At 37.4% G+C, this 60,948-nt stretch overlaps 3 protein-coding genes and 2 non-coding genes across 5 annotated transcripts; 4 read left to right on the top strand and 1 right to left on the bottom strand.

Moving 5' to 3' along the window:
• The first annotated feature begins 10,388 nt into the window (after nucleotides 1-10,388).
• LOC110927994 (NEP1-interacting protein-like 1) lies at nucleotides 10,389-14,379 on the top strand. The gene is made up of 3 exons (XM_035988484.1): nucleotides 10,389-10,504; nucleotides 11,457-11,692; nucleotides 14,011-14,379. Exons 1-3 carry the CDS (start codon nucleotides 10,420-10,422, stop codon nucleotides 14,278-14,280), a joined length of 591 nt encoding a protein of 196 aa, XP_035844377.1. The 5' UTR covers nucleotides 10,389-10,419; the 3' UTR covers nucleotides 14,281-14,379.
• A 1,330-nt stretch (nucleotides 14,380-15,709) lies between these two features.
• On the top strand, nucleotides 15,710-18,750 carry LOC118490508 (pollen-specific leucine-rich repeat extensin-like protein 3). The gene is made up of 2 exons (XM_035988180.1): nucleotides 15,710-15,746; nucleotides 18,260-18,750. The coding sequence occupies exons 1-2, from the start codon at nucleotides 15,710-15,712 to the stop codon at nucleotides 18,748-18,750; spliced, it is 528 nt and encodes a 175-aa protein (XP_035844073.1).
• Nucleotides 18,751-20,810: 2,060 nt separating this feature from the next.
• On the top strand, nucleotides 20,811-23,282 carry LOC110929689 (reactive Intermediate Deaminase A, chloroplastic). Its single transcript, XM_022172869.2, has 6 exons — nucleotides 20,811-21,063; nucleotides 22,318-22,433; nucleotides 22,517-22,561; nucleotides 22,660-22,733; nucleotides 22,828-22,877; nucleotides 23,000-23,282. Exons 1-6 carry the CDS (start codon nucleotides 20,877-20,879, stop codon nucleotides 23,092-23,094), a joined length of 567 nt encoding a protein of 188 aa, XP_022028561.1. The 5' UTR covers nucleotides 20,811-20,876; the 3' UTR covers nucleotides 23,095-23,282.
• A 240-nt stretch (nucleotides 23,283-23,522) lies between these two features.
• Nucleotides 23,523-23,594, top strand: TRNAP-UGG. Its single transcript has one exon. It is a non-coding gene; the product is annotated as a tRNA-Pro (tRNA).
• A 29,661-nt stretch (nucleotides 23,595-53,255) lies between these two features.
• Nucleotides 53,256-53,382, bottom strand: LOC118491042. Its single transcript, XR_004890267.1, has one exon. It is a non-coding gene; the product is annotated as a U6atac minor spliceosomal RNA (small nuclear RNA).
• Between the last annotated feature and the right edge of the window lie 7,566 nt (nucleotides 53,383-60,948).

The following is a 60,948-nucleotide window of genomic DNA, read 5'->3' as shown; positions in this document are numbered from 1 at the left end:
GAGCAATTCAGATTATCACGATACTTGTACTGATATTTATTTATTGTTGTAGACAGAGTTGTATAAAAAAATTTATTTTTGAAATTCGAAAACCATAAATGAATACAAGTATTGATATGCGTACGTGTTGTTCAGTACGGTAGCAGTACGGTGTCATATTATCGAAATAGTAACACTAAAAAATATTAGAGTTACCCAAACCAATGTTGTTTATTTAGTTCACTACGGTAGTAGCATGATATCCGTTATTAAACAAAAAGTCGTTGAAATGAGTACATACAAGTACTGATATTGTTCGGTTTGGTCTGGTATAATATGATAGCGATAGAGCGTCAGTTTATCGAAAGCAAAAAAATAAAAATAAATACAATTACCGACATATATGTTCTTCAGCTGGTTTCACTTTTCAGTACGGTTTGATATGATAGTAGCACCCGCCGCAAAACGCGGGATAATCACTAGTTTATAATGAAATCTAAAGTGTTCAAGCTCAAAAAGATGCTCATGTAAAAGGATAACATCTTTAAAGACGAAGAGCACTTGAAGTAAATGATGCTATGAAGATCGAGTTTCATTTCACTTCAAAGGAATAGCATGTACCATGTATCATTTTACCTTAAAAGAAAAAAAGTTTCATTTCCACCATTTTTACCATATAATTACACTAAAATAACTATATTTTTTCTCTCATTTCAATTAAATAATACTTTTTATATCTTTATCATTAGTTTTTCTCTCTTATCCACTCACAACCAATTTCAAAATATATTAAAAAATTATAGATGGTGGTGAACAGTGTCTCCTTAAATATACAGATGCAGTAACATTTTCTCTGTTCTCCACTTACAACATAATTTGATGGAAAGATGGCATATGCTCTTAGAATCCAAGTTTGTAATTAGAGTTAATTACGTTATTCGTCCCTGTGGTTTGTTAAAAATAATAATTCAGTCCATTAGTTTAAAAATTGCTAAAACAATCCCTGTGCTTTCACTTTTGTAACAACTACAGTCCACCTCCGTTAACCCCGACCATTTATTCTGTTAGTTCATGGGATTGGGTGGGTATACATTCAGAGAAGAAGAAGAAAGGATTTGGTTGGCAGTAGGTGAGTCTTGTTTATTTTTTTTAATTGTAAATGGGCAATTTGATCATTTCACATGAACTAACAAAATAAATAGATATGGTTAACGGAGGTGGACTGTAATTGTTACAAAAGTGAAAGCATAAATACTGTTTTGGCAATTTTTAAACTAATAGACTGTAATGTGGTTATTTTCAACAAACCACAAGGACGAAAACATAATTAACTCTTGTAATTAATAAGTTCTAATTATGTCACTATCTATACTAAAAAAATATAATTACACCAATCATAACCAAACGAAAAAACCCACAACTAATATTATTATTCAAACAAGTTTAACTGTTTTAAGACACAAATAATAGTACGTGGAATCGGGGATTATTGGGTTATAACCTAATGTAGAATTAAAAGCATTAATGATAAGACTATAGGAGGCCCATGACAAGCCCATAGAATTTTTTATCATTTGGACCCTACCTTGGTACCTTCTTCTCCAAATCAGCAATTCCACATTTTCACTAGCCCCTGGTTTGCACATTGTTTCTATAATTTATTGATACATCAATTATGTTCTTTAATATGGCATTAAATGTGAGTGTGCTATTATTCATGTGTGGTTGATCTTTTATTATAGAATTTATATGGGTGATCGGGATTTTGTTTGTCGTTGAAAATACTTTTCTTAACTAAAATTATTTTTGTATATAATCTTAATTAATATTATCATTGATAAGTTTAACATAAAAAACCTTAAAAATTTACCAGTGTGATTCTTTGTATAATTATAGTATATGGTATAAGAGGTTATTAATATAGAACCAACATATCATACAGATTCTTTTTAGTGTAACGTGTAAGATGATTTGTTATTCATTTTTCTTTCCCTATTACTACATTACCACTACGTGAAAAATGGCCTATGGCCACACTTTTTCCAAAACCGACCTGCCACACATTTGAAAAGACGTGTGGCTAAAAGTCATTAATCATATTGTAAAACACCTTTAGCCACACATTTTTATATTAATGTGACTATTGTATAACAGTTCAAAACCTTTAGCCACACTTTTTGAAAAAAATGTGACATTTATTATGCAGCATAGCCACAGCTCAAAAAAATGTGGCCAAATGTGACATACTGCCACAGTATTTATGTAATTTTTTAATTCATGTAACGGAAACTTATCTTTTCAAAACCTTTAGTCACATTTTCAATAAAAACGTGACAATCACTAGTCACAATAAAAAAGTGTGACCAAATATTACTAACAGTGATAGTAAGTTTTTATTAACGTGTCTAAAATACAATAGATATATAGTCACTTACGAATTTATGTGACCAAATAATAGTTTTTGTTAGCCACTTATAAAATTTTATACGTGGCTAAAAGTTACAAATGGTTTGCACCACTAATTTTGGCTTTTTCCCTCCTAATATGAAATTACTTCAAATTATTTTAGTTTTTCCCCACCCAGTTTTCCCTCTTCCTAGAAATCCAAATTTCCCCTTATTCTCAAAACCTAATTTGAAGATCCCACTCCAAGTCAACCAACATCAAGAATAGAAAATTCGGAGCCATAGCTCTCATTCTTCACTCCCTCTGCACTAGTTCACACCAAATCGGAACCCTAGCTCTCCTTCATCACTACCAGACTATTCGGACCAATCATTTCACACTACCAACATCGTTCGTTTTTCCAACGACGGAGGCGGTTACATACGGTGGCCCCCGCAGTATATGTATGGTTGTAAAATAAGGTCTCATGGCCGAATACTCCCTGAGTAGTTGTTACAAGGTAGGTTGCCGAGATGTCTTTCTTCAACTCCGCCTAATTACTCGGAATCGATCAAACGCGGTCAACCTCAACCAAAATCGGACCTAATAGGTCAATTTGAGCCGAGTTTGACTTAAAAAAAATATAACATAATTTCTACGCCTATCGAATATAATTTTCACATATTTTGTTATAAATATTAGTAAATTTATGTTATTTGACATATATTTAATTTCTGAAAACTAATTTCTTTATAATTTAACATGTCTGAGTACTCTCTAGGTACGCTCCGCCTAGACCGAGTACTCTCAACTCGCTAGTCGACCGATTAGGGAGCGTCTAGCGACTTTTGCAATTATGCATATAGGTGATGTGTCATTCTTGAAGGTATTTAGTTCAAATTGGTTATGATTCTATTAGAATAAAACAAAACTAATTGTATGCTTTTGCTATTTAGTTCAAATTGGTTATGATTCTATTAGAATAAAACAAAACTAATTGTATGCTTTTGCAACTTAATTTGTAACATACATTATATGTAGATTAGAAGGTAAAACTAATACATAACACGTGACTGCGTAACTACCAAATAATTTCAGTTAGCATGTGGCTTTTGATTCAGTTTACCATTATGACTTTGATTGTTAACATCAACCATCAAACATTCGTAATTATTAATTTAAAGTTTAATTATATCGGTGACTATATAGATTTTATTATATATATATATATATATCAAATATATACATACCACACCTGTTAAAAAGTCAATTGACTAGCTTTGTTTTATAAGTAAATAGAGTTATGCGCCGCTCGCGTTGCGGGGCGCTAAACCAAATATTTCATAGTTTAATAATATGTACGCCTTTATGTCGGTTAGATATACATGCTACTTATATCACGATATAAAAAAAGATACATCAAGTTAACCAATTAAAGAAAAACAGTATCATAGTTATGATAAAAAAAAAATAACTAAAACGATGGCAAACGTGTAATTTAGAGTTGTGGGCAAAAGAATAATTTGTCAGGATCAATTAGCGAGAGTGCTAGGCAGCTGTTTCGCACGAATAAAAACAAAATTGACTCAACCAAGTAAAATAAGACACTACCATGGTTTTGTCCAAAAAAAACGATGGCAAGATTGCAATTTTTAGCTGAGGCCAAATCATAATTTTATAATGGAGGTAAAATATTATTTTTAACTCAGGGCAAAACTAATTTTTTTATTTTGAATTGGGGGCAAAATCGTAATTTTTTAACTGCAGGCGAAATCATATATTTTAGCTTGGAGCAAAACCAAAGTTTTATTTTGAACTTGGGGCCAAATCGTAATTTTAAACCGGTAACCAAATCGTAATTTGGCAGGACTCTAGCTGGGGGCAAAACCATAATTTTATTTGAATTTGGGGCAAAAGCGTATTTTTTAACTGAGGACAAAAGCGAAAATTTAAGCAGGGGGTAAAACGAAAATTTTAATTTGAACCGGAGACAAAATCATAATTGTAAACTTAAGATAAAATTGTAATTTAGCAGGACCTATAAATAACTATTATATGAAAAAGAAAACCAAAGTGGCCGACACTTTTGGCCAACTACATAACACAACTATTCCCGCCAACCAAAGTTTTATTTTGAATAGGGGGCGAACTCGTAATTTTAAATTGAGAACCAAATCGTAATTTGGCAGGACTCTAGCTGGGGCAAAAAGCATAATTTTATTTTGAACCGGGACAAAAACGTATTTTTTTTACTGAAGGGAAAAACATAAATTTAGGCAGGGGCAAAAGACAAATTTTATTTTGAGGGGGGGGGGGGCATAATCATAATTTTAAACTTAGGATACAATTATAATTTGACAAAACCTATAAATTACTATCACTATTATATTAAAAAAAAAGGGTGGCCGCCATTTTGGCCAACCACCAAACATCACTATTCTCGGCCATGAAATTTGTATTGTTGTAAATAGGCGTATAATTTACATTACTTCGATAAATAAAGTTTTAATTAAATGTCAATCTTAATGTTTACTAGTTTTTTTATATCGCGCGTTGCGGCGAAACCGAGTAAATGATAATGTAAAACAAACGTGATTTGAAAATAAAGCATGTTGTTTAGAAAGTCAAATCATTAGAACGATTTAGTTTATTATTGTACCGTTTTATGACACAAAGTAAATACTTTATGTTAAGTATAACCTCGTTTTTAACAAAGCTTGTAACGGAATGTCAGGGAAAGAAATCAAGCACAACTACGTACTTAAGTTTTTAGAAAAAGTTATAAACGTAACTTATTAAAAAAGTATCAAATTAATCGATAAATTAATACATATTCAAAACAAGAAAAAAGAAACAATTATTAAAAAAAGGTAAAGGGAATATATGTTTAGAAAAAAGAAAAATATATTATTAAAAGTAAATATAATAATAAACTATTATATTATAATATATTAAATAATAATATAAGAAAATAATAAAAAAACTATATATTATTATAAAAATAAAGTTACTATTCATCATCGTTCAAAATCTATATATATATATATAGTACTAACATAAAGATCAATAAAATTCAATGATTTTATCAGGGGGTATGGTGTGGTCGGCAAAACAAGTTGGTAAAGATGTTTACCGAAGAAGATCATGCAATGCGATGAGGGTATACCGAGGGAGGGAATGGGAGAGAGAAGGGGGTGTGTGGTGGGGTCCATGCCTTCTCAACAAATCATACACTTTTTTTTAAATAGTTTACCTATTCCAAAATGTCTAACCACCGCCAACGTTTTTTAGCAATAGGTAAATAAAATAAGTAAAATGACGTGACACTGGTTGATTGGGTGATTTGAGAGTTTACTTATTGAAAGTGTCTAACCACTCCCTACACCCTAAGTGGTAGCTTTTCCCCGAACAAGACCTCGGGTATGTTTGGCATGGAGCTTTTAGAAGCTTCTAGCTTTAACGTTTTAAGAAAAAGCTTCTACTCAATAAAAAGTCTTGTTTGGTTGAAGGAGCTTTAAGCTTTTAGGTTAGAAGCTTGAAGCTTTTGGTTGAACGCTACCATTAGTAGCGTTTAGAAGGAGCTACAAGCTTTTAGGGAAAATGACTATTTTAACCACTAAAAATAAGGAACTTTTTAATGCACCAACTTTCTAAATTTTTAGTTATGTCCATTTTAGTCATTTTATACATTTTATTAAAAACTCCAGCTACTCTACCAAACACCAAATATATCTAAAAAGCTACAGCTACTAGCTACCAGCTACAGCTACCAGCTTTCAGCCACCAGCTACCAGCTTCCAGCTTACAACTGCCAGCCACCAGCTACATTTACCAAACATACCCCTCCCCTTAGAGGTGTACAAAAAAACTGGTTTTAGAACCGAAACCGGAAAAAAAACCGAAACTGGTTTTTTTAACCGGTTTTTTTATAACCGGTTTTTTTTTACCCGGTTTTTTTTAACCGCCGGTTTTTATGTCGGTCTATTCTTGACTTCAAAAACCGGTTATTAACCGAACCGGTTATTAAAAAACCGGTTAAAACCGGTAAAAAAACCGGTTTTTTGAGAAAAACCGGTTAAAAACCGGTCCCAACCGGTTATACCGGTTATTGTTTTGGACCTCAAAAACCGGTTAGTAATCGGAACCGGTTATAAAAAAAACCGGTTTTTATTTTGGGTGAAAAAACCGGTTTTTTTTTTTAAAACCGGTTTTCTAATAACCGATTACCGATTTGTACACCTCTACCTCCCCTACGTTGGCTATACTACAAAGTATATTTTGTTAATGACACAATACCTTTCTATAGATGCAAATAATAAATGCACGTGATATATTTCTTTGTAAAATATCCACCTCTACCAGGATGGTAATAGTTGGAGACACATCGGTTATCTCAGGTTTACATCTTATTATAATATAATATAATATAATATCTTATTATAAAACTAGGTTAGAACCCCGTGTATTACACGGGTTTAATAAATGTAATTTTATATATTAAATAATAAAAACTTATATCTTTATGAAACTTGTATATTGTACGGGTCAAATAAATGTAATTTTATATATCAAATAATAAAAAAAAAGTTATATCTTTGAAAACCACACATATTAAATAAATGTAATTCTGTATACTAAATACTAAAAATGTCGCATCTTTAAAAAAACTCGTGTATAATCGGGTTAAATAAATCTACCATATAATAAAAAATTACATCCTTAAAAACCCCGTATATTACACGTGTTGAATAGATATAAAAAAAGTTATATCTTTAAAAACCACGTGTATTACACAGATTAAATAAATGTATTTTTGTATATAAATACTATAAACATCGTATCTTTAAAAAACCCGTGTATAGTCGGGTTGAAAAATCTACCAAATAATAAAAAAATTATATCTTAAATAAATGTAATTTTGTATATTAAATACTAAAAACGTCGTATCTTTAAAAAAACCCGTGTATAGTCGGGTTGAAAAATCTACCAAATAATAAAAAAAAATCATATCCTTAAAAACCTCACGTTTTACTCGAGTTGAATAAACATAATTTTGTATACCAAATAATAAAAAAAAGTTATGTTTTTAAATAATTAGGATAACATTTAATATTAATTTATTATTTATATATTTAATATAAGACAAGTAGATAAGAGAGGTATTTGTTTTAAAAATATATTAAATTAACAATTTAGATTTGAGGATAATATTTTATTAAAGTATGATAAGATTTAATATCAATTTATTATTTATTTATTTAGATAAATATAAATTTGAGGATACATTCAATGAATGACACGTGTCCAAAAGTTGGTTTCTTTTATTATAGTAGTTAGATTAGATTATGACTTATAGTCTTTTATCTTAGAGTAAACTGCCATTTTGGTCCCTGTGGTTTGGACACTTTTGCCATTTTAGTCCAAATCTCAAACTTTTTACATCTGGGTCCCTGTGGTTTGCATTTTGTTGTCATTTTAGTCCAAAATCCAAAAAACCCATTTTTTTACTGTTGAAAGCTGCCTATTTTGTCCTGTAGTGCAGGGGCATTTTGGTCATTTTTTAAATTGAAAACTGATTATTTTGTTAGCTCTCTCTCTCTCTCTCTCTCTCTCTTATTAAAACCCAAATTATCAGCTCTCTCTCTCTCTCTTATTAAAACCTAGAGCTCTCTCTCTCTCTCTCTCTCTCTTATTAAAACCTAGAGCTCTCTCTCTCTCTCTCTCTCTCTTCTCTCTCTCTCTATAGCACCACCACCACCGACACCTCCTCCCTCTCTCTCTAGAAAGAAACTCAGCAGCACACTGATTTGGGGAAGGAACTCCGATGACGGATATGAGATTTGGGGAAGAAAGATGTGTTCGGACCTCCACCGTCAAACCCACCGTCACCATCCAAAATCACCTTCACCGTCACCGTCCAAAATCACCTTCACCGTCAAACCCACAGTCGCTGTTGCTGTTCGGACCTCCACCAGAACCATCTTGCACTAAATCAGAGGTGAAAACCACAAAATTCCATCACTAACGCCGCCGTGAGCGGCGGCGCCGTCTCCCGCCGTCACTGTGCACCACCGGCTCCTCTCCGCTTCGAATTCTTTCTCTCTTTGGTCGATCTAAGACACGGGTGGGGGTGTGGGAGGAGTGTTATGGGTTTTATTTGTGTGTATGAAGATGATCTTGTGCTGCAGGTAGAAATCGAGAGAGTGGAGGGTGGATTATGGGGTTAATGTACAGTTGAGTGTGAGATTGGAGTCGGAGATTTTGTATTTTTGTTAGATGATTTGTGTTGCAGACAATTGGGGGGTGTTGCAGACAATTGGTGGTGGTGCTATAGAGAGAGAAGAGAGAGAGAGGGAGGAGGTGGCGGTGGTGGTGCTATAGAGAGAGAGAGAGAAATAGGAGATCTGGGATTAATTTCTCCGTCCAAGATGATGTTTGATCTGGGTTTTATTGCAAAAAAAGATGTTTCTTCTGGGTTTTGATGATGATGATGTTTGATCTAGGTTTTATTGCAAAAAAAATGAAATTTAAAAAATGACCAAAATGCCCCTGCACTAAAGGACAAAATAATCAGTTTTCAATAGTCAAAATAGAGGGTTTTTGGATTTTGGACTAAAATGGCAACAAAATGCAAACCACAGAGATCCAGATGTAAAAAGTTTGAGATTTGGACTAAAATGACAAAAGTACCCAAACCACATGAACCAAAATGACAGTTTACTCTTTATCTTATTATAAAACTATGTCTTATGATCTTCGCATACCTCTTATTCAATACTCATCAGGTTTGTGAGTAGGTGGTCTTTAAAAATGTTAAAAAAAATTGAGCTTTCGGCAAGATTAAAAACCGTGCCCTGCTTGCTAAATTGGTTGGTATATAATACTTAATTTGGATTTGACTGTTTGAAATTTGGATCTTTTAAAATTTTAAAACTGAATGAGTCTTTTTACCATTAGTTATTTAGTTCACATTTAAATTTTGGGCCTTTTAAATTGGTTGTAACTCCAAATATTAAAACAAATTGGTCACTTATAAATATAAATATAGAGGCTTCTCTCTCTCTCTCTATCACTCTCTCTCTCTCTCTCTATATATATATATAAATTTTGTGGGCCATCAAAGATTTTTAGCCTTGGGTCGTCGCACACCCGGCCCATGCTCAGGGCCGGCACTATTTGTGAGCATACCCACAAGTATCAGGTATACCCATTTATGACGTCATATGGTTTAAAATCCACCTTACGATGCATGTTACCTGCATTTCAATCTTAACGTTGTCTAAAAACTGACTTCAAACATCTCTAACCATTTGATCCTAATAAATTTAACTGTAAAACAACTCTAAAATCTTATGTTCATTAAGATTATAGAACATATTAGTATATTAGAGTATGTGTTCGGGAAATCAGGCAGTTATTACTTAGTATTATACATGTCCCAAACTATTAAAATTTCTAAAATGAATCCCATATCTAGATACTCGTCACGAATGTTTCAGGTCTCAGATTCTTTTATCGGGCTCGGTTTTTTATTATCCATGTTCCCTACTTTGATATTTGTGAGGCTCCTCAAAAAGCTCTTGACATGTTTGCAAACTAGCTAAGCTGAGTCCAAGCCAAGGTAAACTCGGCTCTTTAGTGACCATCATCATTGCATCATCAAGTGACATGGTTTACATTCTACAAACCATTTTAATCATAACCTTTGATAACCGAACATTAACAAAACCATAATCGCATGAGTATAAGATGAATAATAGGAATACATTAATATAAAATAGCATGATTTATAATTATAATTAATTAACTTGGTTGGGTATATGGGGTGTATTGTTCTGTAAAGAAAATTCGTTAAATAAAGATAGAATTAAAGTCTGTGGTAATTAAATATATGCATCGTTCGTGCATGTATGGCATGTGGATTGTGGAGACCTACGTAGCTTTCTCACTTGATCATCCATTAATTAATGCACTCTTTTCTATTCTATAAATAATGCCTACATCTGTAGCTCTTCTTCATCCCCAAATCACTCTCTTACACTTCTTTCTACTCAAATGGCTTATGATTCTCAATTTAAATTTTTCTGCAATGCTGTCAAAAAAGTTTTCATGGCTCTTGTCACCTGCACCGTTGCTCTCGGTACACTTCTTCTTCTTGTTTATGTATTCCCTCCCTTTGGATTATTCTTGTTACCGCGTTTGAATCAGTGGTGCACCCAGGAAATATGTTCAAGGGGTGTGATCAGAATTTTGCCCTGTAACATAAACTAATTTTTTTTTCAAGGGGTGCGTCCGCCCACCCAAACTTCTACCTAGGTCCGCCCCTGGTTTGAATTTTGTTATGGTTTTTAAAATTAAGTGGGTACCCGATTCTTACATATTTTTTTTCCATTTGTTGTTCTGTTTTTTAGATTCAAGGTCGGTGCCTGATTTATAAAAAGAAAAGAAAGTTGAAGCAAAAAATATTGCGTTTGAATTTCGTTCGGGTTTGTAAAGTTATGGGTGGATGCTTGATTCTACTTGTATATCATCGTTACATTTGTTGTTCTGGTTTTTAAAATTCAAGGTCGGTGTCTGATTTATAAAAAGAAAATGAATTTGAAAAACAAAAATGAAAGAATTTCTGAATAACAATTGTAACAATTATTAATTAATTTGCAGAATGAGTTGAATATATATATTTTTTTCAACAAGCAAATTTTAATTTATTAAAATACCAAAATAACAAATTACAAACAAATAGCAGGTAACAAATAACAAAGAATTCAAATAGAAAATCGAATTACTCTTCTGACTATATTTGAATTTTATTCCGGCTTTAAAATTAAGGGTGGGTGTCTGATTCTTGTATATAGTTGTTGCAATTGTTGTTTAGGATTTTAAAAGTCAGAAGAGTCAGTGTCTGATTTAAAAAAAAAAAAATCAAACAGAAAAGCAGACTGACTTTGTGCACAAAAACAATAATGCTCTAATACGATATTGGAGAAAAAATATTTTATGCATTCTCTTTATATATTATATATATTCACAAATATATAATTTGTCCGCGTTACGTAATGCTTGTAAATAATTTGTGAAATTCACGAACTCAGGAGGAGCAACTGTGGGAACAATAGCGGGAGCAATCGAAGGACCCACTACAGAAACAGGTCTGGTCCGTGGGTCCGTTGTGGGTGCAGTCACCGGCGCCATAACCGCGTTGCAGCTCATGGATATGATCATTGATGGCGAACCATTCTCCAAAGTCTCATTTCTATCTAGTCTTGTAAACGGACAAGTCTTTGCGGACTGGGTCACTCCCGCTGTCCTCAAAGCCTACCAGTCTCAGGCAAGCATGATTGTTTCCGCTAATCAGAGCTGGCCCAGAGAAGGGTCTGGTGCGGGATCACCAGACCCGCTCTCCACAGGGCCTAAGTTGTTTAAAAAATGTTCTCTCTCTCTATATATGGTAGGGTTCTAGAGTGAACACTAGTGTATTTGTGAAGTGGGTGAATAAATGCTGGTTATTGATTTACATCATCATATCGTAAAGAGTTAATTACTGTTTTCGTCCCTGAGGTTTGTTAAAAATAACGGTTTCAGTCCATTAGTTTAAAAATTGCGATTTCAGTCCATTAGTTTCATTTTAGTAACCATTTCAGTCCACTAACTTAACTCCATCCATTTATTTTGTTAACTTTGAGTTAACTAACTAATTCAGCGACGGTTTGCGTCAGTTTTAGAAACACAGGGACTTAAGTGTAAACTCTAAAACATTAAAACAAAAAAAATAGTAAATTCCAAAAAATCAAAAAAATTCCAAAAAACCAAACAAATTCCAAAAAATTCTAAAAAATAATAAAAATTCTAAAAACTTCTAAAAAATCCAAAAAATCCGTTTCGGCGCGAACTGTTTCGAACCCGAACCGTTTCGAGCTGAACCGTTTCGACGCGAACCGTTTCGACCCGTACCATTTCGACCCGAACCGTTTCGAGCTGAACCGTTTCGACGCGAACCGTTTCGACCCGTACCGTTTCGAGCCGAACCGTTTCGACCCGTACCGTTTCGAAGCCGAACCGTTTCGAGCTGAACCGTTTCGAACCGAACTGTTCGACCCGTACCGTTTCGAAGCCGAACCGTTTCAAGCCGTACCGTTTCGAACCGAACCCTTTCGAGCTGAACCGTTTCAACCCAACCGTGTCGTATCGAACCGAACCGTTTCGAGCTGAACCGTTTCGAACTGAACCGTTTCGAGCTATACCGTTTCGAACCGTACCGTTTCGATGCGAACCGTTTCGAACCGAACCCTTTGGACGCGAACCGTTTCGACGCGAACCATTTCGACGCGAACTGTTTCGAAGCCGAACCGGCACGGTTCGATACGGCACGGTTCGATACGGCACGGTTCGCGTCAAAACGGTACAGCTCGAAACGGTTCGGTTCGAAACGGTTCGGTTCGATACGGCACGGTTCGGTTCGGTTCGAAACAGTTCAGCTCGAAAGGGTTCGGTTCGAAATGGCACGGTTCGGTTCGAAACGGTACGGCTTGAAACGGTACGACTTCGAAACAGTACGGGTCGAAACGGTTCGGTTCGAAACGGTTCAGCTCGAAACAGTTCGGCTTCGAAACGGTACGGGTCGAATCGGTTCGGCTCGAAACGGTACTGGTCGAAACGGTTCGCGTCGAAACGGTTCAGCTCGAAACGGTTCGGGTCGAAACGGTACGGACGGTTCAGCTCGAAACGGTTCGGCTTCGAAACGGTACGGGTCGAAACGGTTCGGCTCGAAACAGTACTGGTCGAAACGGTTCGCGTCGAAACGGTTCAGCTCGAAACGGTTCGGGTCGAAACGGTACGGACGGTTCAGCTCGAAACGGTTCGGGTCGAAACAGTTCGCGCCGAAACGGATTTTTTGGATTTTTTAGAATTTTTATGATTTTTTAGAATTTTTATTATTTTTTAGAATTTTTTGGAATTTGTTTGATTTTTTGGAATTTACTATTTTTTTTGTTTTAATGTTTTAGAGTTTACACTTAAGTCCCTGTGTTTTTAAAACTGACGCAAACCGTCCCTGAATTAGTTAGTTAACTCAAAGTTAACAAAATAAATGGATGGAGTTAAGTTAGTGGACTGAAATGGTTACGAAAATGAAACTAATGGACTGAAATCGCAATTTTTAAACTAATGGACTGAAACCGTTATTTTTGACAAACCTCAGGGACGAAAACAGTAATTAACTCTATCGTAAAATACACTAGTGTATTTTCATCATTAAATCCTGATCAAATTCTGATCATTGATTTACACTTTTGTATTGATAATCAAAGGCTAAGATTAATTCACACAATTCACTATAAGGGGTTGTTCACAAATGAACCTGACCCTATATATATAATGAACAAATTCTGGCCATTGATTTACATCATCAAATCGTAAAATACACTAGAGTATTTTCATCATCAAATCCTAGCCAGAATTTACACTTGTGTATTGATAATCAAGGGCTACGATTAGTTTACATATTTTACTATTATTTAAATATCTTTTAGGGACCCAGTTTTTCCAGAGGCCCCGACCTCTGGATTTTTAGGGATTCTGGAGGACGGCACTGCCGCTAATAAATACAAATTGAAGTTATAAATTTCAATTTCTGATTTTTTTTGGCAGATTAATGGAGTTGAAACTACGTTTGCGGATCTTTTTGACGCGTGTGAGTACAATGGGTCCAAAGGATTGAGTGAAGATTCGATAAACGAGTTACCTAGATTCGTGTTTGAGAGTTGTTGCAAAAGGGTATGTACGATTTGCTTGCAAAACTTCGAGAACAAAGAAGATGGAAGAGAACTAACGAAGTGTAAACATGTGTTTCATTTGACGTGTATAGATGAGTGGCTGATTAGAAATGGTTCTTGCCCTGTTTGTAGAAGAAATGTTTAGGGGTTGGTTTGTTATGTTGTAAAACCCGAAGGGGTTTTTTTGGTCATGGTTGTATAAATGAATTTCTGCCTTTTTTGTTTTAAAGGACAGAAATAAATGAGTATTAACTTATTACAAACAGCTCAATTTAAAGTTAGTTAAATAGGGGAAAGTTCATTTGAGAAGAAAATTTAATTGAGAAGAAAAAGAACAAAGGGTAATTTTGTAAAACATTAAATAGTTTTTCACTTATCTCATTTATTATCATTTTTTACTAATTAATTAGTCATAAAGACTATTATCCTCCACACTAACTTTTTTTTTTTGCCTACACACATCAAAAGTTATCCCACATATTTCGAAATTCATCCTACACGTTGAAATTTATCCTACACAACTCGTAATTTGTCCTACACAACTCGTAATTTATCTTACACTTTAAATTTTTTTTTTTTTTTGAAAACAATATATATTTTGAAGATAAGTTACAAAAAAATTAATGCATTAGCTATTAAAGATGAAGACTATAAATTAATGACCTATGTAGATTTACCAATGTACCCTTTTAGTAACATTAAATACTTATATTAAATGAAGTAAGTAAAGCATTCTTATTGGTTGAAATTTGTTCTTTTTTCTTCTTACAAAAAATTTCTTCTCATTTGAACTCTTCACTAGTTAAATAAACGTACTAAGTAGATCAAATGGTCCAAATAGTTAAAGGTGTATATAAATACTTATTAGTTTATAAATTATTTTAGGGTTATTGGATTTTAATACTTCAAAGTTTTACAAGTTGGCCGATAATAATTCCACCTTCAAAAATTCACTGTAACAATCACAACTTGTAAGATTTTGGCCCCTAATGATCCTTTGCTAACTGGGTTAGTTTTTGATGACGTGGACGCTGATGTGTAAAAAAATAAGCTGGTTCATTATGTGGATGATGATGTGGATATTGATATGAAAAAATATATTTTTTTAATTACATATATACATACACAGACACTCACCATCTTCACCAATCACCACCACCACTCCACTACCTCACTACCACCACAACCACCCAACTCCCACCGCACAACCACCATCTGCAACCCCCTCCGACCACCCAGCTCCCACCGCACAACCACCATCTTCAATCCCCTCCGACCACCACCTACCATCCATTCCCACAATCCTTCAATCTCCAATGAAATCAGAACCTCTGCAACAACAACAGTGGAATTAACCCTATTTCTGCTCCACTACATCGACATCCGCTCCACCATATCGACCTCTGCTCCAACAACAACAATGGAATTAACCCTATTCCCACGGTTCTGGATCCTTCATCGGTGACGGTTAGGTAAAGTTTGAGAAACGCTGATACGGGGGGGGGGGGGGGGTTGTCGGTCAGGTGACGAAGGTGGGGATGAATCTGAGATGGCGATGGTAGGTGGTGGCGGAAATGGCAGTGGTGGTGGGTGGAGATGACGGCGGTGTTGGTTGAGATGGCAATGATGGTGGAGGAGGTGGTGATGGTGGTGGGTGGAGGTGGTCGGAGGTGATGGTGGTGGGTGATGGTGGTAGACGATGGTGGTGGCTGGAGGAGGAGGAAGTAGAGGTGGTGATGATGCCACATAAGCAGCCAAGTCAACAAATAACAAAGTTGTGTCCACGTCATCAGCCACATCAGCAAAAAACTAACTGGGTTATAACCCAGTTAGCAAAGGATCATTGGGGGCCAAAATCTTACGAGTTAGGATTGTTACAGGGAATTTTTGAAGTTGAGATTATTAGTGGCCAACGGGTGAAACTTCAGATTATTAAAATCTAATAACCCATTATTTTATCTAGTAATGCTTTATAATTATATCAATAGTATTTAATTAATTGTCAAATAATTAGATCAAAATCAAAGTTACCAAATATCATATGAACAATTTATAAAATGATTTTCAATGACCGGTTTAAACAATGTTATATTTTACTCCAGATCATGAATAGATCCAAAATTCACCAATTTGGTTATTAGGATGTGAGTTGGCTACAAAATCCATTTTTTCTACAAAGTGTATAAAGTCATAAAACACTATAATGTCAACCATAAAACACACTCAAGATCCACAAATAACATTGTGAAGATTACTAAAACACCATATTTGTGGGTTTTGTGTTGTGTTTTGGATGATAAGATTTTGATTATCGAATGACTAGCATTAGTGTGTTTTACGTTGATTATCATGTTGTGTTTTACATTCATAGTTCTACGATAGTGTGTCTGAAGATTTTAAAGACCGTTAGAGTTTGGATATTGTGTTTTAGTGATCTTCACTATGTTATTTGTGGGTTTGAGTCTGTTTTATGGCTGAAATTGTGATGTTTTATGACTTTGTACACTTTGTAGGAAAAATGGACTTTGTAACTGAACCCCACCCTTGGTTATTATTCTTTTTTTTTGAACGGCAAATTTGGATCACTGACGGACTACTGGAGTATCATCGTGCCACCAGCAGAACCACCCGATCATATCCATCTCCACTAGGCAATAATGCCTATACACTAATTCAGGAGGAAACCCAATAAATCTGGGAAAACCCCCCTTTGTGAGAATCGAACTCATGACCTAATAGTCATAAGCCTTATCCCACCCCCAAGATACCACTAGGCTATAATGCCATGGGTCCTTGGTTATTATTCTGTCGGGGCAATTTAGTTCGGTGGGTTTTTGATAGGATTACGATTCCCAACACAATCCAAAGTTTGTTTTTATTAAATGGATCGTCTTTGAGTTGATATGTTAGACCCTTTTAATTAAATATGTCACCCCAACAACCTATTCAATTAAAATGAACAATTAGCGAACATGTTTATGACCTCTTAACCAATTTTTTACAACCCACCCATTTGACAAATTCAAATAAATTGATTAAACGGGTCATGTTTGGTGTACACAATTTTAAATGTGTGAAGAGTAAAGTTGATGTCTATGATACAAATGCAAATATAGGTCACGTTCAAATTGAATAATTCTATTAAGGAATGATTGCTAATATCCCGCTTCACATTTATATTTTATATTTTGAATCCCAATGTGTTTATTTAGTCAATAATCTTGTTATAGTTTCCATGTAAAGTTGTAATATCTCTTGTTTTCCTCTATATTTTTGTACATGTTTTTTTATTTGAACGATGAATTTCTTTTTGAGTTATCCAATGTCACAACGTTTAAACGGCGGCCTTAGTCAAGATCTGTCCAGACTACGTTGTTTTAACCGGACTTTCTCTGGGTTGGTCAGACTTGGTTACGACGTTCCCCGGGAAACCGTACTGCCTCCACACGAGATGCCTCGCTGAAGTAACAGTCGGATGAAAACCGGGGTGCGGCTCAGAATCGAACCCCCCTCGGTGGGTTTGTCACCATCATTGCCCATTATCCACCCCAATATGACACAAATGTGAATTGAACTTAAGTCTTCATTGGAAAACCCAAATCTCCTACCACTAGGCCATAATCAAGTAATCAAAAAGTCATTGAATTGCAATCATCTTTCTATCTTCATACTTTTATAAATTCAACCTGCCAACATAACTAACACTCCAAGTATTTAGAGTTGTCGTGCGTCAGGAAGGGGAATCTAGCATATGATAAGATTCCATTTGCAATTACAATGAGGTAGCGTTTGGTACGAAGGAATAGAAGGCGGAATGGAATGGATCATTCTATTGGAATGAAAAGAAACATGTTTGGTTGTCAAGTGGTAATAGAATGGAGCATTCCACAAGGAATGTAAACCTTCCAAATATAATAATTTTCATTCCTTGGTAAGGTGGTGTTTTTTTTTCATTCCTTCAAGGAATGGTAAGATATATTATTATTATTATTATTATTATTATTATTATTATTATTATTATTATCAATATTTTTATTATTAATTTTTTACCATTATTATTATTATTATTATTATTCTTATTGGTTTTAATAACTCACTCACGGGCGACACCACAACTGCCATAGCTGCCGCCGTGACTACCGTTGCCGTCGTCACCCACTTCTGCCGCCACCACCACCACCACCACCCACCTCCACCCCAGCTGTCTCCCGCCACCACCCCAGTCGTCACCCACCTCCGCCGCTACCAACCGTCACCCACCATCCACACCTCCGCCCCTGCCGTCACTCGCCACCACCCACTACCCACCACCCCCGACACCACCGCGCCACAGCTGCCACCCACCCCCACCCCCGCCTCCGCCGTCAGCCGCCACCCACCTCCACCACCGACCACCACCGTCGTCGTCACCCACCACCGTCCCCGTCACCCACCACCATTGTCGTCGCCACCACCTACCTCTGCCCCCGCCACCACCCACCGCCGCCACCCACTGCCACCACCACCGACCATCGCTACCATTGCCACCTATCACCACCCACCACCACCGACTACCGTCACTCATCACCGATTTTATTCCTTCGTCTATTCTTTCCTACCAAACAACACAAAGTAATGATTCATTTCATTCTCACATTGTAACCAAACAAGACATGGAATGGTAATGATCCATTCCATTACATCGTCCATTCCATTACCTCGTACATTCCATTCACCCCTCTATTCCATTACGCCATACCAAACAGACTCTGAATTTCATGAAATATTGGAACCAAATACACTTTTAGTTGAATGTGGGGTAGCTCATTTGATAGAGGTAAATGCCTCTTAAAGGAAGGTCTGAGTTTTAAATATGGACTAAGAGAAATAATTAAAGGAGTAACATTTGCTCTTAAAAAAAATAGTTTGGGTGGTTATTTAATGAGAAAAACTTAGAAAAAAAAAGTTAAAATGAAACAACACTTTTAGCTATGTGAATGTGAGAGTAGCTTATTTGACAGATACTTTTGTCTCTTAGTGGAAGGTCTTCGGTTTAATTCCAAATAAGGAGTAAATTAGAATTTATTTGATGTAATTTTGAAGGAGTATGTAAGTGTTGCCATTAAAAATATACGATTTTAGTTGTTAAAAAGGATACCAATGATTTTTTTAAAAGGCCAGCAAAAATTTCCAACACTTGCAAAATATTAGCAGTGGGGAACCAAAGAACTACTTATAGCGGGTGCGAATGAGAAGTTTAACCAAATTTTCAAGGGGTGTAATCAAGATTTTACCCTATAAAATACACTATTTTTTTTTTCCAAATGGTGCGTCCACCTATCAAACCCTCTACCTAGATCCGCCCTGAATATGAATGATATTGATAGATTATTTTAAGTGGTTAATGGCCAGCAGGCACACTACACAAGCACAAGTACAAAACCGTTTGTTTATTTGATAGAGTTAATTACTATTTTCGTCTCCGTGGTTTGTCAAAAATCACTATTTCAGTCCATTAGTTTAAAAATTGCGATTTCAGTCCTTTTGGTTTCACTTTCGTAACCATTTCAGTCCACCTCCGTTAACCCCATCCATTTATTCTGTTAAGTACACGTGAATTAACCATAATGCCCTTATTAATAAAAAAACAAAAAGATATCTAAATGAGTTAATTATTGTTTTCGTCCCTATGGTTTGTCAAAAATCACGATTTCAGTCCCTGTGATTTCACTTTCGTAACCATTCAGTCCAGTCTCCAAACACCGTCTATTTTACCGTTAAGTTTTTAATAAAATACCTAAATTACCCTTGTGTTAATTAAATAAAAAATCATGGAAATTTAAAAGATTGTATTCTAGGACCCACTTGTTAAAACACAACCCCACGCTACCCCACCCCACTTCATCCTTGCTCTCATTTCCGGCAAAAGTTTCCAGTCATCATCTCCGGCATCACAACCCCACCCTCTTATGTCCGGCGACCCGTTACCCCACCCCAGTTAATATCTTCCTAGCAGCGTCAGTTAACATAATAACTTTGAAAAATAATGCTTACCTAGACATTTTCTCATTCTAAAATCCAAAATTAAAATTTTGGAAACATATATGTAAAAATAGCGTCAGACTTCTACTTCTACAGAGGCCATGGTGGGTCGAACCCTACAATCTAATTTAAGTCCATATGTCATACAACAATAAAATCATATAAATCCAATAATAAAATCATATAAGTCCATATTTAATTAACACAAGGGTAATTTAGGTATTTTATTAAAAACTTAATAGTAAAATAGACGGTGTTAGGAGACTGGACTGAAATGGTTACGAAAGTGAAATCACAGGGACTGAAATCGCAAATTTTAAACTAATGGACTGAAATAGTGATTTTTAACAAACCACATGGACGAAAACAGTAATTAACTCATTTAGATATCTTTTTGTTTTTATTAATAAGGGCATTATGGTAAATTCACGTGTACTTAACAGAATAAATGGATGGGGTTAACGAAGGTGGACTGAAATGGTTACGAAAGTGAAACCACAGGGACCGAAATCACAATTTTTAAACTAATGGACTGAAATAGTGATTTTTGACAAACCATAGGGACGAAAATAGTAATTAACTCTATTTGATACTACTACAATTGTGGCAAGGGGCCCAACAAAAGCCCAAAGTAATAAAATGCGTCTGGTTTCCGACTTTGAGTTGAAGAAAAAGCAAGCAAGCGAGTGGTGACAAACAATTAACAAAGAGACAGAAAGAATGGGTTGGACGGCTTCTGGTCTACCATTCCCAAACTCCTTTAAACTGCCGGCCGTTCTCCGCCACCGTGCTCCGATCGCCGCCGGTATCGGCTGCGCCTACGTCGCCGCCTCTACACTCCGGTCTGCACCTTTCTTCTCCAATCGGTCAACTCCCTTCGCTTGCCTCAGCATGTCTACTGATGCCAGTGAGCAATCAATCTCTTATTAATTCTTTACGTAATTTCTTATATTGTTTTAGGATTTCTTTTTTTTTCTTTTTTTTTTTTTTTTTGTGTAGAGTGTATACTGTTATTGATTATTTATTTAATGTTGTATTTATCAATTTGGGATATCAAGAGAAATGATTTCGATTTTGATTTTAGACAGGTGAATTAGTGATATGGAAACTGTTAATGGAATACAGATTGTGATATTATAATTCAAAAGCGTGTGAATTTTGTGGTTGAACTACTTTTGCTTCTTATGCTGTTGCATTATTGTTAGTTGTTTCTCAATCACTTGAATTTGTCATCATATTCCGGTGTGATAATAAGTATCGTGTATTTAGAAAGAGGAATGAATGGTATTTCTGTTCTTTCTTCTTTGTGAGGAGTGGGGTAATTGTAGTAATGTTAATGTAGTGTCTAATCTGTTTGGATTGTTCTATAACAAAACTCCGTTTTGTATCAAATCTACTATAAGATGAATATATTTACGGTTGTCCAAAAAGCTCACGGCTTGGAGCTCGCTCGATATGGCTCGGTTTGGAAATGAGCCGAGCCGGCTCGACTCGGTTAGAAAGTGAGCCTAGCTTGGCCCGTCTCGTAACGAGCCGGATTGGCTCGCTTAGCTTGGATTATTTTACTTATAATATATTTTATTTTTATATATATTAAAAAAGACTGATTATTATTTACATGCATTTAGGTGTGTAATTCGGTATCTATGACATATTTGAAAGTTATTTATCATGCTAATGAACTAATATTGTATTTCGTCGAAATTTAAAACTTATCTTGTGTTGTTGAACTTGGTTTTGACTTGTAATGTATTAGGGTTGAACCTATTTTTTATATGTTCTTTTGAACTATTGCATAATATTTTAGATTACTGACTTTTGAGAGCTATGTATTAATTTTTTCTTTTAAAATTGAGCCAAATCAAGCTGAGCCGAGCCCAAGCTTAGATTTTCAGCTTGGTTTTAAATCCAAGCCAAGCCCGAGCTTAGATTTTTAGCTCGGTTTTAAATCCGAGCCAAGCCCGAGCTTACCTTGGCTCGGCTCGGCTCATGAACAACCGTAAATATATTAATGCAAGTTATATCTTCACCATGATCTATAAGTGATACATTATTTACCTTTGTCAATTTTCTGATTTTCTCTAAGCTGTAAAATTTCACGTTAAGACTTTATTCGCCTAGATATGAATCACATATGTCAAGATATTCATGATGGTTGCAGGTATTAAGGAAGCCGTTATAACAGACAAGGCTCCAGCAGCTCTAGGTCCCTATTCTCAAGCAATTAAGGCCAATAACACTCTGTTTGTGTCTGGCGTTCTCGGTCTTATTCCTGAGGTTTTATGCCAGTCATCTTTTCTTATACTCAATATATATAACTGCAACATTTATGTGTTAGTTATGCTATGATACTTGTGCAGACGGGGAAGTTTGTGTCAGACAACGTAGAAGAACAAACAGAACAGGTATTAAACAAAAAGTGGTCATTAAACCTTAATCTTGAATTTGTCGAATATAATTAATGTTATCTTTCATTTATCTTAATCTTGCTTATATTTGTCAGGTTCTCAAGAATATGGGAGAGATACTGAAAGCTAGTGGAGCTAGCTATTCCTCAGTTGTCAAGACCACAATCATGTAAATCGGCTTTATATCGTAACTATCGTTTGCGTGTATAAGGTTTGCGAGAAGTTAGCATTTAATTGTTTCTACTATGTTTTTCTGGTTTCAGGCTGGCTGATCTAAAAGACTTTAAGAAAGTCAACGAGATCTATGCTAAATGTGAGTACACTGTACTCATCCTGTATTTTTTAATTGCGTCCAAAATGACTGAACTACCCTGAAAGGTTGAAAGCCAAAACAAAAACTATACAATTTTTTAAAAAAAAAACGGTGTTTTGCAGATTTCCCGGCACCAGCTCCTGCACGATCAACGTACCAGGTTGCGGCATTACCGCTTGATGCTAGGATTGAGATTGAATGCATAGCGGCACTCTAGTGTTTCTTTGACTTTTTAGCTTTTCTATTTGAAATGTGACATATAATAAGGTAACCGTGATGTATATCTGATCCTTTTTAACCAAAAAAAAAGGCGTTCGGATACTGTTATATACGGTTGAGTTCCTATGCAATACTGTATCAGCATGTTGTATAGTTATATATCTTATTCACTCTTACTCTGTGGTATTGAGTTCCTAGAAAAATAAATAGATCATATAAACATACATCACCTGTTTTTAATCATTCAAACCGAGCAAGTGACTGGTTCAATAATGAACATAAATAAATTTCACAGTACTGTACCAATGGTTTGTACAAAATTAAATTAAAAATAAAAATTAAAATAGGATGTCTTTAAACTGTTTAAACGACAGCTTTTGTATTTGGTTGAGTTATTTGTAGTTAGTAATAAAACAATTCAACATCGGGCGTTTGGTCTAGTGGTATGATTCTCGCTTTGGGTGCGAGAGGTCCCGAGTTCGATTCTCGGAACGCCCCAATTATATTTTTTTCTTCATTTTGTCTTCTTTACATTCTAGTTAATAAGTTTAATTTAATGGGAGATCTTAATTAAAATGTGGTAAAAATGTTTGTTAATAAGATGATATTAAAGGATACTCTTTTAGAGACAAATTTTCATTTTCTTTATTTTACTATGTCCTGTGTCAATTTTAGTTAAATTTATTATTATTCCCTTATACAATTAGCAACTTGGTTTATGTCTCATTTTTTTAAAAGTTACACTCTTTAGTTCATCTTACTCACACCCTTTCATTTTATATTATTTAATACTACAAAAAGTAACTTAAGACATGATGGTTTGGATAAAAACACAGTGTTTGGATGAAGGGTTTTTAAATACACCACACCCCTTCAAAGAGTCACCATCCTTCAAACTATTTTTTAATATAACCCTTTATAAAAAATCACAACTTTTAAATATGTCACACCCTTTCAAAAAGTTACAACCTTTTAAATCACTTTTAAATATATTACATTCCTAACAAAATGTCACAACTCTTCATATATATACATTCGAAAAAAGTCACAACCCTTTAAACTGCTTTTGTATATACATAATTAGCAACTTATGCACATGATACGTGCACGTTTTATATATATACTAACTTTTAAATATCATAAGACCCGATCTATTGCGTTGTGTTGGGGGTCGCTCCTTTTCAGCAATCGACATGCCAGTTCGATTCCTTTTGATCCCGGATTGGCTGTTTCTTTTTACTTGCCATATGATTTAAATAGCTTCTCCTTATTGTTAATGGTTCCCTTATGAATGATTCACCGTTTCATTATATATGGAATGCATAGCACTGCTTGATTTAAGAAGAATAATTATATATGTGGGTTCTACCGTTTAATTATAGGGTTATTGAATTTTATCGCTCCCAACTATTGGATATTGGTCACTGTCACTCTCAACTATCATTTTGACTTACATCACTTCCAACTTAACACTTTGTGTGTTGTGTCACTCCACAGGTGAACATTTCTTAGTGTTTGACTTCTGTTATTGATGATATTAAGCTAACACTTTATGAATTACTAATTACTGCAGGTAAATCTGCTTCTAAAAGACAAAAGGGGAGCCAAAATCCACTCAACCGGAGTGACACAGCACACAAAGTGTTAAGTTGGGAGTGGTGGGAGTCAAAATAATAGTTGGGAGTGGCAGCGGTCAATACCCAATAGCTAGGAGTGATAAAATCTAATAACCCTTAATTATATATATGGATGGCACAATACTGTTTCATTCTTTTATTAAATTAATCGAACCCAAATTCCTAAAATATTAGAGCATTCTCATCCAAACCATCAAAATATGTGAGGGGTAGTTTTTATATTATAAAGGGTATAAAAAATGGTTGTGAGTGGAGGAGAGAGAAAATGTTACTGTTCATCTGTATATTTGGGGGGACACTGTTCACCAGTATAATTTTTTTAATATATAATATTTGGGGGGACACTGTTCACCAGTATAATTTTTTTAATATATATTGAAAGTGGTTGTGAGTGAAGGAGAGAGAAAAATGTAATGATAATATTATTTAATTGAAAAGGAGAGAGAAAAAGTATTTGTTTTTAGTGAAAATATATTTAGGAGTTGTTTTTTAGTGGAATGTATGTATAATTTGATGGATTGGATGGGAATGCTGTTAGAAACCGCCACCATTCCGACTCCCCAAATCATTTTCTAAGCCCCAATTGCCCTTTCTAATCTCCCGATCATACTTAGTAAATCAAAAAATCCACCAATCACACTTGGTAAATCAAGAACAAGATTTACGCTCTCCTCGGAAAGGTTCGGTTCAGCACCGGCACAAACCGCCTACGTAAACTTTATTTGTTTTTTTTCTTTTCCCAATTTAGTCGGTATTTTGGGTGAATTTTCAAAGGATCAAAATTTACTAAACTATATTAAACTTTGAATATGTGTTGTTTGCAAATTGTTGTTCGACAGAAGTTTTTTGAATTGAAAAGTCAAAACTAAGTTTCTTTGTTGTTTTGAATGTGATAGTCTAGCAAATGTTTTGACGGTCAAAATTGTGTTTCAAAGGAATGTTTTTTAATTCAATTTCCCTTTCTGAATATGCATAGTATCATGTATTATGCAGCCATTATAACTTATAAGTTGTATAGTTCATGTTTATAATCAACTTTTGAATCTTGATATTGGATGGTATGAGAACTAACAAGAGTTTGAATTATACTGGCCACATAGCCCACCTTTTGCAGCCGAATACAACCCACCAAAAAAACCCGAATCTAGAATGGTTTGGTTATTGGGTTATATTTATATCTTTGAAAACCCGAGGAACACTACTTGATAAACCCAATACCCGACAAAACAACCCGAAGAATGTCTCTTATAGTAACAAGTAATACACATTCTATCAATTATTTAACTTGGTACACTATGATGCAACAATTTTATAGATTATGTATGGTTTGGATTAAGATTTATCCAACACATGTTCACATATTGCACATTAGAGCATTAGCCAATCATGTATGCATATCATGAAGTAAACCGAACACATTATCAACATCCCGCTGTAAAGCGAGGGTTGGCGTCAACTCGTTTAATTACATTTACTGGATTAAATTATAAATGTAGCACGTGTGTTATAAACTTACAAATAAATATGTAGTTACGTTCATTGGTATGAAAGATAGCCTAAAATATTGACAAACGCACTTAGTTAAAAATGAAACAATATATAAATATACGAGAATGAAGATGAGAAACAACTCTTTAAAAATAAACATAAATACTAAGTGACAATCGGGCGAGTGCATGTTATCGTTCATTGCTACTTATTAAGCAACTTGGCCGGTTGCGGAGAGTAAAAACATACTTTATAAATGTTGATAAGTTTAAGGGGTTGTTTATTTTGGTTCTTAATGGACTCTTATTGTGGTTCAGACATCTTATTGATTCATCATTTAATTGTTCAGACTGTTTGTTTCGTGAGCAGACATATGTCTGAATGGTTAAGCATTATACTAAATCTAAATGGTTAAGACATGTTATCTGAATTGGTCAGATATTTGCCTTTGAACGGTTAAGCATGATACTGATTGTTTATGGTTCAGAACTCTTACTGGTTCAGACATCTTACTAGTTTAGCACTTACCTATAAGTTGTCAAATATGTTGTAGACTTGTAGGTAAGATTGTTCATTTTTATTGGCTAACCAGTTCATATACGTTGTAGACTTGTAGGTAAGACTGTTCATTTTTATCCAAAACCCGAAACCCGACCTGAATTCAAAGCCATCCGAACCCGAAATAGCGAATATCCGAAAAACCTGAAGCCGAGAAACCCGAACCCGACCAACTCGAACTTTAAATGGTTCGGTTATCGGGTCACTTTTCCCCTACCAAAAACCCGAACAACCCGACCCGAAAAACCCGAAACCCGATAAAATCTGAACATTTATTGTTTTTTTTTTATAGAAGTGTTTCGGTTTGGAGTCTTTAATATATGAAACATTAAGTTTTAGGACTTTTAAATATTATAATACCATATTGTCAAATAATGTTTGAACTTTGATGATATTTTTAAAGTAGCAATATGAATTTTGATGATATCTTGTAAAAAAACATTAATTTTTCATTTTACATCTAAACCCGAAAACCGAACAACCCGACCCGAACTAACCCGAACCTAAATAACCTAAAACCGACTAACCCGAACTTTAAATGGGTCGGTTATCGGGTCAATTTTTCCTAGACAAAAACTCGAACAACCCGACCCGAAAAACCTGAAACCCGAAGAAAAAACCCGATGAACACCCCTACTTGTAGGGATGCTATCACTATGAGGTAGTGTAGGATTAACAAATTAAACACTTAAATGTAACAAACACTTGTATTAAAAAAAAAAGAAAGAGTTAAATGTCATTGTAGTCCTTGTGGTTTGTGTAATTTTATCAGTTTAGTCCAAAGATTTGAAATATTGCCATTTTAGTCCAAATAGTTTCAAACGTTGCCATCTTAGTCCATTCAGTTAACGAGAAGGATAATACGGTCATTTTCTATGGCCGAATTGCCCTTCTAGTTAACAAAATTATATAAAAAATGCCCGAATTGCCCTTCTAGTTAACAGAAAAAATGGATGGAGTTAACCCAGTGGACTAAAATGACAATGTTTGAAACTATTTGGATTAAAACGACAACGTTTCAAACCTTTGAACTAAACTGGCAAAATGACTCAAACCACAAAGACTAAAATTACATTTAACTCAAAAAGAAAAGCTTGTTTTCACATGTGAGTATGTTATTATTCACATATGCAGGGCCGGCTCTTGGGCGGGCCAACCCGTACCGTCGCTCGAGCCCAAATTTTTAAAGGGCCTGAAAGTTTTCTATGAGCTTATATATATATATACACTTAATTATATATTTAATATATGCATCTACTTATTATGCAAAAAAGTGTTCATGATATAGTGGAAAAACCGTCTCAAGATAATGTGAAGGTATCAAGTTCAAGTCATAACTCCACCCTCAAGGGTTTGTTTTTTAATTCATTTCCCCAACCACAATTTTGGGCCTATTTTTTTTTTGTCCGAGGTCTAAATTTTTTTGAGAGTTCTCGATGACGGCTCTGCACATATGACAAGCATTTACATGTGAATGAACTTAAGTTTAACCATAAAAGGGTTTCTTTCGTTTTTTTAATGCTGTATATATTTCAAATAAACACATTCACAAACATATGCAAAGAACACAGCAGACATGCATTGGCCGCGGAACCAATAACTATTTTCATGGGGCTAGTTGTATGCAGTGACGGACCTATGATTTTTTTCTACCGAGGTCCCTTTTTTGGTGTAAGAATTTTTCACAACCAAACGTTAAAATTTTCAGGTCAGTCTTAAAGTCTTAAGTTCGTGAATTGTTTCACAACCAATAATAACTGCAGCCGCAAGACCCTCTAAAGAATCAGAAACCACCACATAATCACACCAGGAGTCAGAAGAATGGCGCATACCTTTCTTCTCTCCCCCAACATTTTTGACCTTGGAGGATTGAGTTTTCTCAGCGTCACTCTTCTTAGGCACAGCAGTAGTGGTTGTCGTGCGCTTCTTCTTCTCAGGACCTATGCCCAAGTTCGACAATTCGCCTACTGACAAAGCGCAGAATACAACTTATTTGAACGCGCAAAAATAGCAAGACAAAAATTAAATAGATAATAGCTTACCAGCACCAGCAGCAGGTTGGAAAGACAGATCCGCGTCTCACGGAAGAAAAAAATTCTTCACAATGCAATGATACCAAAGCTCTTCGTTAGGCTTTTTAGCAATGGTAGCCATCTTTCCGCCTTCTCTCTCAAATGCAACAACATACAATGAAACAACTGCAGGGGAAGAAGAGCAAGTTCAAAAAAAAAAAAAAAACAACAAACAGCAACAAAAGGAAAAAAGGGTAAAAAAAAAAAAAGAAAAGGGGCAAACCCCCAATCTTACCTTTACCATCCTCCGTATACACCGGTTTGTCTTCCCGGTCCATCTTCCAATTCAAACTAATGCTAGCACCAACAAGGGCTTTCTCCGGCAAAGCAATCGACGGAACATCTTTCAGATCTTGGTACCAATTTTCTTCAACAGGGGTTTGAATGGTTTCAGTAGGAACATCCTCTTTTCCTCTAAAAGTCATTCTCATCGGAATAACTCCCACCTTGATAAAGAAGAACTTTTGCTTCCAATCATGAAAAGATTTGGGGGGATTCAGCAAAATCTTCTTTGCCGAGGCTCTTTGCACGAAGGAATAGAATCCTTGAAAACAATGCATTTGGTGGAAAACACGGAATCGGGTAACCGTCGGCTCGATATTCATCGTCCGACAAACAAATTCAAAGTGGCGAACCCTAACCATAGCGATAGGGTGCAACTGAGAGATGTGGATTTTGCAATACTAAAGAAATTCAAGAAAAAATTTCGTCACAGGTAAACGGAAGTTGCCTGCACAGAAGAAATCACAGAATAGGGTCACATACCCAGCCGAAGCATCCGCCGCCGTCTGACCCTCTTCAGGGTAACGGGCACCCTAGCTGTCCGGAAACCTAAAATTCCGAACCAAACCATCAAAAGTCGCCCTAGACCACTTCAATGGTGGAAGTTCAGCAGACATTTCTTCCGTTGAATCTTCGTGATGATCTCCGGTTGACATAGGACGAAAAGATTGCAATTCTTTCTAAAAAGACAGATTAAGAAGACGAAAGGAAAAAAGTTTTTCAACGAAGCAATGATTAACAAGAAAGGGCAATTCAAACAAACTTATATACCCACCGCCATAAATAGCCTAGGTAACTACAACAACACCTTTTTCGGAATAGCACAGTTACCCAAGCGACAAGGCGAGTGGGTAACAACACGGACGCGAGTTTTCTCGCCCAAACTCCCGGCTATAAATATGAGAGTAATTCAGGTATGAATTTCAAGTTACACACACTTCGTCAATACTTCTTCACCTTCATAAACACATACTTATTCTCACGCCGGAGTCGGGTCAAGGAGAGAACCTCCCTTCTCCCCTTGACGAGGCTAATGGTGTTCTATTTTGCAGTGTTCACCAGAGAAGAAGATCTTTCCCTTTAAATCAAACGAGAGAGAACTACCCCCTTTTATGCAGAATCTAACCCGCAAGATAATTTGATTCTGGTCATTTATCTAGTGTTTCTTCATTGGCGCCCACCGATCTTTCTGTCTCACCCGTTTTTTCTCGTTTTCAATTCATTCTGTTGATTCCATTCAGAAATGGAGGAAACTTCAAATCATCGTCAAAACGGCCCTCGGCCAAACTTCGTTAACAATACCCAAGTTGAGGGTATTGTAGAGGAAGCCTCGGATGACAATGAAGCACAGTTTGCTAATAATCATCCAAACGAACCTATCACCCTAGGGGTACAGCCAGAGGTCCCTATAAGCTCAATTATGCGCCCAGGAGAAACCCCAATCTCCTGGTACGTCAGATCTCAGGGGGCGTTGAATGCTGTGGAAACACAGTTGTGTGCACAAACTGCCCCCCAAACTCAATCACGAAGGCCTGTATCCCATGCTAGAACACCATCGGCACCTCATGTTTCTCAACATGCTGGTCCATCCCGAGTTCAGATCGAAGACACGGAGGTTTACTCTAGATCTCCTTCGAGATACGAGTATACTCAGTCAGAAAGTCGCCGAAGAGAGTACCGAGACGAGTCACACCCTCATAGGAGACCTTCAGTTCACACCAGGTTGGGTTCTAGGCGAAATACCCACACCAGCGAATATGATCGAACTTCCGAGAAGGAGATAGTGCTAGCGTATTTACTCGGTTGCAACCAAATTACAACAAGTGTAGACCACACGCGGTTTACAATTCGGAGGCTGAGCACAACTATGACCTGATCTATCGTCCTGCTGAAATGGCGGAGAATTCAAAGTTTATAAGTGAAATCGCCCTGGCTCCGCTAGAGAAAGAGAAGCTCCCGTCTACCGTAGGTAAGTTCAACGGAATGACGGACCCTGACGATCATCTGCGAGTCTTTACAAGCGCAGGGCTGGTAGGAGGCTGGACCCTACCAATGTGGTGCCACCTCTTCGTTCAGACCCTTACTAGTGCTGCAAGAATATGGTTTGACAACTTGCCCATTGGAAAAATCACGTCTCGGATAGATCTGCGCGAGAAGTTTCTGGTTCATTTCAGCCAGCAAAGACGATCCATTCGCAACATTGCGGATGTGATGAACATCTGGCGTCATGATGATGAAAGTCTAGAAGACTTCATTACTCGCTATAACAAGGAGGTACTCGAAATCGAGGACGTTCATGAACAGTTGATTCGCGCCCAATTCAAGTATGCAGTCAGGTGCGATGATATTATAAAGGTCCTGTCTGGGACAGAAGGACTCCCGAAGAGTTGGGAAAAAGTGATGGCGGCGGCCAAGGTCTACGCACAAACAGAAAAAAATCTCACCACCAACAGGCCACCACTACCACATAACAGACCCTCAGATTTAGGCTCAAGTGGTGGGAGGAAATTTAAGAAAGGTTGGCGCGATTCAAGCTCGGGGAACTATTCATCTGAGGATGCTCGAACCACAATCAACAAACTTACCGCGCAAAGGGAAACCAAGCAGGAGAACAGGGAGAGACAATGGACTCCCCTAACCAAGACTCTCGCGGAAGTTTTAAGCACGGAGGATTACCAGTTTAAACTCCGCCACCCATGAAAAACAAACGCGGACAAGACCCGAGTCAGTATTGTGAATACCACAAGGACAATGTGCATACCACTAATAACTGCATCTCTTTGTGCACCGAGATAGAAAAGGCACTTAAGAGTGGTGAGCTCACTCATCTCCTACAAAACGTGCGCAAAGAGATTAAGCAAATCACTCGAGGCGAAGAAGGCCCGAGCAAAAAAGCGAAAAACTAAGCAGCAACTCTATGATTTACCTGTAGAACGAAGCGGATTCTACAATTATCAAATCTAAGCAGGAAATAGAGTGTAAGTTAAGAAACATGTAATTATTTTTAATAGACTTTGTAACGGCCTCTGCGCCTTATCCCGAAATAAACAACAAAGTTTCTATTATTCTTGTGTTTTTTATTACAAAGTGCATGCAATTTCTTTTGGTAAGTGCAAAAACATTATGGTAAATAAAATACAAGTCTCATGAACGGTCAGTGATTACATCACACAAGACCACACGTTCACACATGAGCTTTATACCACCTTCATTCGCCTTACCTGATCAAAGTAATTGTACACATGCAAAATACTGTAAACTAAATGTTGATGCACTTGTGTCTGTACTTTGTCTGTATTCGGTCTGTATATAAACGATGTTCTAAGTCTGTAAGTTGACCAAGTCAACCATCCTCCGGATTGACTTGGTCAAACAGTTAGAAAGTAGTTGTCTGTCTCGAAGGATAGCTCCTCGAAGGATACTGTTGATCCTTCGAGGTACTCGAAAGATATGCTTCGATTGTTAGACCTCGAAGGATCATCCTTCGAGGTCATTGCTGATCATTCGAACATCTTGTCATCGATAGATGATCCTTCGGACCATCTATCGGATCCTTCGGACATGACCTGCTGTGTATGGGTATAAATACCCATGCATTGTGTTGAGTTCCTAAGACTTGTTAGAGACACACAGACAGAAAGATACCGAGAGATAGAGAGTTTCTTGAGAGCATTCTGTCCGGAACTCACACACACACTTTGAGAGTTTACATGTTAGATTTGTAAACATTGTGCTTGTAACCGAAACCTTCATTTGCATTAATACAAGTTGTGTTAATCGGTGAACCCGTGTGTGTTTGTTCTTTTACTTGTCTCATCCCGGTTTTCTTGCTAGCTTGGATTCCGCACTCGCTAGTGGGTTAGTATAACAAGGTTTGAGGTTCGTCATCCTCCGACAAAAAGGGACCTACAAGTGGTATCAGAGCTTGGCTCTTTACCTTGTTTAAAACCGGGTTATTCAAGTTCTTGGTGTGTGTTTGAACACTTGGTTTAACACCCGTTTTTGTTGGTTTTTCTACACTTTTAAACTGGAAAACGTGTTTTAAACTTACCGGGAGTGTTCGTAAGTGGGTTGGGTAACTTAAAAACTTGTTTTTGAGTGTGTTGGTAATTTCCGGCCATATTCCGGTCAATATTCCGGTGACTGGTTTGAAGATAAGGTTTTCCTTCTTGGGTAAATTATCTTTGAAAATCTTGGTTGGTGAGAAAGTACAGCCTGCCATACCCTTTTGCCGAAAGTTGACTTACCAACCCATCACCTTTTCACCAACCTGTCACATCAGCGTCAGTGTGTCAGACTCTCTCGAAAGATATCTTTCGACATCGAAAGACCATCTTTCGATCAAGGAAGGCTCGAAAGATCATCATCCTTCGACCCATCCTTCGAAGTCTGAAACATATCTTTCGATAAAGGAATCTTTTCGAAAGACAGTGTCCGAAAGATAGGGATTTATCTCGAAAGATAAGGATCTTTCAAGTGTGAATCTTTCGAGATTTTGAATCTTTCGAAGCCAGTGCTCGAAAGTCAACAGTGATCTTTCGAACACTGTTGATCATTCGAACAAGTGTGATCTTTCGAAAGTCAGCTATACGAAAGATAAGGATTTAACTCGAAAGATAAGGATCTTTCAAAAGGGAATCCTTCGAGTTCTTGAATCTTTCGAAATCATTGTTCGAGATTCAACAGTAGTCTTTCGAGTACTGTTGATCCTTCGAACAATAGTTGATCTTTCGATTGTGGTCAGTTTATTGTTAACAAGTTTCTGTGATTTCAGATCTTTCGACCAAGATCCTTCGGCCGTGATATCTTTCGGATTACTCACTTAGCATTTATTTTGCTTATCAATCATGAATCCGAGTTGGTGGAATCCTGCTCCAGATAATGGTGAATATACAAGATCAAATGTCACTCCCTCATGGTGGGGTACACCGGCTCCAGACGATGGAAAATACACGAATACAAGGTCATCTCCTTTATGGGCTGAGTCGCCGGTATCAACTTCTTCTCAGGGAAATCAATGGGCTTTGGTATCGAATCAAACTCCGAGCATTCAAAGTATTCTACTAAGCGAAAGTGAAACAGGAAGTTTGAATCGACCTCCAAAGTTGATGCATTTGAATGAATATCCAGGATGGGTTGAGAGGTTTAAAACATATGTTCTTGGTCAAAATACGGAACTGTGGATACGTTTCACCACAGATTTCGATCAAGCCATAGAGGTTGCTGCTTCAGATTCTGCTACGTTTGCTGATCTTCCAGAAGATAAAAAGAAAACCTATGATCTGGAAAAGAAGGCATACGCTATTCTCACTCAGGCGTTGAGCAAAGATATCTACCATCAGTTTGTCAGCTTCAAGACAACAAAGAAGTTGTGGGACGGATTGAAAAACAGAGGAGTGGGAAATGCAGCAACACGTCAAATGCGTCATGATCTTCTCAAGAAAGAATTCGAAGGTTTCACTTGTATGGATAAGGAGTCCTTGGGAGATATGACAAGCCGATTTTATCATTTGCTTACGGAATTGGATAATTATAATGTAGTGACAACTAATGCTGAAATTGTGAAGAAGTTTGCTGATGCTTTGCCTCCTCAATGGAGTAGTTTCTTGGAAATCCTGAAGTACAACGGAGTGTTGAGAACCACTAATATCAACGAATTCGTGCAACTTTTGGAAAACAAGGATCAGGAGGAAACATTAAAGGCAAAAAGAGTTCCAGTGCCACAAAATCCAGAGATGTACTGTGGAACTTCCAATTCTTCGTCTGCTAGAACCGGTCCACATGCTCCACTTCAAACAGCGTTTGTTACTAGCACGGATATGTATGGCAACCCTGTGCAAGTTCCTGTTAAGCCACCTCCCACCACAGACATGTATGGAAATCCAATCCAACCACCTCTACCTCCTCCCGCTCAAACACAACGTGCATGTTATGGAGGAACATCATCTGCAGGTCAACAATCAAAGTCTAGTACAGTACAGCTCGACACGTCAAGTTTCTCTAAAATCAGTGTAGAAGTAGCTAAGGAACACATGGAGCTGCTTAACACTGTAGTGAGCGCGTACTGTGGGTTGATAGAAGGTCAGATTGGCAACATTAATCTGACACAAGAAGATTACCGGCAGATTGATAAAGAAGAGATGGACTTGATGGATATCAAGTGGGCCTTTGCTAGTGCTGTGAGAAGAGCAAAGGATTGGATGGAAAGTACTGGCAGAACCAGCTTGGAAAGTAAGCGAGACACCAAGTATGGGTTCGATAAGCAAGCTGTAAAGTGCTTCAACTGTGGTGAACGGGGTCACTTTAAACGGGAATGCACCAAGCCAGCCCAGCACGGGAATCAAAACCCCTTCAGAAACCAAGGCAACCGGCAGAACAGAAACAATGATCGTACCATGGTACCCGTCAACAACCAAACCAACCGAGCACTTGCGGTTCAGGTAGATGAAGGTTGTGACTGGTCAATCCAGTTGGGTGGTGATGCTCCCGATGGAACAGCATGTTTTGCTCAGATTGTGAAGGAGCTAGTTCACACCAGTGGTGGAGAATCTTCTGCCAGTGGTGGTGAATCGTCTGAAGATGAAGACTCTTCTGGGTACAGCAGAAGTGTTGATGAAGAATCATCCAATTCTGGTGATGATCATGTGGGTGAGACATCTAATGTTTCGGATGATGCTAACTTTGATGAACTCTTGGGAGAAGCTGCAGCAGAAACTCAAAGAAGATCTATTCTGGTGGATCAAGCTGCTTATACTTCGTCTTCTCTCCATTCAGCCTTTATGGTTAATGTCGACGGTTCATCAAGTCAGGTATGTGTCGATGAACCCACTGCTGTTAATTGTGATGAATGTGCTAGGTTGCATGCTAGATGTGCTGATCTGGAGAAAAGTATGTCTGAGTTGCAAGGCAAACATGATGCTTTACAAGCTAGTTTGTTTGACTTGCAAGACAAACATACTACTGTGAATGAGAATTTGAGTGACTTGCAAAGTAAGCATGACGCTTTGCAAGAAAAATATGATGTGACCTTTCTCCACAATCAGAAATTGACTGTGGATCTCTCAAAATGCACAGAAGCCAACATGCTTTATGAAAACCATGAAAAAGAATTTAAGTCAGTAATTGAGACCTTAAAGAAAGATAAAACTGAACTGACAAAAATGGTTTCAAGAAAACAAACTGATATTAATTTGTATATATCTCGCCTGGAGATTATGCAAAAAGAGATGGCTTGTGTGAAAACAGAAAGCGATGCGATCCAGCTTAAGCTAGACAGTTATTTGAGCTCTAGCTATGTGTTAGATCACATCATTGATGTTCAAAAGGAAAAGAGAGATGTCACATGCATAGGCTACAAGAAGTGTCCACCACCAGTGAGACATAATTATGATGCCATGCCTGATGAAGAGGACAGAGTGTTCTTTGAGCCATCTGTGCCTCTAGATGTTAAGGAGTTTGCTGCAGGACTCGGATACCAAAAGGAAGTATCCTCAGATTCAGATGTGTCAGCAGATACATTTATAAGTGCTGAACAGAATCAAGATCCTCCAGTTGTGATTGAGGATGCTGATTCCTCTGATGATGAATCTGATGATACTGTCACAGCAAAGTCTGATGCGGTGGCCAAAAATGAGGACATACCTCTTGAGAATCACATTCTATGTGATCCCCCTGTACAACCCGCTAAGACTGTTGCAACTGAGTCCTCGTCTGAGAAGGAGTCGGAGAGTGTGACCTTGCTGTACACTTTGGTTGGTGATGATAAAATTTACTCAGACAAAGATTTTCCTATTAAGAACGTTAATCAATCCTTAATCGATAAAGTCTTTGAAAATTCGACAAGTAAGTTTTTGGGGAAGAAAGGACCACATGTTACAGTTATACAGTGTCCTCCAATCCCAAATGCTGAAGTTCGAAAACAATTTGGCAACAAGAAATTACCAGCAATGCCAAAACAGCAAAATCACACCAAGCCCAAAGGAAAGGCACCGGCTCAAGTTCAGAAGAAGCCGAATCAAAAGAAGAAGAAAAATGTTAACTTTGTGAAATCGACGGGAACGGACAAAATTGAAACGTTTGAAAATAAATCTAACTTAGATTTTGTCAAGAAAGCTACTGTTTTGAAAAGAAATGAACAAAACAGTTCACAGCCTAGTACCTCGGGTTCACAAAGTTCAACATCATCGGCTAAGAGAACACATGATTCTTCGAGGTATGTTGAACGAAGATCATGTTTTGAGTGTGGAACCATTGGGCATATAATTCGAAATTGCCCTTATCTTCATAAGCAAAAAGGAAAGGTTGATGATCCCCGTGGAAAGACTGACCGTAAGCCATCTGTTTCCACAAAACAAGATCCCCGACTTGTAAAAGAAAGGGAGAAGAAGCAGAAACGCCAACAGGTCAAAAGGATTGAAAAGGCAATTAAAACCGATGTGGTTCAAAAACAATCTGTTTCTGTAAAATCAACAAATTCAAAAACTTCAAACTGTAATGAAGTTAAACTTTTAAAGAATGACACTGATAAAACAAAACAGACATGGAAACCTAAATCGGTTACTGAATCAGGGGGACCATCACAATTTACAAACCATCAAAGACAAGAAGTTATTGTCATTGATGAAAATGGAAGACCCAAGACCACAATGGCTTGGGTCCCTCTCTCCAACTAATCTCTGAATGAGTGTGCAGGAAGTTCCAGGAGGAACTATTGATAGTCTTAGGATTGTTGATAGTGGAATGTCCTTGCACAAGATAGGCGACAGAAGAAATTGTTGCCTTTGATGGAGAGAGAGGAAAGAAAAGGAAAATGTGGCTGAATGAAGTTGCAAAATTCGACCAAATGAAGAGCGTGCCGAAAACTTGGTCATTCTGGTTTTGATCGGGTCCTCAGGAACGAATGAAGTGAAATGTGTGCCGATGCCTTTGCATGGATTGAACATCCGCACACCATTTCTGAAAGAGAAAGTCAAAGACCTTCGCTGGTACAATGTGGAAGACCAGCCGGACCCGGAGGTTTATGATTTTATTGCTGTCAAGAGACTTTTCAGTAGTTGCAAATTCGACCTTGAAGTCCACACCGGGTGGATATCCAGTTGGGAGAGTGCTTAGATTCCTTGCAATGCACGGAACAGTTGCAGGATACGCCTTTAAATTCTTAATCTCTCCTATACTTGTCGATATTTAAGCTACTTTGTGAATCATTATTATCTCGAACAGCACTCTTTGGCCTGACACGTTGATCTCAAATATCACCTCACACGTGATTGTTTCTTTGTGAAACTCGTCAATGTTGTCATGGTCCGCACCGCTTACCGACATGCCAACTCACCTTTCCAAAATTTGTTAAATCTTTTCTGATAAAACTTAATTTTGGTTAACGGCATTAAGGTCAAGCAAGAGTAAAACCAACATCGGAAAATCATTTTTGTAAATATCTTTGTGTCTTTTAAATTTATCTTAGTTTATTGATTTTAGGGGGAGTAAATCCAAAAATCTGAAAATCCAAAAACATCGAAAAATTTCAAAAACACAAAAACAATAGAAAATCAAAAATGAGTTTCCTGGCGAGCAAAAGAGAAAATGATAGTACATCAGTGGTCTATTCAAACCTCTTTAAACCTTAAATGCAAAACGATAAGCAGCTCTATATAAGATGTATCGGTAGGCTCACAATCATTTTAAAGTGTGCAGGGTGATATAAATCTTAATCGACTGAAGACCAGGTGGGAACCATTCATTGGCATATGGTCTTAGTACCGAAATTTCGTTTGATAGATTGCCGAGGTTCTGAGATATTCGGTCTTTATGCTGCTTATCATCTGGGTATCATGGTTGTATCTTTTACCGAAAAATAACGGGGACGCAAGTCTAGATCTTCCATGATACTATACATACGTGTACATATTGCATACTGCATTCGACCTCAATAAGTGATAAACAATCACATGTCCAAACAAATAAGTGATAAAATATCACATTTTTCCGGGTGTCAAGTTCGTCTCTCTGCTGTACGAAAGTACTGACCTGTTCACGGACTTGCACCTGTGCCCTCATGCATACGAAAATCAAGTTCCTCATCAATAAGTGATTATATCACATAGGGCTTGTTTTCAAATCAAAATAAGTGAGTATCTCACAATTTATACGGTCAAACAGATGATAATCGGTATACTCACCGGTAAGATGAACTCTCGTGCATACCTTGATACGGGAATGTGTCGTGATGTGGATGAACACCGGTCGGTAAGTATAAATCATACCTTAACGTATCCCCTCGCCATGATTACATCTGATAAGTTGAGCTTAAGTGGACAACAATACCGATAATTGTTATAGGATGCTTATCTTAATGTTAACTAACTGAACAACAAGAGTGTTTTGGCATGACCGTACACTGATATGATTCTCTTACCCTCGAAACTCGCAAAAAGAATGTCTGTAAATATTTATTTACTGCTTAACTGTTATTGTTTCTTTTAAACAGTTTCGTCGTTTGGTGCATATCAGCACGACATTAGCGGTGATGTCGTTTGATAACACTCAAAGGATTTTAAATTGTTGTTTTCTTTTAATTTCAAAAATACCTAAAATCTGTTTTAATATAAACTTTATAAAAGCCAAAAAGATTTTATTTCTGCTTTATTTTCGATCGTACGATGTTGGAGCTCGAGTCTTCGTTACCTAAAACCTGAACGAAAACCGAACTGACTAAATCTTCATAAACGGTCAAAAATTTGCATGTTTTTGAAAGTTAAAGACTAAAATTGACAAATTTGTTAAACTTTCAAACTGTCGGACAGTGTTTGATTGTGACATGGTCATTCGTGTGTCATTTGTTTATACTATATTCCAAGCAGTTGTTCTCATTACGCGTTTAGATTTCTTGCATGTGCAGATTCTAAAGGCTAGGAGAACATGGTCGATGACAAGCTTTGGAATGAGGACACGACGAGAAGGCGCTCAAAAGATGAAGATGATCGAGTTGCCGCTGGCCATGATCAACATCACAAGGATCTCACTTCATAAAGATAAAGTCTTTTCACGAGCATAACTCAAGGGGGAGCTTATGTTAAGGGGGAGTTTGTCAACACACTTCCTACATGATACGGGTAGTTTGTTGATACACTCTCTGCTTTCAAGACGTGAAGACTTTGAAGATCCTCTGACTTTGAAGACTTGAAAGGACATCGAGACGCGTCTACAACTATAGAAGATAAAGACAAAGCTACAGCCAAGGGGGAGTTTGTTGATGCACTTGTGTCTGTACTTTGTCTGTATTCGGTCTGTATATAAACGATGTTCTAAGTCTGTAAGTTGACCAAGTCAACCATCCTCCGGATTGACTTGGTCAAACAGTTAGAAAGTAGTTGTTTGTCTCGAAGGATAGCTCCTCGAAGGATACTGTTGATCCTTCGAGGTACTCGAAAGATATGCTTCGATTGTTAGACCTCGAAGGATCATCCTTCGAGGTCATTGCTGATCATTCGAACATCTTGTCATCGATAGATGATCCTTCGGACCATCTATCGGATCCTTCGGACATGACCTGCTGTGTATGGGTATAAATACCCATGCATTGTGTTGAGTTCCTAAGACTTGTTAGAGACACACAGACAGAAAGATACCGAGAGATGGAGAGTTTCTTGAGAGCATTCTGTCCGGAACTCACACACACACTTTGAGAGTTTACATGTTAGATTTGTAAACATTGTGCTTGTAACCGAAACCTTCATTTGCATTAATACAAGTTGTGTTAATCGGTGAACCCGTGTGTGTTTGTTCTTTTACTTGTCTCATCCCGGTTTGCTTGCTAGCTTGGATTCCGCACTCGCTAGTGGGTTAGTATAACAAGGTTTGAGGTTCGTCATCCTCCGACAAAAAGGGACCTACACTAAAAAACGCATATCATACTATTCATGGCGTACCAACACGCCTCCAAAAATCATCAAATTACACGGTAGTGTATTATAGTTACTTGCGCGGCAGCTGTCACGGCCCCCGACCCGGTTTGACCCGTTTCGGGAGCCGCGGGACAGAAAATCCCGTGGTATTTATTTTTATAGCGGAAGTCTTAACAGGATCGTTTTAAACTTAGAAAATTTTGCCCGAGTATTATTTATTTACATTTAGGATAAACCCCGTAAATATCATAATTTCATTATTTTACAAACATGTTTATTTATTTGAGCCACCACTTCAAGCTTGATAGTGCTCCGTAGCACGTGTACTTAATTCAGTAGGTCACCTGAAACATGTTGTAAAAAGGTTTTGTCAGCGGGGAAATACTGAGTGAATCATTCATTTTGATAAAAATGACACATAGTTATAAATTACAGCATAAGAGCGATTACTATGGCAGTATCTTAATTAATATCTGGTCTTGCCACCCGTGTGACGATGGTCATACCACTATTGGGTCCAGTCACCCAATTAGTGACGTTTTGTCACTGTTAGGTCTTATTAGCCTAACCCATGTCAGGGCTTATTGCCTAACTGTGAGAAATTAGTAATGTGCACAATACCCCACTAACCAGCGGTTAAGATAACCACGACTTAATCCCTGTAATTATAACACTTTGAAAATAATTTGAGGTATTGTAATACTTACTCACAAACTGTGAGAAAACAATTTAAAAAGAAGAATGACTCACAAACTGTGAGAAAAGAGTTTGTAAAAGGGGAATGACTCACATTGCAGATTTATCGGGCAAGGTATAAGCCTACTGATTTGCCTTGATTTAACCTAATTTAATAATAATGCACACACAATAGGTTAGTAACTAATTCAGCAGTTACGTCAATTCACGAGATCAAACCCTCACAATGATTAACAAGTGCAATACTTAATAATTCAATCGGATTCACAACGAATAACAGAGCATAGTCCGAATTCGAACAGCACTCAAATATTCAAGTCGAAATCACGATGAATAATCAAAGTACAAGCTCAATTTGAGCAGCACCTGGACAAATCGTTGGATAGTTATAATCGATCGGACGTTGAATCGTAATAGCGATCGAGTTATTACCCTGATTGCGGCAGCACTTCGTGATCGGTGTGTGTTTTGTGTGAACGATATTCGCTATAACTCGATGGTTACAGAGAATTTGGACGTCGATTTTGTACCAAAGTTCAAGTGCCAACGTCCCTTATTTATACCTGAAAATTGTCCTCCCTCGCGCCACGCGAAGAAGACATACATACCCGTCGCGTGGCGCGACGGGTCTATTTTCTAGCCTAGGTTGCTTCGTGTCTAAGTAGTCTTGCTGAGTAAGTTAAACGAACATATTTCGTTTCTACAGCAATTTAGAAGATAAACATCCACTAGGGTTTAACCCCCCTGAGTTTTAGGGGCCCTGATCCTGATTCCGATTGTTATGAAAATTTTAGGGTTAGTGCAGAATTACTTGGGTGTCTCAATTAGGGTTTTCTTGTTAACTAATTATCGTCCTAATTATGGATTTTAGTGGCAGTTGTTACATCCTCCCCATCTTAAGAAAAATCTCGTCCTCGAGATTTACTAAAATAGATGAGGGTATTTTCGCTTTATCTTTGATTCCAGTTCCCAAGTGTACTCTGGTCCTTTCCTGGATTCCTATTAGCACTAGTCGTTTGGGTTTTGAAAAACTTGATCTTTTTATCTTCAATTTGTAGTGGTTTCTCTACAGATTCAGCTTTTTATTTACCTCTACATCTTGAAGAGGTACTACCAGGGATTTGTCAGATAAACATTTCTTGAGGTTGGATACATGAACATATCATGTACTCCAGCTAATTCTTCTGGTAGTTGTAAACAATAAGCTACTGGTCCTATCTGTTGGATCACTGGGAATGGCTTTACATATAGCTTCTTTTCTTACCGAGTTTATAAATTCCTTTTTAAGAAAATACTTTCAATAGCATTTTGTCTCCAACTCGAACTTCGACGGCTCTTGTTTATTATTTGTATAATTCTTCTAACCGTCTTCAGTCTTTTCTTCGTGATACTGAATATCACAGGTGTAGTTACTGAGGATTTCCTTATCCTCATGTTTAATCTTTGCTCCAATATATATCTTAAATTCTTATGACCCATATGGATAGTAAACTTACTTAGATAATGTTTCCTAATTTTAAGGGTAACTTGTGGTTTCTAAATTTTTAAGCTTACAAGGGGTAAGGCTTTCTTCGTGCTTTTGCAATTGCCTTGATGCATACACAATTACCTTTTTGTGTTGCATTACTATACATCAAATTTCTAGTTTTGAAGCATCACCGTATACTTTTTTTTTTTTTTTTTAAATCTTCTGTTCCTTCTGGTAAGGCTAGGGTTGGATTTTTTTTTTTTTTTTTAAGTTATGCTAGAGGCTTCTTTTTGTTTAAGTTTTTTATTTAGTTAAGGATATATCTATCTAAGAGAATTCCTTAATAAACTGCCTATAGTATCTGGCTAAATTTACAAGATTCCTAATTTCCATTTAAGAATTACGAAATCTTTCATTTTAGTGATTTGCTGCTATCTTAGCAGGATCTAAGTGAATATCTTCATGATTCATCATGTGACCTTACGTAGTTTATTTCCGGTAATCCTAAATGCTTCTCTGGCGGGTGCCTGGATTTTCTATAAAGTTCTTATTACGGAGAATTCGAGCAGGGTTGGTTACTACTCAATCTATTTCTAACACACATCAAACTCAGCTAATTTCATAGGAATTAGATTGGCGGAAAATTCTATGACCTGAGAGTTCTATATTTTCCTTTTTGCCTATTTCGACTGAAAAGATTTGCCTAAGTTTGATTAATGATAGGTTAAGAGTTTGACAGAATGAAGTATTTATAAAACCTTGGTTTGTACCAGAGTCAAATAATACTCGTACCCACTATGATGTCAGGAATGAGTTCAGCTTCCTGAGTAGTTAATTGAAAAGCTCTTGCGTTTTTCTTGGTAGTCCCTTCTGCAGGTTTCGTCTTTTCGTTTGCTAAATTGCCTAATTTCGGGCAGCTTGTTCTGAAGTGTCCGGGTTCTCCGCAATTGTAGCAAGTGATTGCCTTCTTTTTCCTGCAATCCTCTTCTCGATGTCCAGGAATTTTGCAAAAATTGCAGCATCCTTTGCATTTTCCAAAATGCTTTCCTTTGCAGATATCGCAAAATGGAATAGTGGAAAATCGTCCGTTTTCTCTTTTCTTAAAATTGTTACCATTACCTATATGAAACTCTTGGGAAATTTTCTGGGCTAAATTCTTCCTCCTATTTTCTTCCCGGGTGCGTACCAATCCGTCAGTTAGAGTGTTAGCTAATTCTACCGCATCGTCAATTGTGCGGGGTCTCGCAGCTTTGACAATGTCACGAATCTCACTAATCAAACCCCAGATATAGCGAGAGATAAGTACCGGTTCCGGCGAAGCCAGAGTAGGTACAATTCTGGCATACTCAAAGAATTTTGAAGTATACCCTCGGCAATCTACATCTACCATTCGGTGACTTAAAAACTTATTCGCCATTTGCTCTTTTTCATATTCTGGACAGAATTTCCTTTCTATTAATCGCTTAAATTCTTCCCACCCCATGGCATAGGCTACGTCACTTCCTTTGGCTTGTAACACTGTATTCCACCATTCTAATGCTTCTTCCTTGAAAAGGTGCGAAGCGTACATAACCTTATCTTCCTCAACACATTTACTTATTCTGATTACTGCCTCGGTTTTCTCTAACCAACGCAGTGCCGCAGTTGCCCCTTCATTGCCTGCGAACTCTACGGGTTTACAGGCAAGAAACTCCTTATAAGTGCAACCAGGCGTTGCAGCTTTCCTTTTCTTAGGGAGCGGAGCTTGTCGCGGTTCTTTATCATGATTAACATGATCATTGCCTCCGTTTACGCTATTACTGAAATTATCTTCAGAAATACGTTTGCTAGGAATAATTTGCTGTGATTCTACGGGATTTTTAACAGCAGTGACAATTGCTGGAATAGCGTTGGCTATCCCCTGAGCAATCATTGTTGGAATAGTATTGGCTATCCCTTGAGCAACGATATTTTCTATATCCTGCCTAGTCATATATTGACCCCCTGATTGTTGCTCGGATTGATTATCCTCATTAACTGGTTCATTATTTGCGTTTTCCATTGGATAACTAATTGTATATATATATATATAATTGTATTAGTATCAAATAAATAACAAGTATACACAAAATTATTATATAGTTTTATATAGCCAAACTATTAATTTCTTGAAATAATAATATGCCTTACAAACTTTTATTCGTAAAAAAAATTTTACAGACTGATTACACAATCCTTGTTCCATAAGTCTCCTATTATTTGGTAAATGATATTCTAATAACAGTGTTTCCTCTTAGGAGATCTATTCCTCAATTTCTTAGATCTTATTTTCAGTATACATTAATTCTTAGTCAAAGTGGCGGAGTCTAGCTATATTCTTGTTATTTATTGGTGGATTTTGGTTCTGGATTGAACTGAGGAAAAAGCTTATAGGGATTGTTCTGTAGCTGTATTTCCTGAGTCAACCATTCGTCTATTTTGAAAGGTTGCGAGTGTACTGAAAGGTTTGGAATAGCTGGTTCTAAGTTCATTGATAGTTGTGTTTCATTAATAGTCTTGATAATACTATAGTCTGTTATTGTAAGATCTAATTCTTCTTGAGATGGTAACCCCTTAATTTGCCTAGAACTTTCCTCAATTTCCGTTTTCTTAGGCTCGAGAGGTAAAACATTAAATTCTATAGGTTCCTCCATATCTGGTATATAGCTATTAAAATCTCTGGAAACTTCTATTCTTACTGGATAGAGATTTAAATTCTGAAGGGTATCAGACAAATTACTCATGCTGTTTGAAAATACACACACAATTACTAGGTCAGTATTTGTAATAATTTTGATACGGGTGTAATTATCCGAACAACTAGAATTTTAAAGCATCCTAAGTTTTATTTAAAAAAATTTATTTATTTACTGAAATAAGGCTTCTAGACTTGTAAAGACACTAAAGTTTTAGTTTTCTATATATAATTTGTTCCATGCTATATGCAATTTAATCAGATAATAAAGCACATAATCACAAAATAGCAATATAATAAAATTAAGTATTTTCTAAATACTTAATAGGCTTAAATCAGTGGCTTGATCAGTGGCTCTGATACCACCTTTTTCTGTCACGGCCCCCGACCCGGTTTGACCCGTTTCGGGAGCCGCGGGACAGAAAATCCCGTGGTATTTATTTTTATAGCGGAAGTCTTAACAGGATCGTTTTAAACTTAGAAAATTTTGCCCGAGTATTATTTATTTACATTTAGGATAAACCCCGTAAATATCATAATTTCATTATTTTACAAACATGTTTATTTATTTGAGCCACCACTTCAAGCTTGATAGTGCTCCGTAGCACGTGTACTTAATTCAGTAGGTCACCTGAAACATGTTGTAAAAAGGTTTTGTCAGCGGGGAAATACTGAGTGAATCATTCATTTTGATAAAAATGACACATAGTTATAAATTACAGCATAAGAGCGATTACTATGGCAGTATCTTAATTAATATCTGGTCTTGCCACCCGTGTGACGATGGTCATACCACTATTGGGTCCAGTCACCCAATTAGTGACGTTTTGTCACTGTTAGGTCTTATTAGCCTAACCCATGTCAGGGCTTATTGCCTAACTGTGAGAAATTAGTAATGTGCACAATACCCCACTAACCAGCGGTTAAGATAACCACGACTTAATCCCTGTAATTATAACACTTTGAAAATAATTTGAGGTATTGTAATACTTACTCACAAACTGTGAGAAAACAATTTAAAAAGAAGAATGACTCACAAACTGTGAGAAAAGAGTTTGTAAAAGGGGAATGACTCACATTGCAGATTTATCGGGCAAGGTATAAGCCTACTGATTTGCCTTGATTTAACCTAATTTAATAATAATGCACACACAATAGGTTAGTAACTAATTCAGCAGTTACGTCAATTCACGAGATCAAACCCTCACAATGATTAACAAGTGCAATACTTAATAATTCAATCGGATTCACAACGAATAACAGAGCATAGTCCGAATTCGAACAACACTCAAATATTCAAGTCGAAATCACGATGAATAATCAAAGTACAAGCTCAATTTGAGCAGCACCTGGACAAATCGTTGGATAGTTATAATCGATCGGACGTTGAATCGTAATAGCGATCGAGTTATTACCCTGATTGCGGCAGCACTTCGTGATCGGTGTGTGTTTTGTGTGAACGATATTCGCTATAACTCGATGGTTACAGAGAATTTGGACGTCGATTTTGTACCAAAGTTCAAGTGCCAACGTCCCTTATTTATACCTGAAAATTGTCCTCCCTCGCGCCACGCGAAGAAGACATACATACCCGTAACGTGGCGCGACGGGTCTATTTTCTAGCCTAGGTTGCTTCGTGTCTAAGTAGTCTTGCTGAGTAAGTTAAACGAACATATTTCGTTTCTACAGCAATTTAGAAGATAAACATCCACTAGGGTTTAACCCCCCTGAGTTTTAGGGGCCCTGATCCTGATTCCGATTGTTATGAAAATTTTAGGGTTAGTGCAGAATTACTTGGGTGTCTCAATTAGGGTTTTCTTGTTAACTAATTATCGTCCTAATTATGGATTTTAGTGGCAGTTGTTACAGCAGCGCATTAACATAAAAGGGGATAACACATCCCAAAAAGATTACAGAAATTGTTCAATACAACTACAGAAACCTATGCTAGATTTTCATCTTCATCAGGGAAAATATCCTTCAACTGCGCCACATGATCTTCGGATAGCAAGGCAACATTTATAAGGTCCATAACAGGAAGCTGCAAATTATCGAATTTTGTCTTTAAAGCTGCAAGGGCGGCATCAGTGTTGGCACCATAAGTGGCGGATTTACTGGTATCCCAGTCAACCTTCAGAGCACTATTCACATGCTGTGAACATTCCGCATAACCTTGGGCATACCCGTCATTCTGCGCAGCAACCACCAAGTGCGCAACAGTCTTATCCAGCTCTTCAGAATTCAACACTGACTCAGCAACCTACAAAAAGCAAAGACAAAATAAGGAAAGCACGAAATGTTTTCACAAGAAAAGCAACGAAAAATCAACTTACACAGGCAATTCTGTGCTCCTTCAGCCAAGCCATGTCACTTTTCAAAGGTTTAAGCTCGCTTTCCGCTGTGGCCCGTGCCGTTTCAGAATTCTAGAGCTTCTCTTCAATTTCAGTCAATCGGCGGGAGGTTTCATCTTTTTCGGAATGCGCAAGCTCCAAATTCTTTTTAAGTTATTCCTGGTCAGAAAGCAGAGAGGTAAGTTCCACATCAGCCTTTTCCTTTTTCAACTTTTCAACCTCCGCATCCTGTTTCTTCAATTTTTCAATCTCAGCCTTGAGATTATTGATAACATTGCGGAGATTCACCTTTTCAGCATTGTTCTTTTCACAAATTTTCATCCAGTTTTTGCGTTCCTCGGAAAGGAGGGCAGCTTCGGCTTCCGCTTTCCTCTTCCAGCCCGCAACGGACCACTCTTCAGTTTTCCGGTCAACCTCAAACTTGGCATGATCAGCTTCCAGCTTAGCCTTTAACTGGGCAAAACGGTTTTCATCAACAGCAACTTTCTTCTTTGACACCTTGAAAGCCTCCCACTCCTTGTGCATGTTATGCCACTCACGCACTATGCGATGAGTGGTAGAAGCATAAGAAGTGTCCTCCTCAAGGTAAGCATGGTAAGTTTGTTCATGAAGCCGACTTTCTTGAAACTTAATCTCCCCAGGCGGAAATATCCCCTGCAACCAGTCCCGGCACACGCGCCAATCCGAGAAAGTGTCACCCTTCTTCAGATTCCAAACAGGGGCATGAAGCTCGGAGGCATCTTTCTCCGAATAAGTTCTATTATAATAATCCCCCAGGGTTTCCTCTGGGCGGATAGGAGAATTCTTGCCAGTACCAGAAATGAGCCTTGCTCCTCAACAGTAACCTTCTCAATGTTCTCAGGCATAACATTAGAAGGTTTGGGAGACGAAGTTGAAACAGGAATTTCCTCAGTAGCTTTCTCTTTCTCTGGACTAATAACCTTTTCTGCGTCCGCAGCAACATCAACAGGCATATCAGCTCCAAGATCAACAACTTTTTTCGCACCATCCTCGGGAACCGCAATATTCTTTAACAAATCAGAAACAGAAGCACGCGGAGGAGAGGGTGGGAGTTCTTCATTAATCACAGGCAACGGTTCTGTGGGAATAGAAGAAGTAGGTTTTTCTGAAAAATAAATCTATGAGTCACAAAATATTCAATGCGCTTAAAAAGAAGAAGGCAAAAGATGACACTTACTAGGAGCAGACTCTGAAATAAAGGCATCCAGATTGCCTCTCCTGGAAATTTCCTTCTTCTGAATCTTCTTTGCAGGCTGACCTTCAACCTCAGCGCCAGACTGTTTTCTTTTCCCTGCCTTATTCCTCACTAAGTGCTCAGGGCTTGATTCAAAGTCAATGGGATCATCAGGGTTGGATGGAGGAATATCAGCAGTCGCTTTTGGTTTTGGTTTTGGTCTTCTAATAATAACTGCAGGCGTAAGACCCTCCAAAAAATCAGAAACCACCACATAATCACACCAGGAGTCAGAAGAATGGCGCATACCTTTCTTCTCTCCCCCAACATTTTTGACCTTGGAGGATTGAGTTTTCTCAGCGTCACTCTTCTTAGGCGCAACAGTAGTGGTTGTCGCGCGCTTCTTCTTCTCAGGACCTATGCCCAAGTTCGACAATTCGCCTACTGACAAAGCGCATAATACAACTTATTTGAACGCGCAAAAATAGCAAAACAAAAATTAAAAAGATAATAGCTTACCAAAACCAGCAGCAGGTTGGAAAGCCAGATCCGCGTCCCGCGGAAGAACAAAATTCTTCACAATGCGATGATACCAAAGCTCTTCGTTAGGCTTTTTAGCAATGGTAGCCATCTTTCCGCCTTCTCTCTTAAATGCAACAACATACAACGAAACAATTGCAGGGGAAGAAGAGCAAGTTCAAAAAAAAAAAAAAAAAAACAACAAACAGCAACAAAAGGAAGAAAGGGTAAAAAACGGGGGGGGGGGGGGGGGGGGGGAACCCCAATCTTACCTTTACCATCCTCCGTATACACCGGTTTGTCTTCCCGGTCTATCTTCCAATTCAAACTCATGCTAGCACCAACAAGGGCTTTCTCCGGCAAAGCAATCGATGGAACATCTTTCAGATCTTGGTACCAATTTTCGTCAACAGGGGTTTGAATGGTTTCAGTAGGAACATCCTCTTTTCCTCTAAAAGTCATTCTCATCGGAATAACTCTCACCTTGATAAAGAAGAACTTTTGCTTCCAATCATGAAAAGATTTGGGGGGGATTCAGCAAAATCTTCTTCGCCGAGGCTCTTTGCACGAACGAATAGAATCCTTGAGAACAATGCATTTGGTGGAAAACACGGAATCGGGTTACCGTCGGCTCGATATTCATCGTTCGGCAAACAAATTCAAAGTGGCGAACCCTAACCATAGCGATAGGGTGCAACTGAGAGATGTGGATTTTGTAATACTCTAGAAATTCAAGAAAAAATTTCGTCACAGGCAAATGTAAGTTGCCTGCACAGAAGAAATCACAGAATAGGGTCACATACCCAGCCGTAGCATCCGCCGCCGTCTGACCCTCTTCAGGGTAACGGGCACCCTAGTTGTCCGGAAACCTAAGATTCCGAACCAAACCATCAAAAGTCGCCCTAGACCACTTCAATGGTGGAAGTTCAGCAGACATTTCTTCCGTTGAATCTTCGTGATGATCTCCGGTTGACATAGGATGAGGAGATTGCAATTCTTTCTAAAAAGACAGATGAAGAAGACGAAAGGAAAAAAGATTTTCAACGAAGCAATGATTAACAAGAAAGGGCAATTCAAACAAACTTATATACCCACCGCCATAAATAGCCTAGGTAACTGCAACAACACCTTTTTCGGAATAGCACAGTTACCCAAGCGACAGGGCGAGTGGGGAACAACACGGACGCGACCTCACGCGCGCGTGGGAAACACGATCAGCAGCATACATCTGACAATGACAGCCTGTCACACAGTCATTACTGTACCTTTCATATCCGAAGTCAAAGATTTTCAATAATCAGCATCATGAACAAAGGGTATCTTCCCATAGAAGATTCCCTACTTCCGCGCCTGAAAAAGCCTATAAGCATCATTCTCTCATAGTCCAGTGCTCCACTTATTTGCATAAGAGCAACACTAGACTGGGGGACTTGAAGGGGTAAGGTCCCAAAAACTTCATATCAAATACTTAGGACCATACCACTACCTCGTCCTTCTACCCTTTTAGGCCTTGCGCGGCCGCGCACTGGTCCCACAAAGAGTAGAAGAAAGACAAAAGATAATACATGCGCGCTAAAAGGGAAAAGCATAAATCCCTGCGCCATTTCTCTTCAGCAAAAGGATAAAAATCCCAGCAAATACTTCCGCTTAAATAATACCCAGACTTGGATATTATTTACTAAGTTGATACCACACAATAAGGAGTCGCACTGGATTATGGCAATAATCTTCTATAAGACTCAATCGTGCACCACCAGACGGTTATAACCGTCTGGGACACGTGTCATCACCCCAGGCCATCCTGAAATCACGATGATGGCATGGAATTGGAGAGAAACCTCCACTTGCCAACTTTTCACGTGGCAATTCCCTAGCCTTTGATTAAGATCGCGATCCGTGTGCTTCCACAATCCGATCAAAAGAGTTAACGGAATAAAAGTAACCGCTTACGGGGTTAGCATCTTCCGTTAATATTTTAGCAATGAGTTTTCCCGCCCAAACTCCCGGCTATAAATATGAAAGTAATTCAGGTATGAATTTCAAGTTACACACACTTCGTCAATACTTCTTCTTCTTTTTCATAAACACATACTTATTCTCACGCCGGAGTCGGGTCAAGGAGAGAACCTCCCTTCTCCCCTTGACGAGGCTAACGGTGTTCTGTTTTGCACTGTTCACCGGAGAAGAAGATATGTCCCTTTAAATCAAACGAGAGAGAACTATCCCCTTTTATGCAGAACCTAACCCTCTAGATAATTTGATTCCGATCATTTATCTAGTGTTTCTTCATTTGTTGAATTGAAATTGTAAGTTCGTGAGTTTACATTGAGAAATGAATAAATGCAATAAAGTATTAGATACTTTACATTAAAACCCCCCCAAAAAAAACATCTAAACATGACTTTGTTTCGTCTCCATCTCCTTCTCTTTTAGAAAAAAATTAACAAGCTCCTCCCTCGTTTTCTTCGACAATGGTTTTCCTTCTTCTTCTTCTTCTTCTTTGTTTATTCTTTGTTAAAACTTCTTGGGGTTGGTGTGAAAGTTTTTGTAGGGGTCGGTCAGGATTAGGTCGTAGACATGATAAAAAAATGGGACAAGTACATATATCCCCTACAAAGTTCTTAAATTACATATTTACCCAAATAAAAAATTAATTACATATTTTCTCTTTTTAAAAGAAAAAAAAAGAGGATTGGAATGAAATTAAAATTATTTCAAAAAAAAAAGTGAAAAATTTCAAATATACCAATTTCATTAAAAATTGATTACAAAATGACTATTTTACCCCTGTATTTTTTACTAAACCATACCCTTCTTAAGTAATAACTTTTTAACTATTATTATCTTCAACCTGGAACCAAACATGAACAAACATACTATAAAACAGAAATCAGCAACACGGGTACATATATGCAACAAACCCTGGTGGTGACACTGGTAATTATTAAAACTAATTAATATATAGAAACTGTATATTAGGTGACTGAAAATCATTAAGCCCATTTGGCAACACGAGATATATATGCGTATGATATTGGCTTCCACTCATGTTGCATGTCGATTTGATTTTGTAGTTTACATCTGTGGAATTTCAAGTTATAATAACTAGACCTCATAAACCGCAACACATACGCATAATGGGATAGTATCACATCATAAACCAAGGAACCTAGATTTACAGTCGAGTGATTGCGTTTTTAACAGAAGAATCAACCCACACATCCATCTCCTGTATACACATACACACGCTTCAATTTCTTTCGAACAATTTAACAAAAAAAAAATTGGGTTATAGATCCACCGAAGTGGGTAGCCTTAACCGGATGTGTAATAACAGGTAAGCTCGAAAGCTGTTCCCGTCCCTGCCAGGGGAGATGCCAACCATCTCTCCTTCTTACGAACACTACAACCCAACACGTAACAACCTTAATAAACCGAATACTTTTTCCCTTTCAGTCCCGATGTGGGATGTGTTTTTTAATAACCCTTGTATGTACTTATATGGCCAACATAAGCCCTAGAATTGTTTGCTCTTTGTCTTGGAGACATTTTTATAAACAACTGTTTTTACAAACAAACACAAACATAATTGATTAACCAATATCGAAATCAAATGATTTATACTATCTCAAACAAATGATTCTTGTAATCAAAAAATCTAGTCAACAAGTGACTACTAAAATGGATTTCATTTTAATAACCCTTGTATGTACTTATATGGCCAACATAAGCCCAGCCCACCTAGTAACCACCCGCTAGCTATATAATGTTCCCTTCATCCATTCCTTCAACTCGAAGTCTCATGTGGCGATAAAACAACCGTCGCACCGTCGGTGATCTAAAGCCACCGTCAGCCCGCTCTAACGCACTGTCGATCATAAGTTTTTGTTTTGGTTCTTTGATCCCTTATTATACATGTGCTTTATTGATCCCTAATTAACAGATCTGGGGTTGCATAATCCTGTCAATCTTATCTTATCAATTGATAAGATACATTATCTTCACAATTTTCTTATTTTAGTTTTTCATTATTCTTCATAATTTAGGACATTGCCTTTAAGTTTGATACGTGCCACATGCATGCATCCATGCACACGTTAACATATTGTTTTTACTTCCAATGTTGTTAGAAAATTAATAACCTAATCAATTTTTTTATATCCTCTTGATTTAAACTTTTGAACGGATATTGTTTCTGTATTATTCAAGCCCTAACAATCGAATCAAGTTTGTTAGCATTTAACTATTTAACTAATCGAGTACCAGTTTCTTGGCATATTACCTTCATACATGAGGGTACCGGATGTTCGATAAAATGCCTGAATGAAATCTCATTTTGTCATGAGCTCAAGTTACACGTTATTTTATTCTCAGCCTCTCGGGTTGATTATTGTTGTATGATGTGTTAAATTGTCTGAAAGAAATTGAAGCGTGTATATGTGTATACAGGAGATGGATGTGTGGGTTGATTCTTCTGATAGAAACGCACTCGTCTGTAAATCTTGGTTCCTTGGTTTATGATGTGATACCATCCCATTATGCGTATGTGTTGCGGTTATGCGGTCTAGTTATTATAACTTGAAATTCTACGGAAATCAACTGCGAAATCAAATCGACATGCAACATGAGTGGAAGCCAATATCATACGCATATATATCCCGTGTTGTCAAATGGGCTTAATGATTTTCAATCACCCGATATACAATTTCTATATATTAATTAGTTTTAATAATAAGTACCCGTGTCACCATCGGGTTTGTTGCGTTTGGGCTTGTGCTGGTCCCATTTGCGCGCACATTGTGCGTAAATGAGGTTCAGCGTGGCCTGACTTTTTGCATACCATGAAGCGGGAGTCTCTCCCTCTGGCAATCCTGACATTGTGGGTGTTGAAGGACCAGCGCCTTGATTTGATGGAGTCACCGTTTGGACAACACGAGTACCGTACGCGCATGGCTCCAACATTTGTGAATTCACCTTCGGCGTACTCGTCAATGGGTTGGTTTTGGACATGTGTGCTGTCCGCTGCCAAACCCATTTGAGATTTGTGAACCGAATGGTGGAAACGGAATACCTTGATCAACCATTGATCAAGAGTAACAACTCAGAAAGAAGATGAAAAGTGATTGTATAAATCGGTGGGCGCCAATGAAAAAACACCAAACTAATATGGTGATTAGCTTGTGGTTAGTGTCTCGTCCAAATAAGGTTAATATTCTTCCGTTTTCGTCTAAACAACGATGATGATCCTGCAAAACAATCAACACACCGTAAGCTCGTTACAAGGAGGAGAATAAGGGGGTTCTCCTTGTATCCACCCTCCGGCGTAAGAATAAGTAAATGTTTTGAGGATAGTAGCATGTGTATTAAGTGAGAGAGAAAAGGAGCGATCCTTAAACTTGGAGGTGAAGTTCCCTATTTATAGCCGAGGTGGTTTGTGAAGGAGATGAGCTGATGGGCCTTTGGCTTGAGGACGACAACAAGGAATATTCATATTGCTCCCTCTGCAACGACCGTTAGTGATTCCAGGCGAGAGGGTATCTGGCGCATGCTGAATTGATCCACGTGTCCTGACAATTGTCCTTGTTGTCTAGTTTGTCATCAGCAGCCAAGTGGAGATCATGTAGCAGTGGTCGGCGCACACTGATTGGTGCCACATATACGTCCTTGTGTATCTCTTTGTCTCCTATACGATTGTCCATCGTGCAGCACGATCATATACAGCCTGTTGAACGCTTATTGGCTCACTGCTCTATCACTTGTACCTTTTGTACTTGTCCGATGTTTACTTGCGCTTCTTGCCTCTGCGCGACTCGGCTATATCCCGTGCAGTCGACGCAAGGTCAAGGAAGCAAGGTCTTTCATCTGAGGAGATAAGTGTTAGAATCGATTTTGTTTTGGTCCTGACCCCTCACGCGACTTGGGAACATCTGTGTAGTCGGCGCAAGGTCAGGAAAGTTATCAATTTGGTTTATCTTGGATATGATCTCGCGCGTAATCTGAGATTGACTCGTATAATTAGTACAAAATTTAGGACCATACCCCTTCATGTGACTATTCTAATTGAAATAACCCAAAATAATAACTCTTACACTTTTAGTATTTAAAAGAAAATCATAAGATAACTTTCGACTCTTATACGAATTCAAACAGTACGCTCTAGCTAGTTACAAAAAAAAATACGATTTCTTAATTGAATCATAAGAAACCTAGTTTTCCTGTTAAAAAAAATTTAACATTAGTTTCACATTATATCGTATTTTTTCAAGAAACTGTTAAAGAACAAAATATTCTCATTCTTATAACTACAGATATAAATATATGAATTTATTACATGAGAAAAAATATAAATAATTAAACAAAATAAAGCACGTGTTTGTTTGACCCGTGACACACCATTGATCATTGAAATTTGAAATCATCTCAAAACAACTCTATCTTTATCTTTATCAAATATAAATATTACTTGTTCTTATTAACAAATTAACAAATCAACAAACTATAATTTGTTCTTATTAAATAAACAAAATTTGTATGCATATAGGTGTGTACATTATACTTAGGGTGGTTTTAAAAAAAAAAATAATGTTTCATTTTTAACACAAAGCTATTTATTTTTCTACTTATAACACAAAAATAAACAACATTTGTATGCATATATAGGTGTGTACCTTATGTCTAGGGTGATTTTAAAAAAATGATGTTTCATTTTTAATACAAAGCTATTTGTTTTTCTACTTATAACACAAAAAGTTCTCATCTCTTGCAATTCAAACTTACAACTTTTGTACTTTCAACTTTGATCCCCACACTTTTCATATTTCGCTGATTTTTCGTTTTAAATTTTGCAAGTTAACACGATGTAACGTATGTGTGATTCAACGTTTTAACATTTCGTTTTATGCTTCGTACTAGATTTTGCGAGTTAACACGGCTCAACGTGCGTGTATGGTTCAACGTTTTACGTCGTCTATCTTTTCCCTGTTTGACAGGTTCGTTACAACATGTGGGGTCCTAAATCGACTTAATTATTATTTTCTATGTTTTACGTTGAAGTCTAATTTCTTTACATTAATACACTGTAACTTCAGTATTGGTTGTCGCTGACGGTGGTGTGGTATTGGTGCTATTCGACACTTTTTTACGCGACGTGTGGTAAATCTGGTTCTTTTTTAATTAATTGTTATTGTTATTATTATCATCCTCATATTATTATATATATCAATTGATATCGTACATTTGCGCCAGGAGTCTTTTTTAACTTTTCTTTCTGCCACTGAAGTTTGCTTCTTTGATTTACCCCCTAGCACTCATTCCCAAAACACACACGATCATCCTTTATCATCTCTGCAAACCAATTCTTCTCAAAACCCTAACACCAAACCCATCATCACCGCTCCACCATCCATCTCCGGCACCCATCATCACTGTTCCACCATCCATCTCCGGCACCACCATATATTCCAGAAGGGTGAAATATGTGTGCCGGCCATGGTGAATCTACAAATCAGAACTTGAAGTCAAGCACTTTCAAACATAATGAACAATGGTATGGTGTTGGCCACTAAGGTTTCTACATTTTCGTTTGACTTTCTGCCAAAACCCTACTTCACATCGTCGTGTTGGTGTGGTAGTGACAGTGGCTGTGTTTTGGTTGTGGTGGTGTGTTCGGTGATGGTGGCGGTTAGGCGGCGGGGGTTTTGTGGTTTGAGTTTGGCCGCCAAGGGATTGAGGAGGGGGAGCGGTGTAGATTGTTTTTCTGGAGCGGCGGTGGGGGCAATCCGCCGTTGGAAAGATGAGGAAACAACCAAAGGTGTGTATCGGAATCAATGGAAAGTTTTTCCGGTCATATATAAGAGAGAGAGAGGCAAGAAATTACATGGTTTGTTTGTGGCTGTGGCTAGGTGGTTGTGCTGTAGTGATGATGCTCGCGGTGGCAGTTTGGTGCTGAAGGTGTTGGCAGTCGGCCGGTGATGGCGATGGAAGGCGGCGACAAGGGGGTCCTGGGCGGCAATAGGTAGTGGTGGTTGTGTTTGGTGGAAGGGTTACCGGTGGTTGATAGTTTAGCTTTCAAAATGGAATTGAACAATGAAGTAGTCAAAAAGTTGGTGACTTGACTTTTGTGTATTGTTCAGACGTTTAGATATCTTCAATACTCAAGTGTTTTGTTTTCCCAATACCACATTTAAGTTTTCCATTATCAAATTGCAATAATGTGGAACGAAGACATTAGAATCACATATTATTATAGGCTTCTTCAAAACATTTTAATTGATTTATAATAATTTAAATAGGTTATGGTTTTACTTAAGTTCAAACTGTGATAAAATTTGTAATTTGTGAAAGTGTATTTTATCTATATCTCAATGTGAAATCCCGACTATCGAGTGGCGGATCCAGGGTCGGATTTCACTGGGTTCCTTTTGGTAGTTTTTCACTAATTTTCATTATTTTTTCCCAAATCATACAAGGTTTACACTAATTTTTTTCATTTTCTTCGAATCGAATGGGTTCCTGGGAACCCATGAAACTATGCTAAATCCGTCCCGACCGCGCGTAGCGCGGTGTAAACATCTAGTTCTAAAAAAACTATAAGTTCTGTTACACCACCATTTGCCGACAATGGCTTAATAGTTTCTATATATTTTTATTATTTTATCAATATCTATTTGTTCTTTATAAAAAATACTGATGAGCCGACTTATTTGCGGGACCCGTCACTTTATATCATACCTCATTTTCCAAAGCTTCGTAGTTCGTACTACACAGCTAGTCAAATTGAGAGGGCGTCGCAAATTCTACTTTTGCCTCCCCTCAATAATTAGATTATCATGACTTGACTAAACAAAGTTTTGTGAATAAGTTGAGTTAAGCTCGAGTTTGATGATATTTGAGTTTGGTTTGTTTAATTTGTGAGGGAGCGAGCTCGGCTTGTTTTGAACTTTAATACTAAAATTCAAGTTTGATTTGTGTGTAGTTTTTCAAGTTTGATCTCACCTCGTTTATTATTTATTAACTAATTTATATGCTTTTATTATATGCACATATATTTAGTTATTTTATCATATATAATAAAAATTACATTAATAATAAGATTGTTTAGACTTATAAGTCAGCTCGAGCTCAATAGTTGAACCTCGAGCTTGAGCTCGTTTATAATTAAAAAAAAAAAAAACTTACCTTTAACTTCTACCTCATTTAAACTCGGCACAATCTGAGTTTTTAACAAACGTAATTTGAGTAACTCAGTGGTAGCTTAACTCGTTTACAATCCCACATAATAGAATAATGATAAGAAAACCCCGTTATGGTTGGTTTAAGACTAAACTCTCTTACGTCCTGAGAATTTGGTTCAGTGGTAAGAAGCCTGCCCTCCCAGTGAAGACGCATGTTCGATTCCTGGTTTGACCATTTTCATCTGGGTGAAGGGACAAATCTGAGTTTTAAATAATTCAAACCTGACGAGGACGAGGGTAGGATGGATTTATACGTGAGTTTCTTTGTCGTTTCGAAAAAAAGTAAACTTCCGTTTTGCTCCCTATGGTTTGATCACTTTAACGGTTTTGCCCCAAACCTTTAAAAATAGCCATTTTACTCCCTGATGTTACTACTTTTTCACCAATTTGCTCCCCGCCCCAAACAGCGTCTATTTTAGCTGTTAAGTGTTAGTCACGTGCCCCTCACATGAGGGGTATTTCTGTCTTTTTTTTCTTCCAAGATATTTTATACCCTTCATTCAAAACCCTAACTTATCATAATCTCCTGCTGCCAAGAAGAAACAAAACCTGCATATTGTTGAAGCTTCAAAAGAAATTCATGGCCACCACTACAACCACCACTCGCGGCCATCACCACTACAACCATCACCCGTCGCCACATCGCCATCACCACCATCAGCGACCAACCCCGCCCAATCCACACACTCTGTCTTACCCGTCTCTCTTTCTACCTTCTCTATCACTACCCACAACCACCACCTGCCGCCATCATCGCCATCAACACCATCAATCAACCTCACCCAGCATTGTTTCAAATCTGAAAAGGGGCAGTGAGCTCTAATTTGGGGGTTAAGTTTTGCTCAGATCCAATAGAAGGGGATATATTTGCGGCAGTTAAAAAGCATTAAAATTCATGGAAGAAATCAATTACTTGAAAAGTACAAAACGTTATTTGCAGAAACACGGAAAAGGGCTGAGATTAAGCAGAGATCCTGAAATCCGAGATTAATAAGGCTGTAATTTTAATGCTGTAATTATTTTAATGCTTCTTTATGTTTTTGGTCCAACCACTAAGATTATATAAAATAATTTAGATATATAGATAAGAAGAGAAAAAGGGTTTAATGAATTAATAATAAAATGAAAATGATAAAAAGTTTAAATGGGAAAAGACTAAAATGCCTCTCATGTGAGGAGCATGTGATCAGGATTTAACGGTTGAATTGGATGGCGTTAGGGGTGGGGAGTGAAATAGAGATAAGCTTCATAGATCAGGGGAGTAAAATGACTATTTCGAAAGAATTGAGACAAAACCGTTAAAACGGCCAAATCACAAGGAGTAAAACGAAAGTTTACTTAAAAAAAAAAAAAAAAAAAGACTAAACCCTTTTACAGCCGTACGGAACTGAACAACTATAGAGATTATGGGTCAAACTTTTGGATGCAACCGGGACAACTTTTCAATCCGACGTGGCAGTCTAACCCTAACTATTCCAATTAGTTCCAACTTCGCCTATATAAACTCAAAACCCAACTTGTTTTATTAATAATCTGCTCACTAAAATTATACTTAGATGGGTAACTGTATTAAAAAGCAGCCAGCAGTTCAATCTGATGGCGACGACTGGGTATCACCGGTGACGTTGTACGAAAACAAGTCTTTTTCCGGTGGTTATTCTGGAAATGAGATAACGGCAACGACGACTGAGGTGAAGATAAAGATATCTAAGAAGCAGCTGGAGGAGTTGCTGGGAA

Source organism: Helianthus annuus, chromosome 3 (genome assembly GCF_002127325.2).
Source record: "Helianthus annuus cultivar XRQ/B chromosome 3, HanXRQr2.0-SUNRISE, whole genome shotgun sequence".
Taxonomy (NCBI): Eukaryota; Viridiplantae; Streptophyta; class Magnoliopsida; order Asterales; family Asteraceae; genus Helianthus; species Helianthus annuus.
The sequence above is the reverse complement of the archived record's forward strand: the minus strand, read 5'-3'. Positions and strand labels throughout refer to the sequence as shown.

Bases quoted from the DNA above. Each gene is read 5' to 3' on its own strand.
- LOC110927994 (XM_035988484.1), top strand. From the start codon at position 10,420: ATGGCTTATGATTCTCAATTTAAATTTTTCTGCAATGCTGTCAAAAAA. The intron at 10,505-11,456 runs GTACACTTCTTC...TCACGAACTCAG, and splicing joins CACCTGCACCGTTGCTCTCG to GAGGAGCAACTGTGGGAACA. The intron at 11,693-14,010 runs GCAAGCATGATT...TTTTTTTGGCAG, and splicing joins TCAAAGCCTACCAGTCTCAG to ATTAATGGAGTTGAAACTAC.
- LOC118490508 (XM_035988180.1), top strand. From the start codon at position 15,710: ATGGCAGTGGTGGTGGGTGGAGATGACGGCGGTGTTG. The intron at 15,747-18,259 runs GTTGAGATGGCA...CAACTGCCATAG, and splicing joins TGGAGATGACGGCGGTGTTG to CTGCCGCCGTGACTACCGTT.
- LOC110929689 (XM_022172869.2), top strand. From the start codon at position 20,877: ATGGGTTGGACGGCTTCTGGTCTACCATTCCCAAACTCCTTTAAACTG. The intron at 22,434-22,516 runs GTTTTATGCCAG...ATACTTGTGCAG, and splicing joins TTCTCGGTCTTATTCCTGAG to ACGGGGAAGTTTGTGTCAGA. The intron at 22,734-22,827 runs GTAAATCGGCTT...TTCTGGTTTCAG, and splicing joins GTTGTCAAGACCACAATCAT to GCTGGCTGATCTAAAAGACT.